At 39.3% G+C, this 58,375-nt stretch overlaps 1 protein-coding gene across 2 annotated transcripts; it reads left to right on the top strand.

Moving 5' to 3' along the window:
• The first annotated feature begins 18,633 nt into the window (after positions 1-18,633).
• On the top strand, positions 18,634-58,147 carry LEO1 (LEO1 component of Paf1/RNA polymerase II complex). Of its 2 annotated transcripts, none has more exons than XM_025918951.2 (12): positions 18,634-18,955; positions 27,857-28,609; positions 30,895-30,999; positions 33,832-33,926; positions 34,890-35,035; positions 35,812-35,896; positions 43,099-43,193; positions 43,755-43,889; positions 45,005-45,140; positions 47,586-47,772; positions 49,416-49,513; positions 57,918-58,147. In XM_025918951.2, exons 1-12 carry the CDS (start codon positions 18,898-18,900, stop codon positions 58,020-58,022), a joined length of 1,998 nt encoding a protein of 665 aa, XP_025774736.1. In that variant the 5' UTR covers positions 18,634-18,897; the 3' UTR covers positions 58,023-58,147. The 2 variants fall into 2 exon arrangements, with proteins under 2 accessions (XP_025774736.1, XP_086566821.1); XM_086710695.1 differs by lacking the exon at positions 18,634-18,955 and adding an exon at positions 25,531-25,553.
• Positions 58,148-58,375: the final 228 nt, after the last annotated feature.

Genomic DNA, 58,375 nt, shown 5'->3' with positions numbered 1-58,375 from the left:
CATGGAGCTCTGGTTCCCTTTGGTGAAAGTAAGGGCATTTAGAAACTGAGATCTCAACATTAGGTGTGCTCATTGCTATTGAGGTATCACTGTTCTCAAGCCCTTTCAATGGACAGAACTAGGGTCTATCTGAAATACATGAATGGATGTACATAAATACACATGTATATAAACATATACACATTTCCATAAACACATTTGCATCTGTATGTATATACCTATACATATTCAAAATCATGAGTTCACAATGATACCTCCAGTTCCAATTTAACACCAACTAATTCATTCTAGTGTTTCACATTTCATATATTTAACTACTGTCTCTACCAGTAAGAAACCTCACTCTCATTATCCTGAGTATGATTACTTATTTAATTAATCCCTCTGCACATAAGCAACCTCCTGTGATTGCTCCTTTCCCTAGTGTGGACATGTTCTTCACCCTGCACCGGGCTACTGCTCCACCCAGATACCCACCACATCTTGCTTGGGCTCCAATGCCCCAAGATGACCATCAGGATGAGGTCGTCTTCCTCACCCTGATCTGACTCTGACACCTGTGCCAGGTGGCCTTCCTTCATGAATGCCCTTTCACCCAGCTGGATCTCTGCACCCACACTAGGCCTCCTCTCTTCCACTCCCCTTCCCTTGTACTATCTTACTGCCATTGAACTCCAACATCTGGCACCAGGCTGCCCCTCTGCAGGGACTCCATTCCTACTCTGCTCATGACATACTCTGATGTCCCCCCTCCTTATGGGAATACCCTCCTCATCCCAGCTAGGTCACTCCCTTCACAGATGCCCTTCTCACCCCTCCTGGGTTCTGACACTTATACCAGGCTGTCCTCTTACCCAGATGCCCTCCTTACACCTCTTGACTACCATGACTCCACACCCCTACCAAAGACATCCACCCTGCTTGGCCCATGTAATGACTTTTGAATTGTTTTATGGAGGAAGAAGAAGAAAGAGAGTGGGAAAATGGAGGAAGAAGCGACAAAACATTAGTTCATCTTTTTTTTTTTAAGTTAATTTATTTATTTTGAGAGAGAGAGAATGAATCCCAAGCAGGCTCCATGCTCAGCAGAGCCTGACTCAGGGCTCAGGACTGTGAGATCATGACCTGAGGGGAAATAGAGTCAGAGGCTTGACCAACTGAGCCACTCCGGGGCCCCTCAGTCATCTTTTGGTTAACTTCTAATAAAATAATTTTTCTGAGATTCACTTCCATTTTAGTTTTTGGCTAGATCTATTTCTGCCATCATGTCTGTTAAATTTATATTTGTCAGGAAAGCCAAAGCTGCCTGCTCAGTGCATCCCTTATCTATGATACCTACCATCTACCAGAAATATTATGGTTCACACAGGCCAATACATAACTGAAAGTCCTCCTCTCTCACCATTCTTTTCAGTGGGGTTTTCAGGATAATATACAGTTACGGGCATTTATATTTGGGGGTAAGGGCATCTTGCTTCAATACTTTCAACTTTTCCCTGATTTCCTTTTTTCCTCTTCCTAGCAGTACTCCATTAAGCTTGCTAGGTTGATTTAAATGGAACCTCAGTTGCTTTAACTTTGTGCTCTACTTTTTCTCATAGGAAGGCATTTCAAATGTCCTAAAGCTACATATACCCCAGATCCCAGTAAGAATGGATTATTTACCTCTCTTCAAATGTGTTCCAAGCTGTCCTACCTGTGTTTTTATTCATGCTGGGGCTCCCACCTGGTCCATCATCTCATTGCTTCTCCAAAGTCAAAACCCTACATCCTGCAAGGTACACTTCACACACTACCTCCCACCAAAGCCTTTGGCACTATCCTCAGTCCGGGACCTCCACAGAGCTCTGTATGCATCTGTGATGTGTATCCTTTTCTGACATGTTCTTTTTTGAAAAATATTTATTTATTTTTGGGAAGAAAGCAAGCTGGGGGAAGGGCACAGAGAGAGGGACAGAGGATCTGAAGCCGGCTCTGTGCTGACAGGCTGACAGCAGTGATCCTGATGCAGGGCTCGAGCTCACGAACTGTGAGATCATGAACCAAGTTTAAGTTGGACACTTAACCAACTGAGCCACCCAGGATCCCCTTTTCTGACATATTCTAATTATCATTCTTAGAAGACCAGAAGCTAGCTCCTTAGATACAGGTACCATTAATTTTTTGTATCTTTACCCCATGGAGGCCTTGCATGCAGTAGAAGCTCTACATATGTTTAATTGAAACCTAATAAGGGTTTGTATATTTTATATTATTTTTTCTTTGCATAGTGCAGTCTTCAAAACAATTAAACTTCCTAGTAGCCCTTTCTGGCATGAGACCTAAATTTTCCACCTTACAGAAGAGAAAGATGTTTACTTTTATCATCCAAAGGAGAAGAAAATGAAGCTGTTCATCTTTTTTTCCAACATGATGCAATAGGTTGCATTAGTATATCAAGAGATAAAATCTACTCTCAAAGCAAATTCATATTTGCCTACGGACACCTATATTTTTATCCTGCCCAAATAGCACTCTAAGTTTTGAAGTTATTAAATACTGACATTGTCTCTAGAACATATGCATTTACTTTGCATAGTGAATAAAATTATATTTTCACCTGCAGAGAGATGGCCCCAATTCCTCACTCCCCATAGGAATTATGTAACTACAGTAGAAGACCGACCTGCTTCTTTTGTGTTGGTCTTAGCCTGGATTCTCATAATCTGTTCCAAAGTAGGGCATTATCAAAAATCTACTTTGTCCCATTTTTTTTCTCCATTTAACTGTTTATTGCAAGGGCAATCCTTAGATTGTAAACACTTTGACTCAGAGGTGTCTTCTAACTCTTTTGCATTCTTGTGTGTGTGTTAATGGCACACTATATATCTGCAATGAATCATTTCACCGAATTACTCTTAGGGTGCTTTCTTCCCTAGGCTATCACTACAGATCTCACTATGTTAAATAGTCAAAATATGAACTTTCGGTGTTTTTCTCCTCATGCTTGATCCTCCTGGTTTTAGATCTCGTGTTCATCCCTACTGGTCTGATAGATATGGCACCAAGATTTTAGAGTTGGCAGCTTGAAAAATTTTAAGCTCCTCTTTCTACATCATGCCACGAAATGGCAAAAACTTGGTGAAGAAAGAAGTGTTGGGGTCCATGAGGAGATCTCCTGTATACTAATAGAACTCTTGCTGACAGATACCTGTGGTAGGCTGAATCATGGTGCCCCAGAAAGACATCTATGCCCTAATCCCTGGATTGTGTGAATGTTACCTTATATGGCAAACAAGGACTTTGTAGCTGTGATTAAAGATTGTGAGATGAAAAGATTATTCTAGATAATCAGGGTGGACCCTACATACAATTTCATGTATCCTTTGAATAGGAAGACAGAGGGAGATTTGACATACAGAAAAGAGAAGGTAATGTGACCATGGAGGCAGAGATTGGAGTGATGGGATCACAAGCCAAGGAGTGTTGCCAGCCACTGGAAACTCAAAGAGGTAAGAAACCCATTGTCTTTATAGTCTCCAGAGGGAGCACAGTCCTGCTGTCACCTTTATTTAACCCAGTGAAATTGATGAACCTCTGGCCTCCAGAAATAGGAAAGAATAAATTTCTGTTGTTTTAAGACACCAAGTTTGTGCCCACCAGAAACTAATACTTAAAGACTTGGAGGGTGGGGAGCATAAAGAATAAACACAAACTCCATCCTTAAGTATCTATGAATTAAATAGGAGCAGTTTGTAAAATATTATGACCCAATGTGTGGTAAAATGCAAAGATAAATGCCAAAGTCAGGAAGTACTGGAGAAATTCAGAAAAGTGAGTAATCTTTAGTGAGGAGCTGGAGTAGATTACGTGGGTTTTACTGCATAGGTAGATTGTGAAAGTAGGCCCTTGTACAAAAGGAGAAGACTTTAGATTTAATCCCCTGGACACTGGGAATTCAGTAACAAATTCTCTCCTCATTTTCTTTCTTTTTGCGTTAGGAAAGTAATCTAGGCTTCTCTTAAAACATTTCATAGACATAAAAATTTGAATGTAAGATTCCCTTGTAATTCCAGTACTCCCAGAGAAAAGCTTTGCTAACAAGTTGGTATATATTCTCCCAGATTTTTTTCTGCACATATAGTAATAGGTTTATATAATTATTGCCAAAATGGGATCATGCTATAAATATTCTTTTGCAACCAGCCATTAAAAATTTTTGAACAAAATAAAAAGGAAAATCATATTTTAAGATGATTAACCTTTTGGCAACACTCATGTAGATCTCCCTAATCTATCCTAATTACAGTATGTACTGTACTGAGGGGAGAAATGGAAACAAAGGAAGAGTAGCTAAAGGTTGTTAAAATAATCCGGGTAAATCAGGGTAGGGTCTTTGGCAATAACTGATAAAGTAAGGGATTGGAAATTTTTCTAGTAAGGGTCAGGAAATATATGTATGTATTTCAAGATCTTGGGCCACATAAATAAAAACTAATTTCTCCTTTTTACCTTTGAGAGAGGGAAAAAAATAAAAGATTCCACTTATCCACATTTGAAGATAGCCATGCTCTCTGATTGTAGTAATAGCAATCCTAAAGGGAAGAAATTGCTCTCTAAGCAGTGATGGCAGGGCTAAGTATTTTATATACATTGATGTCTTTTCAGATTATGAAAGCATTACATAATTATGACAACATGGAAAAAATTGAAAAGTAAAACAAAAAATAAAATTACCCAGAATTCCATCATTCCATTATAACCACTGTGTGGTTTTTGGCTTATTTCCTTTCAGACATTTTCCTGTGTAAAGGAATATATATGTGTATGTGTATGTATATATATACATATGAATATATATGAATATGTATATAAATATATACACATATACACACACACACACATATATGAAATTGAGATAATACTAGATACTGCTTTGTGACATGCAGTTTTTACCTGACAATGTGTCATAAGCATTTTCCCCTGTATTTCAATATTCTTTTAAAAACCTTTGTTTCTCAAATTGGCATTTTGGTGGTGGTGGTGGTGGTTGCAACAGTGATACAATTTCATTATGAAAACTGGAAACAAACACAGCCATATGTGAGGTGGAATATGAACACCTTCTCATAATGTCACGTCCCAGAAGTATAGAGATCTGGTGGAACATACTCATGCTGGCTCATTGAGCTAATTGTATGCTTCTTTCCCAAATCCATGTTCCATAACTATAGCTTGAAGTCAGTCATGGCAGGAATATTTATGCCATGGAAGTTGGCAAACATCAGTTATCAAGGCTTTTTGTCCTGGAGTGCTGGATGTTAAACTTTTACCATTACATCACTGTGTGTATCTTCCTAGACATTTAGTGTATATTTAAATATTTGTTTACATAAACATAGATGATTACCATTATCAGGTTAGTTAACTCATACATCATCTCAAATAGTTACAATTTGTGTGTGTGTGTGTGTGTGTGTGTGTGTGTGTGGTGAGAATACTTAACATTTATTCTCTTAGCAACTTTTAAATATACAATTCAATATATTTTTCAAAGATTTTATTTTAAGTAATCTCTGCACCCAACTTGGGGATTGAACTCACAATCCCAAGATTAAGAGTCGCATGCTCTACCAACTGAACCAGTCAGATGCCCCTACAATTCAATATTTTTAACTATAGTTACCGTGCTGTACATTACATCCCTAGGACTTACTCATCTTATAACTGGAAGTTTGTACCTTTTGACCCCCTTCACCCATTCTGTCTCTTTTACTACCCCCGCCCCCAGACCCTGGCAGCCATGAGCTCGTTTTTTTTTCCTATGAGCTCGTTTTTTTGTTTTTTTTTTTAAGATTCCATATATAAGAAAGATCATACAGTATTTGTCTTTCTCTGTCTGACTTATTTCAACTTTGTATAATATTCTTAAGTTTCATCCATGTTGGGCATGGCAAAATTCCCTTCTTTTTATGGCTGAATAATATTCCACTGTGTATTTACCACACTTTCTATATCCATTCATCTGCCGAGGGACACAGGGTTTTTTCCATGCGTTGGCTATTATAAATTCTGCTGCAGTGTATATGGGGGGGCAAATATCCCTTTGAGATAGTGATTTCATTTCCTTTGCATATATACCCACAAATGGAAATGCTGGATCCTATACTAGTTCTATTTTTAATTTGGGGGGAACCCCCACACTGTAAAAAACATCCCATTTTCTAACCAGCTTTGGCAATCTAATAATATATAATGTTCCTCTCTTCAATACATGTTCATCTACCTAATCCGTGCTACTTAGTATTTCACTGTATGACTGCATTATAACTTATTTGAACAATCCTCCACTGATGGGTGTTTTGAGTGGTTACAATTTCTGACTATTATAAGCAAACTTTCAGTGAACATTTTGTCCATATATATTTGCATATCTGTCAAATTATTTTCTCACGATAAATACCTAGACATGGAAATGTTGAATCAAAGAGTATACCCATTTACAATTTAAATAGACGATACCAAATTGCCCTTTCAAGAGGCTGTCTTATTTTTCTGCTACCTTCACCAGTATATGACAATGCACTGATACATATAATTTAAGTGATTGCATAGGATTTCAGTTTATGGATGTCTGATAACTTGTTTGATCCATTCCCTACTATGATGTTCCCAATATTTCTCATTTCTATGAACAATGCTATAATAAATACCCTTGTACATCTTCATGTGAATCTCTTATTTTCTCAAGATAAAGTCTTTGATATGGAATTACAGAGTCAAAGGTAAGAAATTTTTATGACATTTTGTCATTTTGTCATTTTGACATTATCAGATTCAGGTCAGTATTTGGAATTTAAAGTGGTGTTTAAGAATTTACTTGATGCTAAATAGAAATGAATACTTTTTTTTAAGTTTATTTAATTATTTTGAGATAGAGAGAGAACGAGCAGGGGAGGGGCAGAAAGAAAGGGGGACAGAGGATCCAAAGCAGGCTCTGTGCAGACAGCAGAGAGCCCGACACAGGGCTCAGGCCCATGAACCATGAGATCAGGACTTGAGCCGAAGTCTGCCCCTTAACTGACTGAGCCACCCAGGTGCCCCAGAAAAGAATACTTCTTTTTTTTGTTTTTTCAATATATGAAGTTTATTGTCAAATTGGTTTCCATACAACACCCAGTGCTCATCCCAAAAGGTGCCCTCCTCAATACCTATCACCCACCCTCTCCTCCCTCCCACCCCCCATCAACCCTCAGTTTGTTCTCAGTTTTTTTTTTTTTTTCAACGTTTATTTTTATTTTTGGGACAGAGAGAGACAGAGCATGAACGGGGGAGGGGCAGAGAGAGAGGGAGACACAGAATCGGAAACAGGCTCCAGGCTCTGAGCCATCAGCCCAGAGCCCGACACGGGGCTCGAACTCACGGACCGTGAGATCGTGACCTGGCTGAAGTCGGACGCTTAACCGACTGCGCCACCCAGGCGCCCCTGTTCTCAGTTTTTAAGAGTCTCTTATGCTTTGGCTCTCTCCCACTCTAACCTCTTTTTTTTTTTTTTTTTTCCTTCCCCTCCCCCATGGGTTTCTGTTAAGTTTCTCAGGATCCACCTAAGAGTGAAACCATATGGTATCTGTCTTTCTCTGTATGGCTTATTTCACTTAGCATAACACTCTCCAGTTCCATCCATGTTGCTACAAAGGGCCATATTTCATTCTTTCTCATTGCCATGTAGTACTCCATTGTGTATATAAACCACAATTTCTTTATCCATTCATCAGTTGATGGACATTTAGGCTCTTTCCATAATTTGGCTATTGTTGAGAGTGCTGCTATAAACATTGGGGTACAAGTGCTCCTATGCATCAGTATTCTTATATCCCTTGGGTAAATTCCTAGCAGTGCTATTGCTGGGTCATAGGGTAGGTCTATTTTTAATTTTTTGAGGAACCTCCACATTGTTTTCCAGAGCGGCTGCACCAATTTGCATTCCCACCAACAGTGCAAGAGGGTTCCCGTTTCTCCACATCCTCTCCAGCATCTATAGTCTCCTGATTTGTTCATTTTGGCCACTCTGACTGACGTGAGGTGATATCTGAGTGTGGTTTTGATGTGTATTTCCCTGATGAGGGGCGACGTTGAGCATCTAGAAAAGAATACTTCTAATGACTGCTATTCTTTTTGGAAACAGTATCTCGTGGCTCTTGAATAACCTTTACATTATTTTCCCTTTAGTTTCTTCTTTGGTATTTTAGACCCAGGATTCTATCCTATTTCTCCTTCCAAATTTTGTTCCTGTGTAAAATGTCAGATAGAAAGTATATACATGTGTGTTTATGTACTGGAAATGAAAGGTATCCATATATCAGTATGAATCACTATTAACCTAAAATGTCACACCCATTTACAGGATTAACCCTGCCTGTCATTTCCTCAATGAGTAAGGAAATAAACTTCAGTCAAGGAGATAAAGTCTTTCCTGGACTCTAAGAAAATTTCACCTTATGGAGGCTAAGAAAAAAATTAAAATTTGCTACTTAATTCAAATGTATGAATTTAACAATAGATACATAATAATCAGGTACAAAAAAAAAAAAAAAATTTTCTTGGTGTTTACCAGTCAGTCTTAAGAGAAAACAAGAGAAACCAAATGGTTTGGTTTTGGTTTCTTCTAAGTTTTGTTAAAGGAAGTGTTTTTATTATTATCTAAAGTTAGTGTTTTTCAAATCTCTTCTCTCCTTCACACCACCCTCACTCCCCAAGTCAATTTTTTTGCTAAGGAAAAACTGATGGGGGTGGGGGTGTGCGCGCGTGCTGCTGGTTTTGCTGATGAATGAGGTCTCTCCAGGGTATACCATCACCATCTTGTGGCCTTCTGCCATATTACCACTAAGGGTTTTAATACGGGAATGCTTTTTTTTTTTTTTTTTTTTTTTTTTTTTTGTAATTGCAAGCGTGAAACACAGTGTAGCAATCTCTTTGTAGCAATCCCTCTGTGGATAAGATAAAATACCTTGAGCGCCAGAGCGAGGAGTTGCCACCCTTACAGGGAGATGATATCGCTGCACTTATGCTGATGATTCTAAAACAACCAACTGAATAAGGAAATCTAGTGAAGAGATTTTATTAGAGTAGCTTTACTGTAAAGTGACATTTTTCAGTTTTGCTTTGGGTTTGAGCCGAATTTGTTTTACTGCTTCCTTTGTAAAAATATTTGTAAAAATATCGGTTGGCAGGGCAGTTTGTAAATCTAACTTTTTTGTCTGTCTCTTTGGTTCTAACGTTGGGAGGGCGTTCCCACTTTTGTCTCAATATTCCCCCACCTTAGTACTATTTTATTATGTTCTTTTATAAAAATGTGTTGTTGTTTTTTCTCCTTTCCCTTTGTCTCTTTCATCTGTTTTTTCTTCTTTTTTCTCCTGCCTCATACTTCCCATTTTGTTCCTTTGGTATCCTTGCTACGAATCACTTTACTTAGCTTCCTCCATTAACACCCACAAGCACAGCGCCCCGCCTCCCCTTTCTGCGGCCTCCCCTTTCTTTGTTCCTTCTAATTCCTTCCCTGGGTGGTTGATGTTCTGGCTCTTTTAGTGTCTACTACACCGACGTCCTGTGCTGGCTGGGTAGGTCTTTTAAGGACATAGCTCCCTGGTAACCCTCAGGCTTCAGAGAGAAACCTAAATCCTACCTATTCAAGGAAGCCACTCTCTAAACCTAACCCTAGATTCAAGAGGACAAGTTTCAAAAGGACAACCTTTGCTTCAGTGCTAAGAAATGGTTCTTTACCTGACTCATTACTTCTTTTATTTTTTTTTCCTCAAGTGCAACTTTTCATAGGAAGTGTGCTGAGACATTTTCCAAGCCCATGTTTGCTGTCCAAACTCTCATTTGCATAGGGAACAATTATCAACTAGTGTTTTGCAGTTGACACTTGGATCTAAAGTAAGTTCGTTTAAAGACAGTGAGAGGAAAAACAATAAAGATGGTGAAAGGAAAGAGATTTGAGAAAAGGGTTTCCTATCATTTTGGAAAGCAACTTAAATTTTATTATGAGATGTAGATTTCTGTCTTTTTCTTGACAGCCTGAAAACTCTCCCATGAGGTAATTAGGTTTACATTAAAAAACTTTTAGGGGCGCCTGGGTGGCTTGGTCGGTTAAGCATCCGACTTCGGCTCAGGTCATGATCTCCCGGCCCATGAGTTCGAGCCCCGCGTTGGCTCTGTGCTGACCGCTCAGAGCCTGCAGCCTGTTTCGGATTCTGTGTCTCCCTCTCTCTCTGATCCTCCCCTGTTAATGCTCTGTCTCTCTCTGTCTCAAAAATAAATAAACGTTAAAAAAATTTAAAAAAAAAAGAAAAAAAAACTTTTATAAATAAATTTATTTATTTATTTTATTTTGAGAGAGAGAAAAAAAACATGTGACTGGGGGAGGGGCAGAGACAGAGGGAGAGAGAATCCCAAACAAGCTTCACACTGTCAGCACTGAACCGGATTTGGGGCTCTATCTCACTAACTGTGGTAGGGCATCTAGGGCTTGATGCAGTAAACTGTGAGATAATGATGTGAACCAAAGTTGCTCCTCAAATAACTTCTGTCACTCCAACTGAGTAAACAGAGCTTCTATTAAAAAGTTACTTGAGGGGCACCTGGGTGGCTCAGTCGTTTAAGCATCTGCCTTCAGCCCAGGTCATGATCTTGGGGTTTGTGGGTTCTAGTCCCTTTCCAACTCTCTTCTGTCAGCGCAGAGCCCCTTGGGATCCTCTGCCTCACTTTCTCTCTGCCCCTCCCCTGCTCATGCATGCACCTACTCTATGTCTCAAAAATAAACATTAAAAAAAAAAATTACTTCAGGCCCACCGTGGATTATGACAATAACAACTGTCATTTATTAGTCTAAGAACCCAATTGAGCCCTGGGTCGACTCTGTGCTGATGGCTCCGAGCCTGGAGCATGCTTCAGAATCTGTGTCTCCCTCTCTCTCTTCCCCTCCCCTGCTCACACTCTGTCTCTCTCTCTCTCTCTCTCTCTCTCAAAAATAAATAAGCATAAAAAAAATTTATTAGTCTAAGAACCCAAGATTTACTTATTCTTCAGAATCTGAAGACTTCTTTTATATTTTAAAAATTTTTTTTTTCAACGTTTTTTTATTTTATTTTTGGGACAGAGAGAGACAGAGCATGAACGGGGGAGGGGCAGAGAGAGAGGGAGACACAGAATCGGAAACAGGCTCCAGGCTCCGAGCCATCAGCCCAGAGCCCGACGCGGGGCTCGAACTCCCGGACCGCGAGATCGTGACCTGGCTGAAGTCGGCTGCTTAACCGACTGCGCCACCCAGGCGCCCCCAGAATCTGAAGACTTCTATAGTCATAGGATTCTGGATGCCAACGTAGTAAAAAAAAACATAGTTGAATAAAGAATGTATTCCCTAAAGAAAAATTTTCCCCAATTATTCTAAAACTAATGCATGTTTATTGTAGGAGACTTGGAAAACATAGAAAAGAATAAAATACACTAGTCCCCTTATCTGCCTCCCAGTGAATGCTATATATATATATATATATATATATATATATATATGCTATATATATATATATGCTATATATATATGCTATATATATATAAATATGCTATATATAAATATATATACACTATGTTTTTTTCCTGTACATATATCTATGATAAAGTTTAACATAGAAATTAGCCACAATAAGAGATGAACAAAATAACTAAGAGCTAGCATTATTAGTAACTGTAGAATTCAAATATGAAGTTTTGTTTCATGCTTTTTTATTATTTATGACAGTTTTTTCCTGCAGGATGACTATTTGTAATCTTTGGCTTGTTTACTCGTCTTGCTGTTTTGGTTTCTGATCTGTCATGTTAATTAATATAGAATTTTGTGTGTGCGTATAGATTCTAAAACAAGTCTCACTCTTCTGACAACAATAAAAAATGTTAATACAAAAGAAATAACTAATAGAACCATTATGGCAATGTAGTGTAATAAAAGTTATGTGCGTATGGCCTCTCTCTCGAGTATCTTACTGTGCTGTACTCATTCTTCCTGTTGCAATGCTGTGAGATGATAAAATGCCTTCATGGTGAGATGAAGTGACTGTGACTTAGTGTTGGGCTACTCGTTACCTTTGGAGGACGCGTTAGGAGGGAGATCATTTACTTTTGGATGCGGTGACTTGACTGTGGGTACCTGAAACCTTGGGAAGTGAAACCAAGGAGAGGAGGGGACTGCTGTAAAATAAAAACCTGAGCATCCTGAGTTAACGAAGCAGTATTGACGTTTTGGTATCTATCTTCTTACTATTAAATTTAATTGAATTTTGAACACAGTCACTGGGTATAAAACTCAAATGTGTCAGGAAGTACACATTAAATTTAATTGAATTTTGAACACAGTCACTGGGTATAAAACTCAAATGTGTCAGGAAGTACACAGTGAGTGAGGTTTTTCTTCTCTTCCCTCCTCCAGTCCCCTAGCTCCTTTCCTTGGTTTCCAGCTTTTGTTGCAGTCTTCCAGAGACAGTATATCCATTTATATGGTACACACACACATTTCAAATGTGATGGTAGCTTTATATACACCATATTCAGAATGTTTTTCCCCCGGAACTCATGTGTCTTGGACCTTTCCATATCAAATGGTAAACTATTCCTCACTAAAATTATGACTGTGTGTGACATTTTAAAAGTCAAATAGTACTACTACACTTAAAATACTCAGTGTTTACATAACTATGACCAAGCAAGTCTTATTAGCTGTGTAACCTAGGGAAAAACCACTTAGTTTCTCTGTGTTTCCTTCAGGTTCCTTATGTATAATATAGGAATATATTAGGAAAGAATAAGTTAGTTCTGGCCCAGAAGCCCTTAGCCACAATTCTGAAATCCAAAAGCTCTAAAATAAAAAGTACATAGCATTTGGTAGCAAATGCTGCCGGGAACTGACCTAAAGCTATTTAAAGTTTTATCACTCTTAGTTTGGATTTTTGTACATTTTGCCATAGAAATTTAATTTTGATTTGGGATATATCGTCTTCAGACCTAATTAGATGTGTTGAGGAATAAATATATATGTGCTGTATTCCCTTTCTAAAATCTGGGAAAATATCCAAATCTTGAAACATATGTGGTTCCAAGAGTCTTGGATAAAGGACAATGGAGCCATATAAAAAGCACTCACAACATCTCCTAGCAGGTGTAGGTATTATGTGTTATCTCTTATTATTACCAGCTGAGCCACATAGCATTCTGTAGCCTTTGGAGGGCTACATTTCCTATTTCCTTGGAGGCAATAATTTCCTTGGTTTTCTGTTTGCTTAGTTTTTTTTTTTTAATTTAAGTGTTTATTTATTTTTGAGAGAGAGAGAGACAGAGTGCAAGAAGGGGAGGGCCAGAGAGAGAAGGAGACACAGAATCTGAAGCAGGCTCCAGGCTCTGAGCCGTCAGCACAGAGCTTGACACAGGGCTCAAACCCACGAACTGTGAGATCACAACCTGAGCTGAAGTCAGACGCTTAACTGACTGAGACACCCTGGCTCTCCTCTGTTTGCTTAGTTTTAATGTGTCAGGTACAAATTTTTTTATACTCTAATTACAGGAAAATACCCATTCAAAATATTCAAACACATCAGATATGAATATACAAAACTAAGTGTATATATTTATGAATTTATTAGTATATTCTTTTATTGTGTCTCATCTTCCACCAAAATGCAAGTTTCTGAGAACAGATGCTTGGTCTATTTTGTGTTCTGTTGTATCTCCCGTGCCCACAATAGTTTCTGGCTTGGAGAAGGCACTTAAATCCCTATTGGATGAGTGACTGCAGCAGGTATTCCATTAGCTGTGTGTCCTTCTCAGACTGCTCTCTCTGGGAGCCTTCTGTGCTCTTGCTCCATTCTGGACCAGCAGCCTTTTAGGATCATAGGGATTCCTTTTGCATCTTTCCAATCTTGGGGTTCCTTTTCCTCTAAAGCTTTTCTCTTCCTTGGTTTAGTTCTTCATTTTGGTGGGTCACATTTCATAGACTGTCAAGTACTTTAGTAACTCTTCCAATTGCTATTGCTATATAACAAACTACCTCAAAACTTGTGGCATTCTGCCACAACACCCACTCATTGTTTTCTGGGTTCTGTGAGATAAGAATTTCAGAAAGTCTCAGCTGGGCATTTGTGACCTGGGGTCTCTGACTGAGCTTGTCTTCAGATGGAGCTGGAACCACAGGAGGTTTACAGCAGCTGAAGACTGGTTAGATATTTCTCTCTCTCTCTTTTCAGATATCTCTTTTTATGTAGTTGAGGACCTCTCCATTTGGTCTGTGTGTCTAGTTTGGGCATCTTCATGGTATGGCAACCTTAGGTCTCCTTATATAGATGCTGGCTTACACAGAATATTATTTATTATTCTTTCCTTGTACTTAATGATAGGTTGGTTGGATACAGAATTCTAGAATGAACCATTTTCCTTAAGGATTTTGTTTTCTAACTTTCAGAATTGTTGTTGATAAATCCATTGTTAATTCCAGATCTTTTAAAGTTTTTATTTAATTTATTTTTTTTTTTTTAATTTGAGAGAGAGAGGGAGAGAATGTGAGTGGGGGAAAGGAGGCGGGCTGAGGGGGGAGAGAGAGAATCTTAAGCAGGCTCTGCGTTCACTTCAGAGCCCAATGAATGGCTCAATCCCACAACCCTGGGATCAGGACTGAGCCAAAATCAAGAGTCAGACTCTCAAATGACTGAGCCAGTTAGGTGCCCCAATTCCAGATCCTTTCTATGTCAGCTGATTTTTCTCTCTCTAGAAGCTTTTAAAATGTTCTCTTTATCCATAGTGTTCTGAAACTTCGTGTGAATCAGGGAATAGATTTAAGTAAAATAACATAAGTTTTGCTTGGCTGAATTTTACATTCTGCTCAATTTTATATTTCGAAAAATGGGTTCCTTCCCATTACTTCAATAGTCTAGCTTGAATCAACCTGTCTTAGTCTACTTGGACAGCTTTGATAAAATACCATAGACTAGGCAGCTCATACATAACTATATACACATATATAACTATATATACATAATTTGTTTCTTATTCTTCTGGAGGTTGGGGGGCCTAAGATCAAAGTGCCAGGATGACAGCATTCTGGTAAGGGTCCTCTTCCTTCCTCCTGGTTCACAGCCAGGACTTTCTTGCTGTGTCCTCCCATGTTGGAAAGGGCTAGGGAGTTCTGTAATGTCTCTTTTATAAGAATTTGAAATCTATTCATGTGGGCTCCACCCTCATGACCTAATCACTTCCCAAACTTCCCGCCTTCTAGTATCATTACTTTGGCATTGGGATTTCAGTATGAATTTTGAGGGGACACAGACATTCAGAACATAGTACTAAGAAACCTTTCCTGACAGACTGCCATTCATGTTGGTCATTTTCTGGCTTTCCATTCTTCAGGACCTGTATATAGTTTATAATTTACTTCTGAAACTTAAATTCATCAGATGTTTTACACTATTTTCCCTCAAACTTGTGTATACACACACACACACACACGTTACATATACCATGTTTGCTATTATTTTTATATCCCTATACCACCCATTGCAGAGATCCAATTCAGCAAAGAATCTAATAAAGGCAGACTATAAGTGAGTGCTCCATAGCTTCCAAGAAATGAGCTGCCCCATTGTTGACTCATGGCTAGGGACAGAAACTGCAAGACTTCTCTCTTCCTCTCTAGTTCAGACCAAACGGTTCTTTTTATTTTATTTATTTATTTCTAATGTTTATTTATTCTTCAGAGAGAGACAGAGCATGAGTGAGAGAGGGGCAGAGAGAGAAAGGGGGACACAGAATCTGAAGCAGGCTCCAGGGTCTGAGCGCTCAGCACAGACCCTGACACCGGGCTTGAACTCACAAACTATGAGATCATGGTCTGAGCCCAAGTCGGACGCTTAATGGACTGAGCCACTCAGGTGCCCCATCAGCCTGTTTCTTTTAAAGGTTAGCTCCGGGGCACCTGGGTGGCTCAGTTGGTTAAGCTTCCAGACTCTAAGATCAAGCCCCTCTCTGGCTGCATGCTGGGCATGAAGACTGCTTAAGATTCTCTCTCCCCATAACACGTCTGGGTGGCTCAGTCAGTTAAGCCTCTGACTCAGGTCATGATTTCATAGTTCATGGGATTGAGCCCATGATGGGATTTTCTGTCTCCCCCTCTCTGCCTCTCCCCTGCTTGCTCTCTCTCTCTCTCTCAAACTAACTAAATGAACATTACAAAAAGAGGGGGCACCTGGGTGGCTGTTGGTTAACTGACTTCAACTCAGGTTCATGAGTTTGAGCCCCACATTGGGCTCTCGGCTGTCGGTGCGAAGCTGGCTTGGGATCCTCTGTCTCCCTCTCTCTCTGCCTCTAGCTCTTGCTCTCTCAAAAATAATAAAACATTAAAAAAAAAAAAAAAGATTCTTTCTTCCTCTCCCTCTGCCCCTCCCTCACTGCTGCTTATGCTCCTGGGCTTCTCTCCCTCTCTTTCTCTTATACTGTTTCAACTTGATGTGAACATAGAGTTTATAAATCTTAAAGGTATTCTTGTTATTTTGTAAAAATACTTGTAATAATACAGTAATTGTGCTGTTATATAATCAGTCTAGTTGAATCTCTCTGGAGATATTGTGGGTGTATCAAAGGTCACAATTCTGAGGATCTGTCTTCACCTTATGAAGGCAGAAAATGGGGAAAGAGAGACAACCTCTCAAAAATTTGGTAACAAGGTAAAGCTGCTCTGTAGTTGTTTTATTTAATCACACATTTGATAGATAAAATTCTCCATCCCTGTGAGCAAATCAAGAGATAATCTTAACACCCAAAATTAAATGAATCAAACACAGGGACACCTGGGTGGTTCAGTTGGTTAAGCATCTGACTCTTGATTTCGGCTCAGGTAATGATCTCATGGTTCATGGGTTTGAGCCCCATGTCAGGCTCACACTGACACTGCAGAGCCTGCTTAGGATTCTCTCTCTCCCTCTCTCTGCCCCTCCTCCACACATGTGAGCATGCTCTCTCAAAATAACTAAATAAAGTAAAAAAAAAAAATGTTTTGAAAACACAAACCCAATAGGACGACCTTCTCTGAAGTGAAAAGATCATCTTAAATACTCTAAACATCAATGAAAGTGACCTGGGTGTAACCTCAGGCAAGCAGTACATCAATGATTGTGATTGATTTGGCTGAAATCTAGTTGAATGTATTGTATTTTGTATGAGGAAAGGCAATGAATAGAACAATGATCAGTATAAAGTAGAACAAAAACAAAAAAAGTAAAAAGCCAGAAGTTATTTGTTTTGCATTTTTATTCAAATGAAATCAACACAAAGTCTATTTATTAGTCACGAATATAGGCACTGTAATTCAAGACTGAATAAGTGCACTTTTCAAAGATAGTACTCTGAATGAAAATGAATCACAAATCGAATACTTATTTTTCCAGTATACCCAAAAGTTTTAAAGTGATTCCGTCTACCTAGTCTTACACTTTCCATTTTAAACACAACAGCTCTAGAATTGATACCATATCCACTTGAACCCTGTCAGGCACTCTTATCTGTAACAAAAACCTATCTCATAATCTCCAAATTAAAAATCCATATTGCTTGTCCAAGATCAAAACCCTTATGAGACAAAACCCTTATCTGAACTAAATCAGGTAATAATTTAGCACAAGATGTACATTTTTTTAAAAAACCAAAATATAAGCTTTCTAAAAAAAGACTTAGTCTGTAACATATTCAAGTCATTCTTTCTTTAAGCTTCAGTGAAGCAAGAGGGTTTACCTAGCAGTAACCTATTATGAAAATTCTTACTGTCTGATTTTATAATGTACAATTATAGCCACATTTCCTACCAAAATAAAACTTTTTGTCAGCAAAATGAACACAGTGGAACCCTCTGAATAGTGTTTTTCCAGTTGCATGCTGTAATCCACTAGTAAATCATGAAAGCAATTTAGTGGGTTCACTGCTTGCTGGCATTAAAACCAAAACAAAACAAAAGCTGAAATAGAATAAAGGAGAGTAGGAAATCTCAGGCAGCATCTTAGTGGTAAAGAAGTATTGTTTTGTGAAATATTTCATTTTATACAGTAAGTGTATAGTGGGTTAGGATGTAAAATTTGTTTGAGATACACTGCTCTGAAACTGTAGTTGTCAAAAAGCGGTCTGAAGAAAACCCTTTCAAGGGGTCTGAGAGGTCCTGTCTGTACGAGGCTAGATTTTCTTCACATGCCTTCAACCAAAACATTTCTCAGTAGACTGAATGTAGAAGCAGGTATGAGAATTAAGCTGTCTTCTAAGCCAGACATTAAAGATCTTTTCAAAACTGTAAAACAATTCCACTCTTCCAATTTTTTGGTTTTGAAAAGACTACAGTCATTTAAAATTTTAAAATACTATTTATGTTAACCTGTTATTTACACATTTTGAATTTAAATTTAATATTTGAATTGCTTTAATTGCTAATACGTTAAATAGCAACAGATACAACCTACACGAAATTCTCTATGGAGTTCTCAACAATTTGGGAACCGCTCGCCAATCTGAAACAAAGGACTTCAGGCCTGATTCGTGGCAGGTTTAACTCGGTCTAGGCCCTTCCGCCCAGCGACTCAAGAAACGCCCACGCCGCGGACACCCAGACGGGAGACGCCCCACCCTCTGTGAGAGTGCTCGCAAATAGGAACGGATATCGACTAAAGGGCGGGACTTATGCTCACAGTGGACATGGGAGAGTCAATGAGCAGGCAAATACCAGGTCACAGAAGGAAAGGAGGCTTTCAGCGAATCTTTGCGACACTGTCGCGTTTCGTTGGTTCCCTGCCGTAAAGACAGCCGCGGAGGCGCCCCCAGCCGAGGCAGTGGCGGACGTGCGGGTCGATGGCGGATATGGAGGATCTCTTCGGGAGCGACGCTGATAGCGATGCTGAGCGTAAAGGTGGGATCGGTTGGGCTTCAGGGGAGTGGTGCGTGTAGGGGCTTCTGCTGCAGGAGCCCGAAGGCGGTACGGTTCCGGGTCTGCGAACCCTGAGGTGTTACGGACCAGTGGTGGCGCTTCCTCCACGCCTGCCTCAGCGCCCCCTGCACTCCTGGCGGTACCAGCCTCCCTGGGCGGGAATCGGAGAGACGAACACGGAGTGTGAGGCTCGGGGTTCTTGGTGTCCGTGGAGCATGCGGTGCTTGGGAGCCGGTGGGGTGAAGGCGCGGGGCAGAGGTGGCGGCGCAGGAGAGCCTGCGCGGCCCGGGTAAGAACCTGGGGGTCCTGCTCTGTCCTGTTTTGCACAAGTGAGCGCAGAGTAAGATCTGTTTGAATGAATGGATAGTAGGTGCTCGGGAATATGGGTATGAGATGGACGAATTTGCAGAGGGGCTCAGAAAGCCCTCTTGATTGAAATCAGAGTGGCGTGATGCGGAGTTTGAGATGTCTGGGTGAGGAGGACTGGCAGGATACAGGGGTAGGGCTTTACATAGGCGTTATGCACCGGAGACGATGTGTCTTGTGAGAACCTGTGCAGAAACTGGAATTTGAGTCTATGGTATTAGATGGAGAGCATATGGGATCTGTGTTTGGAGAGGAGAAAGGATTTGTTGATTAAATGAATGATTAGTGGTGCATGGAAGTACTTCTGGCACAAGGACTGTGGATGTTTGAGTTTGAAATATGAATAAGAGTTATTTGAAGTGACAAGGGCCCCAAGACCAAGTTCAGAATTCTTGAAAGCCCCCAGGCTCAAAGTAACGTTATCTACTTTTTTTCCTTAGCAAAATGCATTATTGTTGTGGTTCTTTTTTTCTCTAACTCCAGTTTATTTATATTTTTGAGTGTAGTGAAGTGAGCACCAGGTGGAAATCTAGTGTGAGGGCTCCACTGAGATGGGTATTCAGGAGGTTCCAGTTGGGATGAGTCTGGAAATAGAGAGTCCTGTATACTAACTCTTGTTCCATTACCTTTGCTGGTGTTTTCTTTTCCCCCTTATTTTTACTTGTTTGTATCCCATTTACCTTTCAAGGCACAGTTCTATGTGAACTTTCCCATGACTCACTGTCATGAAGTTGTTCATTCATTCAATAAGTATTAATTGATCCCCTATTATGTTCTAGCTACTTTGGTGGGTGTCAGGGACAGAATGATGAAAAGGTTGTCTCCCCGACCCGTAGGCTTATGTGGATGCTTAATACATATTTGTAAGTAGTTGGATAGAAAGAAACAATAGTTTAGTAAGATGTACCCTGCATTGCTTTTCTGTTGCTAACCCAGTGTATGGAGAAGTGATGTGGGGAGATGGTTGCTTTTCTGGGCTTCATGTTTTACTTTTGTGTGAGTCTGTTGCTGCTTTCTTCCACGTTACGGTTAGATAATAGGACACTGTAGGATTGACTTACAAATCTGTCCTTGAAGATTGCTTTGGTCTTGAAGGTAGTATGGATGTGACAGGGCAATTCCTGTTAAGCCTAGCATATTTCATTAGTAAGACAGTTGTGGAAAATAACTACACCTGACAAATATCTTGCCGTAACAATGGGTAAAATCTCTACCTAGGCTCAACATTTCTTTTATGTATAATTGTGTCAGGTGTCTTATTTCTTTTAACAGTGTTTTGTAGCTTTAATTGTAAAAATCTTGCACCTCCTGAGTTCAATTTACTCCTAAGTATTTTAGTCTTTTGAATACTATCTCAGGTGAAGTTGTTATCTTAATTTCATTTTTGAATTGTTCATTGCTAGTGTATAGAAATATAACTGATTTTTGTATGTGTATCTTCTATCTTGCAACCTTGCTGACTCTACTAGCTGTAATTAGTTTTTTGTGCGTGCATTCTTTAGGATTTTCTACGTAAGAGATCTTGTCATGTACAAATATAGTTTCACCTCTTTTGCAATTTGGATGTTTTTATTTCTTTTTCTTGCCTAATTGCCGCAGCTACAACTTTCTGTACAATGTTGTATCCAAGTGGTAAGAATGGATATGCTAGTCGGGAGAAAGCATCCGTGCCATCACAATTACATATATTAGCTGTGGGTTTTTGTAGATGCCCTTTTTCAGGTTGAGAAAATTCCCTTTTATCCCTAGTTTGTTGAGTAGTTTTATCACGAAAGGGTGTTGGATTTTGTCAAATGTCTTTTCTCCATCAGTTAAAATGCTCACTTTTGGGGGCACCTGGGTGGCTCAGTTGGTTAAGCATCTGACTTTGGCTTAGGTCATGATCTCATGGTGTGTTTGTTTTAGCCCCACATAGGGCTCTGTGCTCACAGCTCAGGGCCTGGAGCCTGCTTTGGATTCTCTGTCTCCTTCTCTCTCTCTCTCTGCCTCTCCCTCGCCTGTGCTCTCTCTCAAAAATAAACATTTTTTAAAAATGCTCACTTTTCTTGGGGTGCCTGGGTGGCTTAGTTGGTTGAGCATCTGACTCTTGATTTCTGCTCAGGTCATGATCCCAGGGTTGTGGGATTAAGCCCCATGTTGGGCTCTGTGCTGAGCCTGCTTAAGATATTCTCTCTCTCTCTCTCTCTCTCTCTCTCTCTCCCCCTCCCTCCCCCCCTCTCCCCCGCTCTCTCCCCTTCTCTCCTTGTGCCAGTCTCTCCCCTGCTTGGGCTTGCTCCTTCTTTCTCTCTAAAATTAAAAAAAAAAAAAAAAAAAAAAGCTTTGCTTTATTTGGTTAATATGGTCACAATAATCTTGAACCACCATTTATTCCTAGGATAGCTCCCACTTTGTCATATCCTTTTAATATGCTGTTGGGTTCAGTTTGCTAGTATTTTGTTTAGTATTTTTGCATTTGTATTCATAAGGCTTATTGGTCTGTAGTTTTCTTTATTCATGACATCTTTGGTTTTGGTATCAGGATAATGCTGGCCTCATAGAATGGATTAGGAACTGTTCCCTTTGCTTCAAAGAGTTTGAGAAGAATAAGCATTAATTCTTTAAACATTTGATAGGATTCATGAGTGGAGCCATCTTCTGGTCCTGGGTGTTTGTTGGTTTTGTTTTTTTTTTTTTTTTTTAATTTTTCTAATATTTATTTTTGAGACAGAGATAGAGTGTGAGTGGGGAAGGGGTAGAGAGAGAGGGAGACACAGAATCCGCAGCAGGCTCCAGGTTCTGAGCTGTCAGCACAGAGCCCAATGTGGGGCTCAAACTCACAAACTGTGAGATCATGACCTGAGCCAAAGTTGGACGCTCAACTGAACGAGCCACCCAGGCACCCCGTTGGATTTATTTTTTATTTTTTCCCCAGTAAGCTCTATGCCCATCATGGGGCTTGAACTCACGACTTTGAGATCAAGATTCAGACACTCTACCTACTGAGCCAGCCAGGCTCCCCTGAGATTTCTCTTTTTTTTTTTAATTTTTTAAAAAATGTTTATTTCTGAGAGAGAGAGACAGAGTATGAACAGGGGAGGGACAGAGAGAGAGAGGGAGACACAGAATCTGAAGCAGGCTCCAAGCTCTGAGCTGTCAGCACAGAACCCAGTGTGGGGCTCAAACTCATGAACTGCGAGATCATGACCTGAGCCCAAATTGGATGTTTGACTGAGCCACGCAGATGCCCCGAGATTTCTCTTTTTTTAATGTAGGTGTTTACAGCTACAGATTTCCCTTTCAGCACTGCTTTCTCTACATCCCTTACCTTTTGGCATCCTGTATTTTCATTTTCATTCATCGGAAAATATTTGTAATTTCCTTTGTGATTTCTTCTTTGAGCCCGTGATTGTTTGAGTGCATTGTTTAATATGCACTTGTGAATTTTCGAGATTTGCCTCTGTTACTGAATTCATTTTCATTCCATTGTTGTCAGTAAAGATACTTCACGTTTTCAACCTTCTTAAATGTACTGAAATTTGTTTTGGATCGTAACATATGCTCTAACCTGGAGAATGTTCAGTGTGCACTTGGGAAGAATGATGGTAGTGGAGTGTTCTATTGATGTCTATATGTGTGGTTGGTTTATAGTATTATTTAAGTTCTCTGTTTCCTCATTGATCTTCTGCCTAGTTCTGGCTGTTATTGTAAGTGGACTATTGAAGTTTCCAACTGTTGTTTTTGGACTATTTCTCCCTTCAGTTCTGTCAGTTTTTGTTTTTAGGTGCATATATGTTTACAACTATTATATCTTCATGTCAGATGGGCCCTTTTATTTCGTAATGTCCTTTTTTATCTTGTAACAATTTTGTCTTAAGATTTATTTTGTTTAATATTAGTATAACCACTATAGCTCTCTTTTCGTTACTATTTACATGGAGTATCTTTTTCCATCCTTTCACTTTCAACCTATTTGAGTATGCGGTTGCTGATGCATAGGGGCACTTGTACCCCAATGTTTATAGCGGCACTTTCAACAATTATGGAAAGAGCCTAAATGTCCATCAACTGATGAATGGATAAAGAAGATGTGGTTTATGCAATGGAATACTACTTGTCAATGAGAAAGAATGAAATACGGCCTTTTGTAGCAACGTGGATGGAACTGGAGAGTGTTATGCTAAGTGAAATAAGTCATACAGGGAAAGACAGATACCATATGTTTTCACTCTTATGTGGATCCTGAAAAACTTAACAGAAGACCATGGGGGAGCGGGAGGGGGAAAAAGTTACAGAGAGGGAAGGAGGCACACCATAAGAGACTCTTAAAAACTGAGAATAAACTGAGGGTTGATGGGGGGGTGGGAGGGAGGGGAAAGTGGGTGATGGGCATTGAGGAGGGCACCTGTTGGGATGAGCACTGGGTGTTGTATAGAAACCAATTTGATAATAAATTTCATATTAAAAAAATAATAAAGAGAGACTCTTACAGATAATTTGCAAAAAAGTAAAAAATTAAACAAATAGAAATTCATTTTGCCAATTCCTGCCTTTTCATTGGAGAAATTAATCATTTCTGTTTAAAATAATTATTGATAAGGAAGCACTTTTGCCATTTTGCTATTTGTTTTCTATATGTCATATCTTTTTTGTTCCTCAATTCGTATATTGTTCTCCCCCCCTTTTTTTTAAGTTTTTATTTATTTATTTTGAGAGGGGAGGGAGGGGCAGAGAGAGGGAGACAGAGGATCCAAAGCAGGCTCCATGCCATCAGTGTAGAGCCTGATGTGGGGCTCAGTCCCAGAAACTGTGAGACCATGACCTGAGCCAAAATCAAGATTGGAGGCTTACCTGACTGAGCCGCCCAGGTGCCCAGTCTCTTTTTTTAAGACTGATTTTCTTTTAGGGTACTATTGATTTCCTTCTTGTTTATTTTTCTGTATAGTTTTTAGTTTTTTTCTTAGCGGTTATTCTGGTGATTACAGTTAACATCTTGAATTATAATAATCTAGTTTGGATTAATATCAACTTAATTTTAGCAGTACAGGCACATTTTTTTCTACATAGTTCATCCTCTCTTGCCTTTGTTGTTATTGTCACAAATTACATCTTTATACATTGACTTCCCAGTGATGTGGTTTTATAATTACTGTTTTATGTTACTGTGTTTGAAATGTAATCAAGAAAGGAGTTCCTAGAAATACATTGATGTTAACTTTTATAATTACCTATTTAGTTTCCTTATTCTTTATTTCCTCACGTGGATTCAAACTGCTGTCATTTCATTTAAGCTGGACAGGCTTCGTTTAGGAGGCAGGCCTAGTAGCAATAAACTCTGTTTTTGTTTGTCTGGGAATGTCTCAGTTTTGCCAGTTTTTTATTGATGTGAAATTCATATAAAATTAACCATTTTTTAAATTTTTTTTAAAGTTTATTTATTTTGAGAGACAGAGGGAGAGTGCAGGTGGGGGAGGGGCAGAGAGACAGAGGGGTACAGAGGATCCAAAGAGTTCGATGTGGGGCTCAAACTCATGAACTGTTAGATCATGACCCAAACCTAAGTCAGAAGCTTAACTGACTGAACCACCCAGGTGCCCCTAAAATTAATGGTTTTAAAGTGAGCAATTGGGTATTTAGCACCTTTACAATGTTTGCATCTTTTGGCTGTTTGAGTAGTGCTGCTATGAACTGTATTTAAGTTTATTTATTTATTTTTGAGAAAGAGCGAGCAAGTGCACAAGTTGGGGAGGGATAGGGAGAGGGGGCAGAAGATCCAAAGCAGGCTCTAGGCTCAGCTGTCGGTGCAGGGCCGGATGATACCGGCACTCAAACTCACAAACCATGTGATCATGACCTGACCTGAAGTCAGGCACTTACTGACTGAGCCACCCAGGTGCCCCTGCTATGAACATTTGTGTACAAGTATTTGAATGCCTGTTTTCAATTCTTTTGAGTATATACATAGGGGTGGAATTGCTGAGTCATATGGTAATTCTTTGTTTAACTTTTGAGGAATTACACCATTTTCCGGAAGGACCAGACCATTTTACATTACTACCAGCAATATTCGAGGGTTTCATTTTTTTTCACATCCTCAGTAACACTTATTGTACATTTTTCTTTTTTTTTAATGTAGCCATCTCTGTTGGTGTCAAGTGGTATCTCATTGTGAATTCAATTTGCATTTCCTAATGGCTAATGATGTGGAATAGACTTCTCATGTGCTCATTGGCCATTGGTATGTATAACTTTGGACAAATGTCATTTCAAGTCCTTTGTCCACTTTTTAATTGTGTAGTCTTTTTGTTGAGTAGTAAACATTGTTTATGTATCTGGATATCTGGGTACTAGACACTTAGCAGATACATGGTTTGCAAATATTTTGTCCTATTCTTTTTGTTGTTTTTTCAGTTTCTTGATAATGTCTTTTGTATAGAAGTTTTTCTTTTTGAAGAAGTCTGATTTCTGTATTTTTTCTTCTGTCACTTCTATCATGCTTTCATTCTGAAGTCTAGTTTTGCTGGGAATATAATTCTTGGTTGACAGTCTTTGTTCCAGTATTTTGGATATGTTAATCCACTGCCTTCTCGTTTCCATGGTTTCTGACAAGAAATCATTGTTCTCGAGAATTCCTTGTGTGGAACAAATTGCTTCTCTTGCTGCTTTCAGCATTCTTTTTTTTTGCCTTTGTCTTTAACCGTTTGATAATGCCGTGTGTAGGTGTGGATCTCTAATTTTATCCTATTTGGCATTCACTAAGTTTCTTGAATGTCTTTGATTACATTTGGGATGTGTTTGACCATTATTTCTTCAAATAATCTTTCTGCCCTTTCTTCTTCTGGGACTCCCATTATGTATATGTTGGTACACTTGATGGTATCCCACAAATCTTTTAGATTTTATTTTTCTTAATTTTTTTCTCTTCTGTTCCTCACTTAATCTTCATTGACTTCTTCTAAAGTTTACTGATTCTGCCTTCTTCCTGCTTACATCTGTTCTTTAGCTCCCTAATGAATTTTCACTTCATTTATTGTATTTTTCAACTCCAGAATTTCTTTTTGGCTCTTTTTAAATAATATGTTTAAAAAAAATCTGTCTTTTTATTGATATTCTCTATTTGGTAAAACATCATTTTCCTTGTCTGGGCTTCTTCTGGGATAGTTTCTAGCCTTTTTTCATACATATGGGCCATACTTCCTTGGTTCTTTGTATTTCTTTATAGTTTTTTGTTGATAACTTGTCATTTTGAGTATTATAATGTGGTAACTCAAGAAATCAAATTCTCTCCCTTCCTCAGGATTTGTTGTTGCTGTTTGTTGCAGTAGTTATTGTTTAGTGATTCTTTTGAACTAGGTTAGTAAAGCCCACAATCTTTGTTGTGTGTGGCCACTAAAATCTCTGCCCTTTAACATAATGGTCAGCTTGTGATTAGACAGAGATATCCTTAAATGCCTAGAACCAAAAACAAAAAAACAAAATAAGACAAAACAAAAAAAAACCTCCCAGTCTTTGCAGTTGGGTCTCTGTGTTGGGCAGGCTTTCAACTCTCAACCCGGCAGTTTACAACCTGTTTTTGCCTTCATCTTTTGCTTTAAGCACAGAACCTGAAGGTCAACTGGAAGTGAGAGCTTAGTACCCTCTAAATTCTTTGCTGGGCATGTGCACAGCCCTGGGCAAGTATGTGGCCTTCCAGATCTCTAGGAATATATGAGAGCTTGTAAAAGCCCTTACTCCCTGAATGATGTAATTCTCCAGCCTTTCCTCTTAATTACTTGCCCCAAAGCTTCTTAGTTAATTACTTGCCACAGCTACTATCCATTATCCCAGGCAGTGGCAACTAATACATTTGCCTGTAAATGTTTTTGGCAAACATTCCCAGGTAGCTGCCTTTGAGAGACTTCTAAGTGAGATAAAGTCAGCCCTTTGAGCCAGTCCAGTGATCCACCAGGCAGATCAAAACTAACAACCATGATTCTTTGTGAATGAGGTCCCTTCTGCTCCCTTTAGTAGTGGTCCACGTACCAGAAATTTGGGCTATCTTTAAGGCATTATTGAGCTGGGGAGTTGGGGTTGGAATGGAGCAACAGGATAAATTAAAACATAAAGTTTTGGGGCGCCTGGGTGGCGCAGTCGGTTAAGCGTCCGACTTCAGCCAGGTCACGATCTCGCGGTCCGTGAGTTCGAGCCCCGCGTCGGGCTCTGGGCTGATGGCTCAGAGCCTGGAGCCTGTTTCCGATTCTGTGTCTCCCTCTCTCTCTGCCCCTCCCCTGTTCATGCTCTGTCTCTCTCTGTCCCAAAAATAAATAAACGTTGAAAAAAAAAATTAAAAAAAAAACAAAGTTTTATTGGAGTTCACCTGGTTTTTCTTGTTAAGCATTCCCCTGGTTGCTGCAGCTTTTGGTTAGTTTCCTGAGTAGAGAGAAAATTGATTTTGATGGTTTTTGACATGTTTTCTCATTCCTTTTATGTTGGGATTGACTTTTGGTGCTCTTTACCTTGCCTTTTTCACTGACATGATTCTGTGTTTATATGATCTCATAGATTCGGATTCTGGATCAGACTCGGATTCTGATCAAGAGAATGTTGCTTCTGGCAGTAATGCCTCTGGAAGTGAAAGTGAGCAAGATGAAAGAGGTGATTCAGGAAAGCCAAGTAATAAGGAACTGTTTGGAGATGACAGTGAGGATGAGGGAGCTTCACATCACAGTGGGAGTGATAATCACTCTGAAAGATCAGACAATAGGTCAGAAGCTTCTGAGCGTTCTGACCATGAAGACAATGACCCCTCAGATGTAGATCAGCACAGTGGATCAGAAGCTCATAATGATGATGAAGATGAAGGTCATAGATCAGATGGAGGGAGCCATCATTCAGAAGCAGAAGGTTCTGAAAAAGCACATTCAGATGATGAAAAATGGGACAGAGAAGATAAAAGCGACCAGTCAGATGATGAAAAGATACAAAATTCCGATGATGAAGAGAGGGTACAAGGATCTGATGAAGATAAGCTGCAGAATTCTGATGATGATGAGAAAATGCAAAACACAGATGATGAGGACAGGCCTCAGCTTTCAGATGATGAGAGACAACTGTCAGAAGAGGAGAAGGCTAATTCTGATGATGAACGGCCAGCAGCTTCTGATAATGATGATGAGAAACAGAATTCTGATGATGAAGAACGGCCACAGATGTCTGATGAGGAGAAAATGCAAAATTCTGATGATGAAAGGCCACAGGCCTCAGATGAAGAACACAGGCATTCAGATGATGAAGAGGAACAGGACCAGAAATCAGGTAATGCATTTATGAGAACCAAAATGGTTTAGTAGAAGCGTCCATATACAGCAGTGGTGCAGTATCCATGCCCACCTTTAGTACCTGTTTTTCTCTTCTGTTCCTCCATTTCAGCCCTTTCTAAGTATACGTTTTGCTTTATATTTTTCCCCCTAATAATCCATTTATTTTTATCTACCATCATTTGTTAATTGATGATAGATCAAGAAAAAAAAGAGGACAGTCTCCAGGAAAGATATATGGTGCTTAAGTAGCTAGGTAATGAATGGAGTTGGTTCCATTTCTGTGGGTAACTGAGAAGCATGCCTCAGGTGAGAATAGATTTGCCTGGGGAAAAAAAGCAATGCCATTGAAAATTTCCATAGGGTAGTTGTACTGACTTGTAAATCTCATACTCCAGCTCAAGGTTTTTGAGATCCAAAATTTGATCATCCAGAGGTAATTAGTCTCCAAGGAGTTCATTCAAACTAGTCACTTATACTGATAGTATAAGAAACTAGTTTATAAACATTGAGTTGCAAAATTATTGATTTTGAGAGGATCAGTTATTTCTCTCTTGTCATTGTATACTTGCTGTTGGGGAAAATCGACATTGGATACCAAATGGTAATATCAGGAGGTTGCCTGGGGAGTATAACATCCAGAAGATGAAAACGTGGCTGGATGATCTCAGTGAGCTATGGTAGCTTGACACATGCATCCTCTAGAGAGATGTGCTTGGGTCAGAATACTTATTTCTTAAAGCTGCAGGAAACACATAGCCTAACTTTGGCTACTGACTCCCTTTTATAATAGTTATGTACACTGTTCTTCTCAAGTTAACACATTCTTCGTATAGAATATTGAAATTTGGAGATCTTGTTTCTTTGCATTGTAAAAGTCACTTTGGTTAGGTTAGAATTCTTAAGTAATACCTAGATTGTTTCATTTCCATAGGTGATTGATTATACTCACATATTGATCCTGTCATCTTAGCTTAGATATGGGGGAGAGGGCCTTTAATCCTCTAATACATACTCACAGGATAGCATTCAAGACCACATTTTGGCATTATATTTGGGAGGAGGCCAAAGAATTTCGAGAGATGGATAAAGGTCTGTCTAGACTACAGGACTGCAATAAGTATTCAATAACTAGTTTTGGGTAGAGTTATTTGTACTGGTAGCAGAATCATTAAAGTTCATGAATTACTTCCCCAATAATAGCAGACTAACCTAAGGCTAGGGTTATGGTGGGGAATCTTATAGCTGGTTATTCTGCTTAACTCTTACCTAGATCGACGTGGTTTTCTTCAAGTTGACAATTAGGGAAATAGTTGTACCATCCAGAGATAGTGACATACAGTTGACTCTTGAACAACATGGGTTTGAACTCTGTGGGTCTCCTTATATGCAAGGTTTTCATTAAATATAGTACATTATTATAAATGTATTTTATGATTTTTCTTAATATTTTCTTTTTTCTAGCTTTGTTGTAAGAATACAGAGTGTGTAACATACCAAATATGTGTTAACTGTTTATGTTGTCAGGAAGGCTTCCAGTCAACAATAGGGTATCAGTAGTTGTTTTGGGGGAGTCAGACATTATTTGTGGATTTTTGACTGTGTTGTGTGTGTGGGGGGGGCAGTGTCCCTAACCTCCATGTTGTTCAACTGTATTTGTCTCTTCCATTGATTGCAATGTTTTTATCTCTGTTTTTCTTTTTTTGTAATGAGTCCTATATAAATTTGGTCATAAGTTTCAGTACCACTTTTTTCATTCTATCAGGTTTTTCTGCTTATAGAAAATAATGTTCCTTGAATTAATTTTATTTTTAAATTAACTACAGGTTGTATGTGTATGTACAGTTAGTAGTGTTAACACATAAATATCTTTGTGTAACCATCCCACAGTCAGGATGCAGAACAGTTCTGTTAACCTAAAAAACTCCCTCATTCTGTCCCTTTTGTAGTCACATCCTTTCTCCACCACTGTCCCCTGACAATTACTGATCTGTTTTCTCACTGCACTTTTGTCTTTGGGAGAATGTCATTAGTAAAATGGAATCAGATGTAGTATGTAGCCTTTTTTTCTTTAATTTAGACTTCTTTCACCTAGCAGGATGCATTTGAGATTTATCTAAATTGTTAACATGTATCAGTAGTTCATTCTTATTTATTACTGAGTAGTTTTCCATTGTATGGGTACACCACAGTTTGTTTAGCCCCAGTGTTGCTTTTAAAGCACAGAATTCAAAGTTAAGATATGACTGTGATTATGAAGAACTTCTAATTCTACCCTTACAGAGTCTGCAAGGGGCAGTGACAGTGAAGACGAAGTTTTACGGATGAAACGCAAGAATGCAATTGCCTCTGATTCAGAAGCAGATAGTGACACTGAGGTACCAAAAGGTATTCCAGTTACTTCTTTTACATATATATATTTCTGTCTCTCTTTCTTCATTTAACTGTAGTGCACTGTCGACTCTGGACATTTACCCCAGACTGCAAGATCCATGGAAAAGAGTGTGGATACACTTAGTGTACACAGGGAAGTTGTACAGATATGAGAAATCATTTATGCTTAATCAGTTGGAGAAGAACCTGTTGCTGCTGCTTTTTTTCTTCTTCTTTTTTTTAACCTAAGCCCTATGCCCAGTGTGGGGCTTGAACACATGACCCTGAGATCAAGCATCGCATGCTCTACTGATAGAGCCAGCCCCACCCCTCTGCTTCTTCATTTATAGTTAGATAAATCTGTTGTTAGGAGGCTGAGGCTCTGATTGAGGTGGCAACGTCCATTTCTTTAGTTTGAATACTGATAGTTTCAGGACAACTAGTTCTTAATTCCTTAGTAGGTTAATAACACAAGAAGGACTTGATTCTTTAAAGCTATGGGTTAGATGAAGAAGTCATAAAAACCCAGGATTAAGTAAGGTAGGTTTGTTAAAAGGATAAAAGATCTGCCTGTTCATCTCTATGGGTGACTGTTTCAAATGGCAGATTGCTGTACAATACAGATGTTAGTGTAAAAGTTTCCACAAACATAAATTTGATAGTTTCATTACACACAACCATTGTGCTAAATGGTAATTAGGCATTAATGTTAAATACCTTATATAAATTATTGTAAGTAACACTATAAGTAAAGCAAATAGAGGGTCAACTAGAGAGAAAAGGAGAGAGCTGGCAGAACAGGAAGTTGTGGGATTTACTTAAAGATCTTTGGATCTGTAGCTAGTGGTTATGTGCCTGGACTTTGGAATCAGATGATCCAAGTTAGAATCTCTGTGGCTCCACTTTCCAGCTGTATGAAGTTTGGTCAAATCAGTTATTTACTACCCTTCAGTTTTCTGATCTGTAAAAGGGAGATGATGCTAGCTGTCTTAGAGGGTTGGTATCAGAATTCGATATATTCATTCTTTTATTTAGCTCGGTTGTTTATTGAGAACCTACTGTGTACTAGTACTGTTCTGGGTGCTGGGAATGTAGCAATGATCAACATTCTGGTAGGGTCAGGGTAGGTTAGGGAGACTGATAATGACACGAAGTAAATTAAACATACACTATGTCAGATGGTGTTAAGAACTAGGAAGAAAATGAATCAGAATGGACATGAGTTGGGTGGTATTTCATTTTGATTTTATCATACAGATGAACTTGGCAGAACCTGGACCTTCCTTGCCTCCCTTTTTTTTTTTTTTTTTTTATATTTTAATTGTTATGGCTTTATTTTTTTAGAGCTGTTTGTGTTTTAGAGCAGTTTAGGGTTCACTCTGGAATTGGGGGAAGATACAGAGATTTCCCACATACCTCCTGCCCTCACACATGCATAATCTACCTCATTATCAGCATCCCCCACCAGAGCGGTACATGTATTACAATTGGTGAACCTACACTGATACGTCATTATCCAAAGCCCATAGTTTATATTACGGTTCACTCTGGTTCACTCTTGGTGTTGTACATTTTGTGTGTTTGGACAAATGTGAGTGACCTGTATCCATCATTATGGTATCATATCGAGGAGTTAGTTTCACTGTCCTAAAACCCCTCATGTTCTACCTATTCATCTCTCCTTGCACCTAACATCTGGCAATTGCTGATCTTTTTATTGATTCCATAGTTTTGCCTTTTCCAGAATGTCATATAATTGGAGTTATATAGAACGTAGCCTTTTCTGATTGGCTTCTTTTACTTAGTAATGTACATTTCCTCCATGTCTTTTATGGCTTGACCGCTTACTTTTTTTTTTTTTTTTTTAGGACTGAGTAATATTCCTTTGGATTTATCAGTTTATCCATTCACCTACTGAAGGACATCTTGGTTACTTCCAAGTTTTGGCAAATATGAATAAAGCTGCTGTAAACATTTGTTTGCAGGTTTTAGTGTGGACATAAGTTTGCAACTCCTTTGGGTAAATACCAAGGAGCATGATTGTTAGAGCATATGGTGAGAGTTTGTTTAGCTTTCTAAGAAACTGCCAGGCTGTCTTCTAAAGTAGCTATCGCATTTGCATTCCTGTGAACAATGATTGAGAGTTCCTGTTGCTCCACATTTTTGCCAGCATTTAGTGTTGTCAGTGTTCTGGATTGGGGCCATTCTAGTGTGTTGCCTCTTCTTTTTTTCAGGGCTTTTTTTCTCCCCTTTGTCTCAGTAGCTCTCTCTCATGGTTTTATTGTAGACTATATCATTGCCAATGATTGTAACTGCTCTATAATCTCAGTTTCAAGCAGTCTACTTTCTGACCACCCTCCTATCTTTCTTTCACCCCCTCCTCTACCTTTTGTTTATTGGCTTATTACAGATTATTGTTGTTGTTTTACCAAACTTAGCTGAAGTTCTGCCTCTGATGAGAGGGGCCTGGATAGACAGGGGCCTGCATTTTTAAAACTTGAGGGACTGTGTAGAGAATAGGCCTGTATTGAGGGCTTGAGCCCCAAATGTGAGTATCTAGACTGTAGGAGGACATTTGGGCTCCTGGAGAATAAAGGAAAACAGAAGAACAGGTTGCAGAAAATGAAGGGAAAATAAATGTTTCCTTTACAGCCTTGCCTTTCCCTGAATTTGCCCCCTTCCCCCTCCATAGGTACTCTGGTCACATCTTTGAGAGCCAGGTTCAGAGTTGTGTTTGTGTAGTTTCCTGGTGCCTGGTCCAGAAACCTTGGGACTATGTGGAAGGGATAACTTTGAAGAACTTTTGTAATGTATATTAATACTGTGAATTTTTCCTCTATATTACAGATAACAGTGGAACCATGGATCTATTTGGAGGTGCAGATGATATATCTTCAGGAAGTGATGGTGAAGATAAACCACCTACTCCAGGACAGCCTGTTGTAAGTAAAATTGCCAGGGTGAACTGTGCCCTTATTGAAGGCTAAGTAAATGTTTCAGAGATTAAGGATCTCTTTTATGCCGAGAAGAGAAGTTGCTAACTCTTTTGCAATATAAAAGTACAATGAACAGATGACTTTCTTAGTTATGTAGGGAACACATGTTTATAAAGGGGAGTAGGAGTAACCACCCTGGTACATTCATCCGCGGGAATGCCATTCAGCAATGAAAAGGTTGAAGTATTGATACACACAAGAACTTGGATGAAAGTCCAGGGTATGCAGTGTGAGAAAAAGCCAATCCCAAAAAGTTACGCACTCTATGATTCCACTTACATAGTATTCTTGAAATGACAAACTTACAGAATTTAGAAGGGATGAGGGTAAGGACAAAGTGGATGTAGCTATAAAAAGGTGATATGAATCTTTGTAATGATGGAAATGTTCTGTATTGATTATATCAAGGTCAATCTCCTGGTTGCCATATAGGTTTTACAAAGTGTTACCACGGGGGAAACTGGATATAAACAAAAAGTAAGTAAGTGCCTGGCATGAGGTTGGTGCCATGCTGTAAGAGAGGAGACTGCAGCGATCTGTGACTGGAAAAACTGATTTAAATGTCTTTCTTGTTCATGCCAAGAAGTGTGTACTGTTGATAATCTTCTCTCATTTTAATTGAAAGAGTGACTCCTGTTGGTGAATATGTGGAAGACAGATTTATCACAAAAGAGATTTTTTTTTTTTTTTTAAGACATCTTTTCTTACATTGATGCTTCCGAACTGATCTTGTTTCCCTTGCAGTTTTTGGTGGGGGCTGAATGGGTAGGGATGGGGACTGAGGGCTGTTTTAGCTCCAGAGTCCCAATACCCTTCTTGTCTACCTAAGTCATTAAAGTGTGGAAGTTGAGCTAGGCTAGACCATTTCTAAGGTTCTATTAAGCTCTAAAATTCTGTTTCTTTTACTAGGATGAAAATGGATTGCCTCAGGATCAACAGGAGGAGGAGCCAATTCCTGAGACCAGAATAGAAGTAGAAATACCCAAAGTAAACACTGATTTAGGAAATGACTTGTATTTTGTTAAACTGCCCAACTTTCTCAGTGTAGAGCCCAGGTAAGGGGATCAGTTAAAAGCATTTCTTAAAAGAAAGAAAGAAAGAAAGAAAAAAGGCGTTTCTAGATGTTGGATAGAAATATGTGGAATGTTGATATTTTTCTGATTTTACATTAGTTGGCTAATCACAAAATGGAATATCGATCATGTGTCTCTGAAAAAATAAGCATATCTTGTGATAGAAAAAGTATGGACTGATGTTAAAGGAGACTTTTAATGTTTGTAATTGTTTTTAGCAGTTGATACGTTCTTATGAGTTAATAGAAATTGCAAGCCTTTGGGTGTTTTTCAACTAGTGCAGCCCTGAAAAAGCTGAAATTGGGAGTGGTGGAATGTGCTAGAGATACTAAACGTGTCCACTTTAGCTGCCATTGTGGATGTAGAAAAACTAATGGTTTGGGACAGATAAACAGTGTTGATGGATATTATTCACTAAGTAACATATAAGCTTGGTTCATTTTTTTTTCCCTAGTAAAATGATGTAGAAAGCTAGAGCAGGTATGCCCTGTTCTTTGGAAGACATATAAAAGTAAAGAATATTTTGAATATTTAGCCTTGCTTTTCAAGCAGTATGTATTAGCACCAAATTTCAAGAAGGGGCAGTAATTTGAATACTTCCTTGAAATTGAACATGAAGGTATTTATTTGACCATTATGATTTTTCATTATATTATGATTTTTAGTATAATGGAGTATGTTAATAGAGATGTTATTAGATAGCTGTAATGTTCCTTATAAAATGTAATTAATAACTTTATTTTAAAAACAATTTGTAGACCTTTTGATCCTCAGTATTACGAAGATGAATTTGAAGATGAGGAAATGCTAGACGAAGAAGGTCGAACCAGGTTAAAATTAAAGGTACTTTTCCATGTTTTACTCATTTAGTTTTTCCTTTTCTAAAGTAAAACCTGGGGATATTCACTTGAGACTTGAGCTTTTCAGAATAATTTATGTTTTTCTTTTCATAAATAAATTGTCTTTTCAGAGTATTTTTAGGAAGGAAATATATAGCTTTTTCTCTGTAAAGGTGGCACTTTTCCATCATTGTTTTCACTCTTATATGTTTTTGATGCTTAAATTAATTAGCTTCTTCCTTCAAAGTAAGTAGCATTGTGGTTTGGTGGTTAGAATGACTACCTCCATATGTACTGTGGGTTAAGTTCTAGCAACTTGCTGCAGGAGGATGTCCTTCAGGCTCTTTGATCTATGGATAAATAAATCATATACAAAAAGAATTTATTATTAATACCTTCTGGTTACTCTTGTTGACTATTAGGAGAGATTTTTATTATGCTACATTCCTATTAATGTTTCTCTTTGATATACTTTGTCTCTCCACAGAGGGCCTCTAATCTTTAATCAAGGAGGGTGTAGTTTAAGCAGATCCTTTAAAGTTGAGTTGTACCAAAGAATTAGAAGCAGTTGAACTTACAGTACTGTCACTGGAGCTATCCTTTTTTAATTCATAAATCCAAAAGATTGCCTATGTAAATACCTCATTTTTCAGTGGATATTGCATATGCTGTTTGAATGGTAAGTGGCAGTCCGGCATTCTGAGAATTCAGGGGCTGAATTTTTACAATAATTCCATCTCTTCAAGTGTAATAAATCTACAAGCATCTAAAGAACCTTATACAAGTTATTTCTATCCAAAATGCATGGACTTCCAGAGCTTTTCAGTGAGATTTCACCAGTCCTTTTTTTTTTTTTTTTTTAATTCCTTCCTCTTAATGGAAATATAAATCAAATGAGAAAATGGAAATAGACACCAATAACTTGCTCCAGGTCGCACAATTAATAGGTATAGTTTTTAGACTGTTATTTATTTACTTACTTTGCTGTCCTTTTTCTTGCCTCTTCCCTTCTCCCATTAGCTCATCTGTTAATATTTTTCCTTTGAGATTGTGTATCTATTGATACAGGGTTAGGACTATGAATTTTTCATGCTTATTTTAGTGCCTCTAACATTATTTTACCACTTTTCATTATTTCTCATCATTTATATAAATTAATGTGGTAGTTTGTTATTAACTCCTTATTGATTTTTTGCATTTCCCCTTCTATTAGGGTACAGCAAATACCAACATATCTATTTTCAGGCCATAGAGTGTCAGACTCCAGTATAGACATCAAAGATTATAAATGAGTGTTTTACTCTAAAACTTTGAGGCTTAGAGTACAAAAGGTTGGTGTGTAACTATTTTTTAATGGTGCGTGATGGAAAATAATCCTGGATGCTTTCTTTTTTGCTACATTATTTTTTCAAATATTTATTCAAATTTCAGTTAGTTAACATATAGTGCAATATTGGTTTTAGGAGTAGAATTGAGTGATTCATCATTTACAAATAACACCCAGTGCTCATCACAAGTGCCCTCCATCACCCATCTAGCTCATCCGTCACCCCCCCTCCCACCATCAACCCTCAGTTTGTTTGCTGTCTTACTTATTTATTTAAATTCTCTTTAAATCCAATTTAGCATATAGTATAATAATTTCAGGAATTGAATATAGTGATTGATCATTACATATAATACCCAGTACTCATATCAACAAGTGCCAAGTGCCCTCGTTAATGCCCATCACCCATTTAGCCTGTCCCCCCACCCAGTACTCCTCCAGCAACCCTTAGTTCTATTTAAGAGTCTCTTATAGTTCACCTCCCTCCCTCTTTTTATCTTATTTTTCCTTCCCTTCCCCTGTGTTCATCTGTTTTGTTTCTTTTTTTTTTATTTTATTTTATTTAAAAAAAAATTTTTTTTTTCAACGTTTTATTTATTTTTGGGACAGAGAGAGACAGAGCATGAATGGGGGAGGGGCAGAGAGAGAGGGAGACACAGAATCAGAAACAGGCTCCAGGCTCTGAGCCATCAGCCCAGAGCCCGACGCGGGGCTCGAACTCCCGGACCGCGAGATCGTGACCTGGCTGAAGTCAGACGCTTAACCGACTGCGCCACCCAGGCGCCCCTGTTTTGTTTCTTAAATTCCACATATGAGTGAAATCATATCATATTTGGGGCACCTGGGTGGCTTAGTCATTTAAGTGGCAGACTTCAGTTCAGGTCATGATCTTGCGGTTTGTGGGTTCAAACCCCACATTGGGCTCTGTGCTGACAGCTCAGAGTCTGGAGCCTGCTTCAGATTCTGTGTCTCCCTGTGCCTCTGCCCCTTCCTCTCTCGTGCTCTGTCTCTCTCTCTCCCTCTCTCTCTCAAAAAAAAAAAAAAAAAAAAAAATTAAAAAAAAAGGGTAAGACTCATATCTAAATATTAAAAGAAATCATATGATATTTATCTCTCTCTTATTCCACTTAGCATAATACACTCTAGTTTCATCCATGTTGCAAATGGGAAGATTTAATTCTTTTTGATTGCCAAGTAATATTCCAGTGTGTGTGTGTGTGTGTGTGTGTGTGTGTGTGCGCGCGCATGTGTGTACACCACATCTCCTGTATCCATTCATCAGTCTATGGCCATTTGGGCTCTTTCCATAATTTGGTTGTTGTTCATTGTGCTGCTGTAAACATTGGGGTGTATGTGCCCCTTCAAATCAGCATTGTTTTTTATCCTTTGGATAAATCCTTAGTAGTGCAATTGCTGGGTTGTAAAGTAGTTCTATTTTAAATTTTTTGAGGATCCTCATACTGTTTTCCAGAGTGGCTGCACCAGTTTGCGTTCCCACCAACAGTGCAAAAGTGTTCCCCTTTCTCTGCATCCTTGCCAACCTTTGTTGTTTCCCGAGTTGTTAATTTTTCCCATTCTGACAGGTATGAGGTGGTACCTCATTGTGGTTTTGATTTGTATTTCCCTGATGATGAGTGATGTTGAGCATTTTTTCATGTGTCAGTTGGCCGTCTGGCTGTCATCTTTGGAGAAGTGTCTGTTCATGTCTTTTGCCCATTTCTTCCCTGGATTAATTTGTTTTTTGGGTGTTGAGTTTGACAAGTTCTTTATAGATTTTGAATACTAAACCTTTATCTGATATGTGATTTGCAAATATCTTCTCCCATTCTGTCGGTTACCTTTTAGTTATGGTGATTATTTTGTTCTCTTTTTAAAAGTCTCTTACCTATTTTGACTGCTGTTGAAATAAAGAGGTCATGAAACCCAGAAAAAAAAAAAAAAGAATCTTTTGTGGTTTTTTCCCTCTCTCTCTTTCCTCTTTCCTCTTTTTTATTTATTAAATTTCACATGTCAGAGAAATAGGGTATTTGTCTTTGTCTGACTTCACTTAGCATAATACGCTCTAACTTCATCCACATCATTGCAAGTGGCAGTATTTCATTCTTTTTGATGGCTGAGTATATTCCATTGTAGATACATATATATACATACATATACATATATATATATATATACACACACACACACACCACATCTTTATTCATCAGTTGATGGACATTTGGACTCTTTCCATAGTTTGGCTATTGTTGATAATGCTGCTATAAAGATCAGATAATGCTGCTAAAAAGATCAGGATGCATGTATCCCTTTCACTCTGTAATTTTGTATCTTTTGGGTAAATACCTAGTAGGGCAAATTGCTGGATCGTAGCGTACTTCTATTGTTAACTTTAAAAAAATTTTTTTTTCTGTTTATTTTTGAGAGATAGAGCATGTGTGAGTGGGGGATGGGCAGAGAGAGGGAGACAGAGGATCCAAAGTGGGCTCCATGCTGACAGCAGAAAACCCAGGAAGGGGCTTGAACTCAGGAACTGTGAGATCATGACCTGAGCCAAAGTCAGATGCTTAACCAACTGAGCCACCCAGATGCCCCTATTTTTAATTTTTTGAGGAGCCTCCATACTGTTCTCCAGAGTGGCAATACCAGTTTGAATTCCTACCAACAGTGCAAAAGGGTTCCCTGTTCTCCACATCCTTGCCAATACCTGTTGTTTCTCGTGTTGTTAATTTTAGCCATTCTTACAGGTGTGAGGTGGTATCTCATTGTGGTTTTGATTTGTATTTCCCTCATGATGAGTGATGTTGAACATCTTTTCATGTGTCTGTTAGCCATCTGGATGTCGTTTTTGGAAAAATGTCTATTCATGTCTTCTGACCATTTCTTCACTGGGTTATTTGTTTCTTGGGTGTTTGATAAGTTCTTTATAGATTTTGGATACTAACCCTTTATTTGATACATCATTTGCAAATATCTTTTCCCATTCCATGGGTGCTTTTTTAGTTTTGTTGACTGCCTCCTTTGCTGTGCAGAAGCTTTTTATCTTGATGAAGTTCCAATAGTTCATTTTTGCTTTTGTTTCCCTTGCCTCCAGTGACTGTCTATTAATAAGAAGTTGCTACAGCTGAGATCAAAGAGGTTGTTGCCTTTGTTCTCCTCTAGGATTTCTGTGGTTTCCTGTCTCACATTTAGGTGTTTCATTCATTTTGAATTTATTTTTGTGCATGGTATAAGAAAGTTGGACCCTTTGTTTCTTGAGTGATGTTCTGGAGACTAGCCTGAAGATTTTTAAAGAGTTGGTTGGTGGTGTAATTCTTCAAAGAACAGGAATTGGGGTGGGGTGTCTGACTGTCTTACTCGGAAGAGTGTGCGACTCTTGATTTTGGGGTTGTGGCTTTGAGCCCTGTGTTGGGTATAGAGATTACTAAAAAAAAATAACCTTAAAATAAAGAGTAAGGAACCAGGTATGGTTTATATATTTCTATGAGGTCATCCATCTTTAAAGGTATTTTACTGTGTTTTTCTTTTTTTTTTTTAATTTTTTTTTTTTCAACGTTTTTATTTATTTTTGGGACAGAGAGAGACAGAGCATGAACGGGGGAGGGGCAGAGAGAGAGGGAGACACAGAATCGGAAACAGGCTCCAGGCTCTGAGCCATCAGCCCAGAGCCCGACGCGGGGCTCGAACTCACGGACCGCGAGATCGTGACCTGGCTGAAGTCGGACGCTTAACCGACTGCGCCACCCAGGCACCCCAATTTTACTGTGTTTTTCATCCTGATAGGGTAGGACCTAGCAGTGTATTCTATCATAGCTTCATTCTAATTTGAATCACCTTCTATAATAGAAAACATTTTTCAGGGGCGCCTGGGTGGCGCAGTCGGTTAAGCGTCCGACTTCAACCAGGTCACGATCTCGCGGTCCGTGAGTTCGAGCCCCGCGTCGGGCTCTGGGCTGATGGCTCAGAGCCTGGAGCCTGTTTCCGATTCTGTGTCTCCCTCTCTCTCTGCCCCTCCCCCGTTCATGCTCTGTCTCTCTCTGTCCCAAAAATAAATAAACGATGAAAAAAAAAATTTATAAAAAAAAAAGAGGGGCGCCTGGGTGGCGCAGTCGGTTAAGCGTCCGACTTCAGCCAGGTCACGATCTCGCGGTCCGTGAGTTCGAGCCCCGCGTCGGGCTCTGGGCTGATGTCTCAGAGCCTGGAGCCTGTTTCCGATTCTGTGTCTCCCTCTCTCTCTGCCCCTCCCCCGTTCATGCTCTGTCTCTCTCTGTCCCAAAAATAAATAAAAAAAAAAAAAATAAAAAAAAAATAAAAAAGAAAACATTTTTCACAATGGCTTCTCAGTTAATAATGGCCCATATATGTGTGTATGTTTTTTTGTTTGAGAGGGAGGGTAGGAATAGGGATAGATTGTTTTGTTTTTATGTCTTTATTAAGGAAATTTTTAAACACATTACAAATATAATGAGAACTGTATAATGAACTCTGATGTAACCATCACTCGGTGGTTGGACAATTTTGTTTCGTCTGTATTCCTTACCCCACCTTACCCAGACTTTTAAACAATCTCAGATATGTCATTGTATTTCATTCATGAATATTGAGTTCTTTCATCAGCCCACTTCATAGTTGTTTTAAGTTTATTTATTTTTTAATGTTTATTTATTTTTGAAGGAGAGAGAGAGGGAAACACAATTCGAAGCAGGATCCGGGCTCTGAGCTATCCCATAGAGCCCGATGCAGGGCTCGAACTCACAAGCTGCAAGATCATAATCTGAGCTGAAGTCAGACGCCCAACTGATTGAGCCACCCAGGCGCCCCATGTTTATTTTTTTAGTAATCTCTACACCAACCTGGGGCTCGAACTCATGGCCCCAAGATCAAGGGTCGCTTGCTCTTCCGATTGAGCCGGCCAGGCACCCCCATAGTTGTTTATATAGAGAAGAATAAAAAGGAAAGTGGAAAAACTGGAAGGGAACCATTAGGACTGTGTTGCAAAGACAGTCACAGCTAACAGTGGACATCCAGAAAGTCTAAGTGGGAATGGGAGCAGCTGCTTTTCAGGTTGATGGTGAGGGAATAGGCATAGGGAAGCATGGGCTTAGATCAGTTTTCAAAATACTGACTTCTTTTTGTTGCCATCTTGATTCATATTCTCTTTATCTTTGTGAGTATGTGTTTTTAAATTTTTTCACTCTCATTTCAGTGGCTTTCCAGGATGCAGCAGTGATAAACTACATGCATTTAATGTGCTATGATTTCCTGGTAGTCCCATTGAGTTTAATTTCAATAGCAGTGGTTTTCATTTTAGGAAGCTTTTGAATATTTTCCACATCTGCCTGCCATTTCCCCTACATGCAATTAAGATAACGTTAGACTCTAAACCTGCTCAAAAACTAGGGTTTTAATCTTTCCAGGATGCTGCTTTTTCCTTACCCATATTTAGGGAGCTTCTCTATTTCCCTTGGTTTTTGGTCCCATATTTATTTGGTTTTTTAGCTGTGTGAAAGAACCTGCTTTATACAGGGAGCTTCAGGTCTAAATTGCTACCTTCTGTGGCCTCAAGTCTTTATCTCTTGTCCCGATAGCTCTTATTGTATCTTAACACATCCAGGGTTATGACAGACTTAGCATTAGCTCAAATGCTCTGGCATTCAGTCCCCTTTGTGATTCCAGCTCTAGGAGTTGAGAAATTCACTTAAGCTAATTGTTTTTTCCTGTTGATAACGTATCCAGCATCTCTAGGTGATTAAAACAAAAGGGTTTCAATGTTGTCTGTTTTTCTGTCACTATGTGTGTATGCTTATTCTACAATTCTATGTCTCTTGAGGAGAAAGGAAGCAGAAAGTACAGTACTCTAAGGCACTTGTGTTTTAAAACAGGTAGAAAATACTATAAGATGGAGGACACGCCGGGATGAGGAAGGAAATGAAATTAAAGAAAGCAATGCTCGGATAGTCAAGTGGTCAGATGGAAGGTGAGTCCGAAACACCTAGAATGCGACTAGGAGGGATCAAACTTTAGAATAAAACTTTATTTTTTGGATACCTCGTATTAAAGAATTTCCATTGCTAAGCCTTGGCATTGCACAGAAATCCTGAGAGAAATAAATAGGTAGTTGAAGGTTGAGGGGGCTGGTGAAACACATTAAAAGTAGGCCAAAGATGTGATCGTCCTTGCTGGCTATAGTATGGTTGTTTGGAAATGTTAGACCAGCTCCCCTCCCCATTGCATGCTGCTCAGAATAAGATGATGTGTCAGAAAAGCTACCTTCCACTGGGAAAGTAGTAGAGGCTGAGTAAATGTCATAGTATGTTTTAAGGCTGAGTAAAAGTCATAGTATGTTTTCCTTCGGAACGTACTTCGTTGGTAAACATGAAAACAACATGTTTTGCTTCTTTGTAGGTTGTTTTTCACATCATCCTGGCTTCTTTACTCTTTCCTTCTGAAAGTAGCAGTTGTATCACATTTTAAGTAAAATAAAATCGTAGAATGAAAGCTTTATGACTTTAATATATGAAGTGTTTCTTCTTTTCAGCATGTCTCTGCATTTAGGCAACGAAGTGTTTGATGTTTACAAAGCTCCACTGCAGGGAGATCACAACCATCTTTTTATAAGACAAGGTACTGGTCTACAGGGACAAGCTGTTTTTAAAACCAAACTCACATTCAGGTAACTATTATCAACTACAATATTTATTACGGTAAAAGCAGTGAATATAGATATTGTCCAAATTACTTGACTCCTGATTGAATATAACCTTCTGTATAGTTCACCAAAGACCAAGGTCTGGGTCTCAACTCTGAAGATTCAAACGCTATTTTGTCAGGTACACTAAAAGTTGCTGTTTCACAGGGAACCAAGTCATGCTAATCGAACTTACAGGAGACTGTTATGTAAATCAGAATGTTAATTTATTCCAGTGGTTACTATAGCTTCCAGGGGGTCTAGAATACTTGCTGGTCAGTGTCTTTTTTTTTTTTCCCCCAATAAAATTGATCTGGAAGACTGATAACTGGAGGTTGGTAGTGTACATGTGGTCAGAGGAAAGGCAACGAGTTGGGCGTCAAGGCTGGGGTCCTCCTGTTCTTTAGGCTGCTGTGTCCAGACCACTCTGGGGGTGTGTCCCCCATGCAGCCCAGAGTACTCAGGTCAGCTGGTGAGAGCATTCCCCTTCTTTAGACTGTGTAGGCACTACGGTGAAATGTTCGCATTTTTCTTTTCTTGATTCTAAGCAGATCATCCTCCTTGGGTAATGTTTATCTTTAGAGAGGACACAATAATCTTGATTGCGACTTAGCTTTTTGAAAACTGCAATGGTCAAAAGTCTAGGCTTCAGAATCAGACCTATATTTCAGTTCCATTTCCACATATGCAACCTTGTGCAATTTTCTCAACTTCTCTGCTTCAGTTTCCTAATACATAAAATCATTATTTTCATAGAGTAGCTGTGACAGTGAAATCATATAACTTGTAAAACGCAAAGCACTGTGCTCAGCAAATCTCCTTGAGTTTATGTATTTACGGATTCTGGAGGGTGATAATGCCTTGTCAAGCCTTTTTTACTCCAGCTTTTGTTTCTTACTTTCTTTTGAGATAAGAATGTTTCAGTGAGCCACAGAATGGAGAAATTTTGGAATCCTCTCACCTGGCGTGTGCAGTTTAGTGTCCCTGCCTATTTTTCCCTAGAAGATAAGAATGGTTTCTGGTCTGTTGTTTTTGTGGTGTTGATGTGACTGGCTCACAGATGTATTTGGTAAACAGGCATTTTTGTTCATTTCTTGCAGACCTCACTCTACAGACAGCGCCACACATAGGAAGATGACCCTGTCACTTGCAGATAGATGTTCAAAGACACAGAAGATTAGAATCTTACCAATGGCTGGTCGTGATCCTGAGTGCCAGCGCACTGAAATGATTAAGGTACTTTTTTGCTAAGCTCTATCCTGGGATTTTGGGTACAGGCATACCTCAGAGAGACTGCAGGTTTGGTTCCAGACCTCTGCAATAAAGCAAATCAAATCGTTTTTTTTGTTTCCCAGTGCATGTAAAAATTATGTTTACATCATATTGTAGTCTATTTGAAAACAATTTTTTAATGTTTATTTAGTTTTGAGAAAGAGAGAGAGACAGAGCATGAACAGGGGAGGGGCAGAGATAGAGGGAGACACAGAATCCAAAGCAGGCTCCAGGCTCTGAGCTGACAGCACAGAGCCTGATGCAGGGCTTGAACTCACGAACTGTGAGATCATGACCTGAGCTGAAGTCAGATGCTTAACTGAGTCACCCAGTCGCCCCCCCTCTCCCGCCTTTTTTAAATCTTTTTATATCATACTGTAGTCTATTAAATGTGCAATAGCATTATACCTACAAAAATATGTAGATACCTTAACTTAAACATATTTTTTGCTAAAATATGCAAACCATCATCTAAACTTTTTAGCAAGTCATAACCACTCATCAGAGATCACCATAACAAATATAATAATGAAAAAGTTTGAAATGTTGCAAGAATTACCAAAATGTGACACAGAAACACAAGGTGAGCAAATAAATGCCGTACGAAAAATTATGCCTATAGACTTGTTCAGCACAGGGTTGCCGTAAACCTTCAAAGTGCAATAAAATGAGGTATAGCTATATATTAAGAATAGTATTTCCCAAAACTTTGTTTCTCATCTCTTCTTTGAGTACCTTTTTTTCTTTCCAGCTGACATGAACAGGAAGCTGGATCAATTTCCTAAGCATTTGGCAAACAAGAGTGATGTGGTGATGGTCATAAAACAGACACAAGGGTTTGGGTTTTCTCTGACCAGGTCCTCAGGGTTTAGTAACAAACTGATCACTGAAAGGATCTGAACTTTTGCATATAATTTCAAAGATGATTTAGTGAATCGATGTCAAAAGTTAGTGGAAATGCCAGAGATGTAGTCTAAAATAGAATAATAATAGACCAGAAGTTTAAGTGGGAATATGCCTCAAGGAGAATCAAGCAGAGTAGCTGGTGGTTTTTAAGGTCCGTTTATAATGTTCTACCTACTAGGTTTTCAAATCCAGTTAGCTACAAAGTCAATTCTGGGGCATTGTTTGTAAATGATGGGAGTATAATGCTTGTATCAACCCCTGTGGCCTTTTGTGCAGCGCTTGCTTTAAGAAGCCGAATGCAGCAGTATAGTTTCATGCTTTCTCTTCTCTATCTTCTCTGATATCTGCTAGATCTCTCCCATTGCCCTTCCTGCTTCGTGTGGTTTTGTTCCTTGGTGCACCAGGGCACAGTGAGGCTAAGACACTCTGGTTGCCTCAGGGCCTTTCTTACCGATCTCATTATCAGACTCCTGTCAGACTCTGCTGATGATCTGGCCCTGGGCCCCTTATATTTTGTTCAAGGAGGCAGGTTAACTAAACCAGATTCATAGCAGTGCCTAACCTAATGGGGTGTAGGTACACTGGCTTTGGGGCCTGACTTCTTGCTCCACTACCCCACCTTTTCTGCTCAAGCCAACGCAGCTGGAGGAACCTTCAGACTCTAGTCTCAGCATGATTAGAAGAGCCCTCTGGATTACCTTACAAGATCCCCCCTAACCGTCTTCCACTTCCCCAGTTTCCATGAAAATGCACAAGGAATGAACTGGTTGGTTCTTAATCCCTGTTATACTGAATACAATAGTACAACCTTAATGAAAAATTTGCTGCATAGAATGTTTACCAACGTATAGTTGTATGCAGTAATATAGAGCAATTAAATTAGAAATTCAAAGAAATGCCATAATCTCTCATATTGTGTCTCTGTCTTGTGAACACCAGTGTGTGGATCGCCAGGCAGAGAAGGGTGTGAAGGGTGTGAAAGTTCTACTTTGGGGCTCAGGGACCCTCCCCTGCCAGCACCTCCCCATCCTGTCATCAGGAGCGACGGGGAGCTCTCTGGGGTGAGGGGCCCTGACAGGAATATCTGAGCACCGTTGTAGTTTGATGGAGCCTGAGCAAGTTGGGTTGTCTGTCTCAGGGATTAACAGAAACGGCCGCCCTCAGGCGTCCACTGGGCAAGGATGAGGTTCTTCAGGCTGGTTGCTGCTCTCCAGACTCTGACTGATGGGCAGCACAAGGGGACGCTGCAGCTCCCAGGGCCGTGCCTGTGCCAGTTCTGATTGGCCGCTGGTGCGAGAGAGCCCTCAGCCTCTTCACCCTGTGTTACCTTCACCCCTTAGAACTAAAGAGCGTGATCGCTGTGTGGTAACAGGTATAGAATGGAGACAACTAGGTGTTATCCTGGGCTGGGCATTCACATATTCTTTAGAGTAAAAGTAGTTTCAGGTGGGCAGTAAACTAGTTCATTTTTCAAAGTTCACTATTTTATTTGCTTCTTTACAGAAAGAAGAAGAACGTTTGAGGGCTTCTATTCGTAGGGAGTCTCAGCAGCGCCGAATGAGAGAGAAGCAGCACCAGCGGGGACTGAGTGCTAGTTACCTAGAACCTGATCGATATGACGAGGAGGAGGAAGGCGAGGAGTCCATCAGCTTGGCTGCCATTAAAAACCGATATAAAGGGGGCATTCGAGGTGAGTGTGCAGAAGTTAAATTTCATAATTTCAGGGTTCAGGAACTTATCTTTGCATTTGGCCTACTCTGAATGCCCAATCACTGGACATTTCATCTTTAAGGAATCCGTGGAATGAGTGATACATTTCAAGAGTTACTAAACCAGACATTGCAGAATTCTTCCAGGTGAACCTGAAGGGGTGGGAACTGCTGCCTTGTTCTTACTGAAGGAACAGAAACTTTGAGAGGTCGAGTAACTTGCCCAAAGATGCATAGTTAGTAAGTGGACGGTTCTTGAACCAGGCTCATCTGACTTCTGGGGCATCTGTCTCAGTCCCAGTACTGCATCCAGAGATTTCCCCACAGCCCACGGCAAGGCAAGCTGCTGGAAAGCAGACTGAACCCAAGGTAGAAGACTTGGCCTGGGTTCCTGACCTGAGCCGGCTCTAGTCTCGCTTCTGCCACTCTTCTGTTGGATTGATGACTTCTCAAAAGTTACAATACCTACCTTCTATTAACATCATTAGGAAAAAGCCAACCTATTAATAATAGTATTTACAATAGGAGGTTTTGAGAATTGAATGATGTAATACATACACAGTACTTTGCCCAGCACCTGGCACATTCAAGTACTAAAGAAATGAAACCTAAAACCATTGTTGTTATTCTTACTAGTCGTCAGCTTTAGGCAAATGACTTCATATCTCTGAATATCGTGTTCCCTTTCTGTAAAATGAGACTCTAATCCCCCCTAGGTTAGCCCGAGAGAGCTTTGGGAACCACTGTACAATGTAAGATACACCGTGGGTGACCATACATCCTAGTTTTGTCCTTATTGAGTGACAGATTTTAAGAGCACTAAAATTTTCCCTCTGTCATCCTATAAAACACCTTTTTCCTTTCCTTGCAGTGACTGCATTTGTTCTGGTGAGCTATTTCATCCTTCTTTCCTACCTATTAATTATTTGGGGATTAGAGTACAGAGGCGATTTTTTTGTTAGTGCTAATTTCCCACAAAAAAGATTAGTTACAGAAATAAACCACATGAATACTAAATAAAAACAAAAAAATTGAGGATGCTTTCGGTTCACCAGAGATTGAAAACCTACCTGACAAGTTCATTAACATTCAGTTCAGTTCCAGGGTAGGCTCTGGGTTCTCAGACAGGGGGGTTGGTCTAAAGTCAGCTGCTCTTGATTCCATCCTGAGGTTCACCTGGGCTGGGGCATTAGCGCAGACTGTTACTCCTCTCCATCTCCCTTTGAAATGGCCATCTGGCAACAAATGGTCTTCTCAGGACCAGGACTCCATCCCTTGATTTGATTTTCAAAGCTTATTTTGGAATTTAGTTATCTCCCAGGAAAGAATGACTCAGGCGTCCATAGGTTATTCTGGAAGAATAATAGTGTTTGTGTCTTTAGTGACCTTGCACACAGCTTTTTTAATACTTAATAGTGGTCAGATGAACCATTCTTGTATTATGAGAGGATAAGTGCTTCATTTCAACATATTAAATCTTACATTTATTTTTAAATCCAAAAAATTTTAATGATTTGTTTCTTGCAAAAATATACAAAAGGAATGAAAGATATTCTTCAGAAGAACTCAGAAATGAACAAATCACTTTCTGAAAATCACTCACAAATCATTCCTTTGCTTTCAGAGGAACGAGCCAGAATCTATTCATCAGACAGTGATGAGGGATCAGAAGAAGACAAGGCTCAAAGATTACTCAAAGCAAAAAAACTGACCAGTGATGAGGTAAAACCAAATTTGTTCAATTGTAGGGCATTACCCTGTATGCTTGAGTCCACTACTGGAATGAAGAAGAACTCACAGCCCAGAAACACAGATGTGTCTGTACACTTCACTGAGAAATAAATGTAGTGACAGGACCAGGAGTGACCCAGAGGGTCTGAGCCCTGTGATCAGGTGCGTGTTGGAAGGTGGCTCAGAGAGGAAGACCCCTCGCTGATGTTGAAGAAAGTGTTAGCTTGTGGGGCACATCAGCCAGGCGGGCATTCTAGGTGGATGAAAAGGCCTGTGAGAAAGTGTGCGGGGCCCTGAGATGGCAAGGCTTGACTAGAAACTAGATATCATTCAGTGTGGGTAGATCAGAAGGTTTATTTATCTCTTCTTTCTTTTGTCTATTTTCAATACATTTTAAAAATTTTTAATTTTTTAATTTACATCCAAGTTAGCATATAGTGCAACAATGATTTCAAGAGTAGATTCCTTAATTCCTCTTACCCATTTAGCCCATCCCCCCTCCCACAACCCCTCCAGTAACCCTCTGTTTGTTCTCCATATTTAAGAGTCTCATATTTTGTCCCTTCCCTGTTTTTATATTATTTTTCCTTCCCTTCCCTTATGTTCATCTGTTTTGTATCTTAAAGTCCTCATATGAGTGAAGTCATATGATATTTGTTTTTCTCTAATTTCACTTAGCATAATACCTTCTAGTTCCATCCATGTAGCTGCAGATAGCAAGATTTCATTCTTCGTGATTGCCAAGTAATACTCCATATCTTCTCCATATATATACCACATCTTCTTTATCCATTCATCCATCGATGGGCATTTGGGCTCTTTCCATACTTTGGCTATTGTTGATAGTGCTGCTATAAACATGGGGGTGCATGTGTCCCTTCGAAACAGCACATCTGTATCCCTTTGTATGTGTATCTGTATCCATACAGATGGATACAGCACATCTGTATCCATCTGTATCCCTTGGATAAATACCTAGTAGTGCAGTTGTTGGGTCATAAAGTAGTTCTATTTTTAATTTTTTGAGGAACCTCCATACTGTTTTCCAGAGTGGCTGCACCAGCTTGCATTCCCACCAGCAGTGCAAAAGAGATGCTCTTTCTCCGCATCCTTGCCAACATCTGTTGTTGCTTGAGTTGTTAATGTTAGCCATTCAGACAGGTGTGAGGTGGTATCTCATTGTGGTTTTGGTTTGTATTTCCCTGATGATGAGTGATGTTGAGCATTTTTTCATGTGTTGGTTGGCCATCTGGCAATCATCTTTGGAGAAGTGTCTATTCATGTCTTTTGCCCATTTCTTCACTGGATTATTTGTGCTTTGGGTGTTGAGTTTGACAAGTTCTTTATCAATTTTGGATATTAGCCCTTTATCTGATATGTCATTTGCGAATATCTTCTCCCATTCTGTCGGTTACCTTTTTGTTTTGCTGAGTGTTTCCTTTGCTGTGCAGAAGCTTTTTATTTTGATGAGGTCTCAATAGTTCACTTTTGCTTTTGTTTCTCTTGCGTCTGAAAATGTGTTGAGTAAGAAGTTGCTGTGGCCAAGGTCAAAGAGGTTTTTGCCTGCTTTCTTCTCAAGGATTTTGATGGCTTCCTGTCCTACATTTAGGTCTTTCACCCATTTTGAGTTTACTTTTGTGTATGGTGTAAGAAAGTAGTTTAGGTAGGGGCGCCTGGGTGGCTCAGTCAGTTGAGCATCCAATTTCGGCTCAGGTCATGATCTCGCGGCCTGTGAGTTGAATGAAGCCCCACATCGGGCTCTGTGCTGACAGCTCGGAGCCTGGAGCCCGCTTCAGATTCTGTGTCTCCATCTCTCTCCCTCCCCCGCTCATGCTCTGTCTCTCTCTGTCTCTCTCTGTCAAAAATAAATAAATATTTTTAAAAATTAAAAAAAAAAAAAAGTGGTTTAGGTTTATTTTTCTGCATGTCGCTGTCCAGTTTTCTCAGCACCACACGCTGAAGAGACTGTCTTTATTCCATTGGGTATTCTCTTTTGCTTTGTCAAAGATTAGTTGGCTATACATTTTTTTTAATTAATGGAAACAGTTCTTATGGCAGGAAACCCTCTTTTCTTTTTCTTTAGATGAAGTACTATTTGAATAGTATTGAATAGTTCAATAAATTAAATTTCTATTGAAATAATAATTATTCCAAAGTAATTTTAAAATATCTTAATTCATACTTTTAACAGTAACCTTTTCAAATTGTAAGAGTACAGGTGCTGAAAATTTTAAGTCTTTTTTTGAGATATAAGTGACGTGTAACATTAGTTTTAGGTATTGTACAATACAGTGATTCAATCAGTACACGTATGTATTGCAAAATGTTCACTACAGTAAGTTTAGTTAACATTTATTACCACACATAGTTAACAAATTTTTGTTCTTGTGATGAGAACTTTTAAGGTCTGTGCTTTTAGCAACTCTCAAATATATAATACTGCATTGTTAAGTAGAGTCACCATGCTGTACATTCCATCCCCAGGACTTCTTTTAGCTGAGCCTTTTTAGATCTTTATCATTGGTGTTTTTGAATTGTACTGAGGTATCTATTTGGTTTTTACTTTTTCTTTATCCTTTTTTTTTTTTTTTTCAACGTTTATTTATTTTTGGGACAGAGAGAGACAGAGCATGAACGGGGGAGGGGCAGAGAGAGAGGGAGACACAGAATCGGAAACAGGTTCCAGGCTCTGAGCCATCAGCCCAGAGCCTGACGTGGGGCTCGAACTCACGGACCGCGAGATCGTGACCTGGCTGAAGTCGGACGCTTAACCGACTGCGCCACCCAGGCGCCCCTATCCTTTTTTTTTTTTAAGTGTATTTATTTTGAGAGAGAGAGAGAAGGGCAGAGGCAGAGAGAGAGAATCCCAAGCAGGGTCTGTTGACAGCATGGACCCAACTGCTGGTTCAACTTCACTAACTGTGAGATCATGACCTGAGCTAAAATCGAGAGTCGGATGCTGAATTGACTGGACCACCCAGTGGCGCCTCCTTTTATTTTTCTGATTGGGATTTGTTCTGAATGTGAATTCATCATCAGTACTGAAAATTTGTCAGTCATCAATTCTTCTGTACTTTTCTTGCTGTCCTTTCTTTCTGAAGCCCTGATTAAATGCATTGTTTAAATTATATTAAATGCATTTAAATTAAATTAAATGCATGTTACTCCTGTGTCCTCCACAACCCTCAAACCATCTTTCACGTTTCCCGTGCCTTCGTCTCTGCACTCTGGGGCATCTCTTCAGAGCTGCCTTCTAGTTCACTACATCTCAAGTTGTTAATCTCGGTCACTCAGGTTTTAATTTAGTTGTTTTAGTTTTCATCTGTAGAAGTTTAGTGTCTTTCTCAAATTGACTGTTGTAAAAACTCCTTCCCCAACTTGTATTTTCAATTTCTCCTTTTTATGTCTTAAAATGTTTTAAAGCTGTATATAGTCTTTTATGTCTGATAATTCCAGTGTCTGAAATCTTTTGTGTGTAATTTTATTGCCTATTTTCTGGCTCTATTTCTTGATGACTGACTTCTCTCATGTATTCTGTGATTAAATGATTGATTTACTTAGCTCAGCTCGATGGGAATTTTGAGGCCTAGATTGATGGGTTCCTACAAAGATGATTTAGATTTGCCTCTTCCAGGTGCATTGAGTATCAGCTACCTGGGATCACTTTAACCTATACTCTTGGAACTAGGTCTTTTTAGATTACCTGAAAGTATGAATTCTGACTTCATGTTATGAATTTTCTTAGAATCAGTTAATTAATTTTTCCATTTATTTTTTAATAATGACAGATATTATGTGATGGGATCATTCTGTGAAAGCAGCTTGCTCATACTACTTGGGTCTAGGTTATTTTTTTTCCTCCAAAATCCTGTTCATTCTTCAAAGAATTCAATTACATATAACCTTGTGAAAATTGAGAATGCCAGGTTTTTCTTTTATTTTTTTATGTTATTACTTTTTTAATGTTTGTTTATTCTTGAGAGACAGCACAAGGTGGGGGAGGGGCAGAGAGAGAGGGAGACACAGAATCCGAAGCAGGCTCCAGACTCCTAGCTGTCAGCACATAGCCTGAAGCAGGGCTCAAACTCATGAGCCGTGAGATCATGACCTGAGCCGAAGTTGGATGCTTAACTGACTGAGCTACCCAGGCACCTCTAGATAGAGGATCTTAATGATGCTTTTCCAGTGTGTTGCATTGTTGGCAAACGGGAATCCTCATCTAAGCAGATGCTGTTTTATTTCCTGGCAAGCAGAAACTGTGAATGAAAATTGAGAATTGCCATGGAACTTCTGTTTATTTCTAGTATTCTCAGAAATGAGATTATTAAATGTGATCCATGAAATAGCCTTCTTTTAGGCTGGGAAAACCTGTAACTGCCTGACTTAAAAATGCCTCTTGTGAATGCCTCCTGGCTGTCTGTTACAGGAACTGCCCTCTACCTCCCTCGTCCACATACTCTCTGTTAGGTGTCTTCCTATATCCCTCCCTTCCCCTTTTGTGACAACAAATTATTTCCTCTGCCTGGACCTCCCATCCCCTGGCCACTTTGTCCTCACTACCCCAGCTCAAGTTCTGGCTGTGGATTACAGTCAGGCAGAGGAGTAAGGCTCACACGTGCTCTAGGTCCCTCTCCCTGTTTGCGCACCAAACCCCATCCCGATGCCATGAGCCTGGGTGTGTCTTTGAAATGCAGGGGGATCTGCAGATTCTAAGTTCCCAGGGAACTGCCATTATCAGCAGAGGATATGGGGGAGAGGGCATGAGTCTGGATTGGAATGAACTGGACTGTAGAATCTTGGCCACTTCCACGGCCTTGAACAAGTCATCTCACGTTTCTGCATCTGTTCCCTCATCTCTGCAACGGGATTTATGTTTGCTGCTTGCACGGTTGTTGTAAGACCATAACATACGAAAGTGGATAGCACAGTGACATGTAGTATTTGAATAGGAAACATTAGTTTCCTTCCCCAACAGGGTCAGAGTTACAAAAAAAGGGAAAAATAGCTTTTTCCCCTCCCTTACTTTTGGAAGTGGTTACAACTTGAGAAACCCTAAATAACTTGAAAGGTAGAAAAATGGGTAAGAGGAGAACCTGTGGAAAAGGGACAAACCCAAGTGGAAAGAAACACAAAGACAGTGGAAGAGAAAGGATCACAGCCTGTTGTTAGCCTTCTCTTCAGATGGAGCAGGTGACCTGCTGAGAAGGATTAGAGTATGGTACCCAGTGGTCTGGTTCCTCTCCCTGCTTCTCTCATGGAACCTTCATTCTCCACATTGGCATCCCTGCCTCACCTGTTAGAGGCCCTTGCCCTCTGTCTATGGGACCCTAGGTGACTTGGAACAGCATAGCCCCAGCTGCCTCTCTTTTGTAGGATTTCCTGTGATTGGGATTAGGAGTATATTTTCCCAGAAGCCTTTGACATTCTTGGTGTTGGTCTCATACTTTCAGACACTTTTTTTTTTAATTTTAATTTATTTTTTTAATTTACATCCAAGTTAGCATATAGTGCAACAATGATTTCAGGAGTAGATTCCTTAATGCCTCTTACCCATTTAGCCCATCCCCCCTCCCAATAACCCTTTGTTTGTTCTCCATATTTAAGAGTCTCTTATGTTTTTGTCCCCCTCCCTGTTTTTATATTATTTTTGCTTCCCTTCCTTTATGTTTATCTGTTTTGTATCTTAAAGTCCTCATATGAGTGAAGTCATATGATATTTGTCTTTCTCTGACTAATTTCACTTAGCATAATACCCTCTAGTTCCATCCACATAGTTGCAAATGGCAAGATTTCATTCTTTTTGATTGCCGGGTAATGCTCCATTGTGTATGTATGTATGTATATATATGTGTGTATATGTGTATATATGTGTATATATATGTGTATATATATATATATGTATATATGTGTATATATATATATATACACACACACACACACACACCACATCTTCTTTATCCATTCATCGATCTATGGACATTTGGGCTCTTTCCATACTTTGGCTATTGTTGATAGTGTTGCTATAAACATTGGGGTGCATGTTTCTCTTCGAAACAGCACACCTGTGTCCCTTCGATGAATACCTAGTAGTGCAGTTGCTGGGTCATAGAGTAGTTCTATTTTTAATTTTTTGAGGAACCTCCATACTATTTTCCAGAGTGGCTGCACCAGCTTGCATTCCCACCAACAGTGCAAAAGAGATCCTCTTTCTCTGCATCTTCGCCAACATCTCTTGTTGCCTGAGTTGTTAATGTTAGCCATTCAGACAGGTGTGAGGTGGTATCTCGTTGTGGTTTTGATTTATATTTCCTGGATGATGAGTGATATTGAGCATTTTTTTGTGTGTGTGTCAGTTGGCCATCTGGATGTCTTCCTTGGAGAAGTATCTATTCATGTCTTTTGCCCATTTCTTCACTGGATTATTTGTTTTTTGGGTGTTGAGTTTGATAAGTTCTTTATCAATTTTGGATATTAACCCTTTATCTGATATGTCATTTGCGAATATCTTCTCCCATTCTGTCGGTTGCCTTTTTGTTTTGCTGAGTGTTTCCTTTGCTGTGCAGAAGCTTTTTATTTTGATGAGGTCTCAATAGTTCACTTTTGCTTTTGTTTCTCTTGCGTCTGAAGACGTGTTGAGTAAGAAGTTGCTGTGGCCAAGGTCAAAGAGGTTTTTGCCTGCTTTCTTCTCAAGGATTTTGATGGCTTCCTATCTTACATGTAGGACTTTCATCCATTTTGAGTTTATTTTTGTGTATGGTGTAAGAAAGTGGTCCAGGTTGATTCTTCTGCATGTCGCTGTCCAGTTTTCCCAGCACCACTTGCTGAAGAGACTTTTATTCCGTTGAATAGTCTTTCCTACTTTGTCAAAGATGAGTTGGCCCTATGTTTGTGGGTCCAATTCTGGGTTCTCTATTCTGTTCCATTGATCTGAGTGTCTGTTCTTGTGCCAGTACCATACTGCCTTGATGATTACAGCTTAGTAGTACAGTTGAAGTCTGTAAGACACTCTTATTTATGTATATTCTTAGATATGTTTTTGGTTAAATAAACTCTGAGAGCTGGTTTATTAGTGTGAAAAAAATTAGCCTTAAAAACACTTAGTAATTATAATTAGTCTTGAAGATAAATTGTTGGAAGACAGCTCCTTCAAAACCATGGGCAGCCTGTTGTTGTGTCTGTATGGACTTGCACTTATAGCTGTGGCAGCAAACCTCGTTTCAGTGTGACGAGTAGTTTTGTCATTTGCGTGTATACATGGCGCAGGGGTTTTCTGTAGCTTGGGTCAGTGTGGCAGAGTCCCACGTGTTTACCATTCACTGGCCTTTTGCAACCTCAGCCTCAGAATATTCACTCTGTTTCATCTTTGAGGAAGCTAGTTAAGCAATTCTGGAGTGTCATATTCTGGATAACTTAGCTATTGATATATTTGAATTCTATCTGTAAAAATTGTTTTTAGATAACTTCCTGAATTGTTTCTATTAGAACATCATACATGATTTTTAATTTTTTTTTTTATTTACTTTTTTTAAGCTTATTTATTTTGAGAGAGAGAGCACATGCAAGCAGGGTAGGGGCAGAAAGAGGGAGAGAGAGAGAGTGTGCACTCGAGGGAGGGACAGAGAGAGAGGGAGAGAGAGAATCCCAAGCAGGCTCTTCACTGTCAGCACAGAGCCCAACATAAGGCTCGATCCCACAAACCGTGAGATCCTGACCTGAGCCGAAATCCAGAGTCAAACACTTAACCTACTGAGCCACCCAGGTGTCCCAGCATTGTACATGATTTTAAGTAATGCAAACTTGTGTAATAAGCTTTTAATTCAAATATTTTTAAAAATACCTTTATGATGTGAGTTTTTAGTATATCCAAAACAAATCATTAGTTTACAAAATTGATGGTCATTAAAATACTGAATTTTAGGTAATGAAGAGGTGAACTGCTGAGGAAGCAGAGAAAAGTTTAATCACCAGATCATTGTAAAAATATACAACAGGACAAGTGGCTATACAGGCAGACTTCTTTGGGAGAGCCTTGATCCTTTCCAGGGCAAACCTAGTTTCCAGTTTTCTGCATGCCCTTCTCCATGTACAAGGCCTTCCTTCCAAGAGATTGGTGATAATTGCTTAGCTCTTCCTTACAGCCCTGAAGTTGGGTTATTTTATAGTTAGTTTGTAATTAACGCCGGTTAGTTGTCATTTTTGAATGCTTCTAGTACTTAGTAGATTTGAAAACTGGCCATGACCTTCACCACTGGCTTTATGCATCTGGCAAATGTTCTTATTCTAAAAATTGTTTTGTGTTTTCAGAGGATCATTCAGTTCAGAGCTACTTTTGGTAAACCTTCTTGTAAATAACTCTCTATTGACTACTAGATTTTTAAAAATTTTCTTTGTGTAGGAAGGGGAACCTTCTGGAAAGAGAAAAGCAGAAGATGATGATAAAGCAAATAAAAAGCATAAGAAGTACGTGATCAGTGATGAAGAGGAAGAAGATGATGATTGAAGAAAAATGTGAAAACATTTTATGTATTTTTTGTACAGTTTATTAAATATGTAAACATGAGTTATTTTGATTGAAATGAATTGATTTGCTTTTGTGTAATTTTAATTGTAATAAAAAAAAATTTTTAAAGCCAGTCTCTGCTCAGGAAATCTACTTTTCTGAAAGTGAGTTGATTTTTGTATAAGCTTCACATGAGGCCTGAGGTTTCAGTGAACTCCTGCTGCTCTTTCCCTCCCCACCCCCTCATGAAGAAGCGTCCTGGTCAGGGCCGGGTGAGGCAAGTGAGGCATGCTTCTGGGGTGCAGAGTTTTAAAGGCACGGAAAGAGCCTCTGTGATTGTTCGAGTTTGTGGG

This window comes from Puma concolor, chromosome B3 (assembly GCF_028749965.1).
Source record: "Puma concolor isolate L17-30 chromosome B3, mPumCon1.1.hap2, whole genome shotgun sequence".
Taxonomy (NCBI): Eukaryota; Metazoa; Chordata; class Mammalia; order Carnivora; family Felidae; genus Puma; species Puma concolor.
The sequence above is the reverse complement of the archived record's forward strand: the minus strand, read 5'-3'. Positions and strand labels throughout refer to the sequence as shown.

What these genes read in the sequence shown, in the direction of transcription:
- LEO1 (XM_025918951.2), top strand. Translation starts at nt 18,898, where the DNA reads ATGGCGGATATGGAGGATCTCTTCGGGAGCGACGCTGATAGCGATGCT. An exon ending in CTACTCCAGGACAGCCTGTT is followed by an intron (nt 33,927 to 34,889) that starts GTAAGTAAAATT and finishes TTCTTTTACTAG; the next exon opens with GATGAAAATGGATTGCCTCA. An exon ending in GTCAAGTGGTCAGATGGAAG is followed by an intron (nt 43,194 to 43,754) that starts GTGAGTCCGAAA and finishes TCTTCTTTTCAG; the next exon opens with CATGTCTCTGCATTTAGGCA.